The sequence below is a fragment of the Lissotriton vulgaris genome, chromosome 10 (genome assembly GCF_964263255.1).
Source record: "Lissotriton vulgaris chromosome 10, aLisVul1.2, whole genome shotgun sequence".
NCBI lineage: Eukaryota > Metazoa > Chordata > Amphibia > Caudata > Salamandridae > Lissotriton > Lissotriton vulgaris.
Genome location: NC_141698.1, coordinates 804,616,289 through 804,688,377, shown reverse-complemented (window position 1 = coordinate 804,688,377; position 72,089 = coordinate 804,616,289).

Here is a 72,089-nt window from a genome sequence, read left to right as displayed (position 1 = left end):
TGCGGATTCACCTACCTGACCTTTAATGAGGGGGAAACAGTACCAATAGCATACAAATCACACTTGTACACAAAAGCTGAAATGAAGTTCACTTCTACTGAGAAAATTCTGACAGCGGTTCAAACTGCAGTAGCAAAAGAGAGAGCTCTTGCACAGGGTAGACACATAATGATTGTTACACCTGTACCTGCCTTAGAGGTAGTGACAAAAGCAAGCCTCACAAACGCTAATGCTTTCCATCCGAGATGGGTACTATGGGTTAACTCTCTTGCTGCAACATACGTTGAATATGTTTTTGACCCCAGCTTGAAAACACAAGAATTTCTCCAATACGAACATGAATGTCCTCTGCCGACCAAAATTCTGCCTCTTGAACATTACGGATGTATATTATATACACACAGATCAGCACAACCCTCAATTGGAGGCAATCAAGCCTACAGTGCTCTGTGCGCGATTGTGAAAGGTCGCTGGGACAAAGGCAAATTCAGACCTATCGTCACTAAAACTCAATCACTCGGAGACTGTACAGCTCAGCGAGCTGAACTACAGGCTTTAAAGATGGCGCTTGTAAATACCGATCATGAATTCCCCACACTAATAGTGTGCGATTTGTATTTCTGCGTTGAATCTTACAACGAAAATTTACAGAACTGGATTAAAAACGGGTTCAAAAATTCAAAAGTTGCCACAATCAAGCATACAATGCTTTGGGAACAAGTAGTTCTTTGACAGAAAGAACTACAAAAGACTCACGTGATACATACACTGAGTAATCAGCGTGATGGTGTACACGTTGCAGGGAATTCATTGGCTGATGAAGCAGCGTAGGCAGCTGTGCAAACGCCTTCCGTAGCTGCAATCACTCGGTCAAAAACAAAAATAGACATCAAAATAATGCAAGCTGTCACTGCTTCAGTCAAAGACAGTGGTAAGACACTCCGGAAAGGCTTTCCAGGAAAGTACTTATATATAACTGATGCGAATAATGTTCCTTTTGCTCGAATCCCTGGAGTGGGGGATAGGGCAATCCCAAACATAGAACATAGGTTAGGACTAATTGTAGCAGAACATGAAGGGCTCGCATCGACACAAGCGGGAGTTTCGGCCACAGTATCATTATTAAAACAGAGATACTGGTGACCTTGCATGAGGAAACAAACTAGAAACTATGTTCAAGAATGTGAAATCTGCCAGAAAATAAAGGTTTCTACAGTGAAACGTCCTGCACAGACGTCCCTTCTGATTTCAGATAAACCACTAGCATGTGTTTACCTGGACCACTGTGGTCCCTGAACAAGGGATGGCAACTATAAGTATATTATGGTCGCAGTGGATTCCTGCACAAGATTTATTTGGTTATGGCCCCAGCGCTCGGCTGACGCCAGAACTGTTATAAAGAATTTGCGAGTCTTTATCGGCACATACGCAATCGGCACGCTACATTCTGACCAGGGTCCTGCGTTTAGCTCTCGCGCTTACAAGGAGGCAATGGTTAGCTTGGGCGTTGCATTGCAGTATTCTTGTCCCTTCCATCCTGAGGGTAATGGGGTAGTGGAAAGAAAAAAACGTGACATAAAGCAATCCATAACAGCTAAGGTATTAGGTTCGGGTGATGGGTGGGTCAAACATTTAATAAGTGTCCAACGTAGTCTTAACAATCTGCCAAGAAATTCTCAGGGGGGAAACACTCCTTATGAATTACTGTTTGGAACTAGAATGATAATCGAAGACCTCGATTGTCAAACTTCAGTGGTGAAACAAAAACCCTTTGATGTCAAAGATCGTTTGGCTGTTTTACAGGACTTAAATGAAACAAGAAGAAGTCTGAGTAACATAACACAAAAGCCAACAGCCACTGAAGAAAAACTACCTGTCCCAGCAAGACCTGTCTGGATTCCAAAGATTGGGGATCTAGTCAGGGAAAAGATAGCAGTGAAGAAGGAATTTGGGCCTTCTCACAGAAAAGCAGTACCTGTCTTAGGAATCCAAGGAACAAAATCAGTAGTACTACCGCCCCTTGCTGGTAAAACGGGGAAACCGAGTCGTGTCCATCGACCTGGTCAAACCACAACATGTGGCCAATAATAAGTAGTAGGCCCAGTGGACTCCCAAGATGTAGCAGAAGACCAAATCTTGCTACTATCCAAGAGGTTCAGACTCAAAGACTTATCACGTTTGATAAACCTGCAGTAAGAAAAGAAGGACTATGCAACAAAGCCATGGAACTTGTGCCTCTTGAGACCCAAATAACAGTTTGACAAGAAACACCTGTCTACAATGATGTAGCCTCTGACTATATCAATATGACAAAGGAAGAAGCAACTCCAAAGATTAATAACAATCCTGATGCAATTCCAACAATTGACAGAACTGCCTCCGGCTATTTCACCAACTTTGATACATTTTCTGAGGATCCCAGTGAACCAGAAGAAACGCCAGCAAATAAAACTCTCAAAGAAAAAACAACAGAACTCTTTCATCAACTTGAGAATAGATATCTGGTTTCACCCAGGATTGAATATTGGATTGGTTTAGGTGTATTTTTTCTCCTACTCTGGCTGATATTAGTTTTAAGTTTGGGACAAATGATAGATGGGAAATACAGTACAATGGACACAGCAAGTCAGAAAATCAACTTGGTCCTAAAACTTCACAAATCATCCCATCGTGAAAAGAGAGACCTGTCATCAGTAAACATCACAGCTGTTTCTATACCTGGTGGTATAGCATGAGATAGAACTGATTACAACATCCATGGCCCGGTGGAGCTGTTGAAGATTCCACACCAGTTCAAGGTTTCTCTAAGTGACTTTGTATCACCCAGCACATTTTCTTATGATTGGGACTTTGAGACTATTAATAATATGATGTCAGATTTAGAAATGTCTGCAATATTTACTGAACATGACTATTTATAAGGGTCATCAGATTATGAACAAATGTATTGTTTTAATCATTATGGTCACCAGTATTTGCACAAATCTGCAAGTTCTAGGAATGTTTTTACATATAATCAATGGGAGCATTGTCCAACGCCACCAAAAGGCAGCTCAAAAACATTTCATGAAAAGTTTTCGTACTTCTCAGGGTTTAATGTTACAAATCCAGAAGAGTTGTATTTAAAAAATGTAAATAAGACAGGAATGAAAACAATGTTGACCAACACTAAACAAATTTATTCTGCAAACTTTTATGCTCAGCTGTCAACATTAGGTTTCGACTTTTGGAAAGACAACATTAAGACAAAAACTGTCTGGGGCACGAAAAACTGGCAGGTACAAGGTTTAGAAGCCTTGTTCAGAGCCTGCATTATAAAAAACAAGTAATGTTTTTAAACAACACTGTTCAACAGACTTCTTGTCTTTGCCTGGTGTTGCAGAATGTCACTGCATTTTGATCGCAAGACTACCCCTAATCCGGAATTTTCACAAGGGCTGGGTCACAGGTTAATCATTCTTCGATCTATGTTAAATGCCAAGAGAGCAAAAATAATTTATGCTCTGTTGTCCTTGCATAAACTTAATTGATATCCTCTGGAGGCAATATCGCCTAATTACTTTAATTAGCGTACACCATGACAGTGTGAGTGAAAAGCAACATCAGCTCTCAAATGTTTATTTTATTCGGATTTCCAGCCCTACTCCAGTCAATTTGCCCAGGTCATTTCTACCACAGTGCACAATAATTAGGTGAGGAGCTTGGGAATCCACAATGGATTTAAGCAAGGCCAGCAACTGATGAAGCTTTAACCCTCTCTGGCTAAACCAAGTAATCTGCACATTTGGCAAACCCAAGACTCTATCAATACCTTTCTTTTTTGCAGCGTCTTTAGCCTAATAGAGGAAGTTGTGGCCAGCAATCCATTCTGTAAGCATTTTGAATTGAAGGAGTAATAGTAGTCAGGAGAATGCTGGAGCTGAAAGAGGTTGTTTTCCAAAGGAAAACCAGTTAAAAAGGAGTTGTTTTTTCTTTAGAAAAAATATATATACATATTTCATTGGATGCTGTCAGCATGAAAGTGAATAATGTTAGGTAGGGAAAAAGAAGTCTTAATATTGGCTATTGTTTAAAAAAGAAATGTATTACAGACATGGAAATACTTGAATTTGTGGAGTAAAGTACACCTGCTGTATCCTATTTGAAAGCAGAATGTTCTTTCTAGCATATACTATGAACTTTTGGCATATTGGTTCCACTGGGATTGTTTTTTGAACAGTTGAGAGTAATGATATAATGTAAGTAATGGCAAATTTTAATTTCCAACTCTGAACTATGTAACGAACTGTTGAGTAGTAATTAAATTTCAGAAAAATTATATCGCGCCGACAGGAACCTCGTTTTGAAAGAGAGGGAAAGGGTTAACTGATGCTAACCATTCACAAGTGGAGATGCAGTAGTCTAAAATGAAAGACATGATTTCATTTGCTGCCTTTCTCATGGTGATAGAGGAGAAAGTTGAAGAGGTTGCCATTTTAGGCTTGCTTTGGATGAGGGTTGTATATTATTCTTGTACTTAGTTTTTACAAATCTTAACAGTGTCCAAACTATACAGAAAGACCTAAAAGAACAATATATTCTATAAACTGAATTCAGTGGTATGTATATAACTTTGTAATTATTTTTTAAAAAGTGCATTAGAAATCAAGATGTATACAGGAGTTTGATTAAAAGGAGTATTACAGTGATGTGATAAACGATATCAATTGAACTTTATTTATTAGAGGGTGTGTGTTTAACCCCTTCACTGCTGGCCCGTTTCCGCCCCTGTGCTGTAAACAAATGAACAGGGTCGGGCCATGACGAACCCCAGCCGTCATCAGCAAACGAGCACCGTAGTGCATGACGGCTGGGGTTCGTCATCAGCATGCAAGGGGTTAAGAGGTTAGTGGTGAATGTTTTGGGAAATAAGAGAAAAATGAAATAATGAGTATAGTCTTGCGGAAATTTGTGATTAGGAACTAAGAATGTTTCAAATGTCTAAACATCATGTGCACAATACATACATCTGTCATTTGCATTCTGGGAGTTGTAGTACTTTTAGTAACATTATTAAACAGGAATAGCATAGTGAGAAAAAAACATGAGAACATTTTGTCTGTGTGTATATGAATTAGAAAGCAGTAATACCTGTTAGGGATATATTGAGAAGTGTTTGTCAATGTGGTTTATAACTTATATGACCACTTTGCATATGCTTAGATGGTGAGATATATATTTTTTGTGCTTGCACATAGCTATATATACGGTGGGAATTTTGAGTTTGCTTAAAGATGCAGAGAGGTATATATTTTGAGAAAGATGAAGGCTGATGAAGCTTTCCTGTATATGTTGACGGTTTTGTTTTTCTTTAAACATGCTTTGTTTAAAATTGAGAAGGATTACTAGTGCAGAATGCCTTGAGAGTTCTTGTGCTAGCTTCATTTTAAGTGTAACATTTGTTTGAGATATGCTGAATATATGTTTTAGAAGCAGAAGAAGTATTTGAGAAATGATCTAGGTATTCCATTCACAAAAGATTTTGTGTTTTGAAAAATTGTTGTTTTTTGTTTTAGAAACTTACTGATGCATGTGCACGCTGAGTAGCAAAGCAATGTATGTTTCTAGAGGGCCATGTATTCAATTACATATCAAGTTTGATACCCAGATATTACTCACACATAACTTAAAAGAAAAGCATGTTTACAGTAAAAGAGGTAGTTTGATACTGACAGAATGAGATAACCAATGATTCAGAGATACAGTGACAATTGCTATGTATCTAACAGGAATAAAGGAACTTTCTCAGTCACTCAGGCAGTATTAAGACACTTGTGTAATCACCCAGTCACCTCTCAGCCAGTCATCAAATCAGTGATTCACTATCCATGGAGTTGTTTAGTGATCCAGAAACTATACATGTACTCTTGCAATTAGGCAGTCAGAAATGATGTTGTTGTTGAAGTATGCAAGCACTACGTATGGATTCATCTAATCACATAGGTACTCTCTATTGACTTACGCAATTACCAAGGCTGTAACTATGCAATCATTATGACATTTGCGCAGAACCTATGCCGTCATCTAAGCACCCACTTACATTCCATGCAGTCATTGAAATACTGAGGCACATCCGTGCACTGATGAAAGACTCAGGGTTTACTCATGCACTTATGTACTTATGCAGCGACTACCATTGTAGTAAACCTATTGCCCATCCAGTACCCATGCAGTCATTTAATTACTGGGCCAATAGTCTTGCACAAATACAATCACCCCAGCAGTATACTTACTTTCATCCAATCTCTCAGGCTTTAACAATGGAAGTATGCAGTCACTTAGACATAAGGCATGCAATTATTCAATTCTCCAGGCACTACCAATGTAGTTATGTAAGCATCCAGGCACTATCTGTTCAATCAACCAAAAAGATATGGGCTGCATCCAGTTTCTGAAATACTGTTCATCCACTCATGCAATGAGCTAGGTGCCATGCATGGGCTTAAACAATCATGCATGCACTGTCCATGCACTGCATAAATCACCTATATACTATGTATGCAGTCTTGCAATCATCCAGGCACTAGAGATGCACTCATTTAATCATCCTACCAGTATCTATGCATGTATTGAATTATTAAAGCTTTTGTCATGCACTTGTCAAATCATTCAGGCTCTACTCATGCACTCATCTAAACACCCAGATACTAGTAGAATACGCATGCAAATACGCATGCAGTAGGTATGCAGCTAAGGTATGGCCCATGTAGTTATGACATAGCCAAGGAATCATGTCGGCACTATGTGTATCCTCAGGGAACAACCTAGGCACATGCACTCATTTAATCATCCAGGGAGTATTGATGTATTTAACCACAATCAATCAATCAATCACACCATTTGTATAGCGCGCAAACCCATGTATTTACAAGTTTTACTAAGGAATATGTAGTCTTTAGACAATATGGGTGATAGGTTTACTACAATGGTACTCTTTACATAATTACATGAGTGAATGAGTAGAGCCTACGTGTTTCATTTATGCATGCACCTCAGTATTTCAATGACTGCAAAGGTTGTAAGTAAATGTAAATGTAAATGTGTTTGTATTTATATAGCACACTTCTACCCTGAGGTCTCGTAGCGCTGTATTCATACCGCTGAAGAACCCTTCTTGGCTTTCCTGTGAAATGTCCACTCCTGGGCAACCCCAAGGTGAAGCCAGACATTCAAGCGCTGCTGGGGCTGTTGTGGAGATTAAGCAAGCTATTGCCCAGAGTCACAGAGTGGGACCCATGATTAGACTAGGCACCTAGGCGAGAATTATCAGGTCCGGGGAGTTGAGTCCAAGACCCACCGAGGCAGGGATTGAACCCTGGTCCCGGGCCAGACCTCTGCATCAGGATCTGCCGCTCTAACCATTGATGCAAAAACCACAGGTGATGGACAGAATGTAGAACAATGTCATACATTCACCCCAGTACAGAGATCTGGACCTAAATCCATCGTTTTTTTGCACTCCACACCACCGCAGTTCAGACATGGCCATATGCAAATCAGTCTGATCCTGTGCCTCATGGGAACAGTCCAGCCCGAACTGCCAAGCCATGCCTTCCCTGGACCGGAAACAAGCTTCCGAGGACTGGTTTATGGCATTCCAGGCGTCTTCAGCCCGGCTTGCTTGAATTAGGCATGGGCGGATTTTGTGGATTCGCAATCCGCGAATTTGCGGATTTGCGAATTTGCGGATTGCGAAAATCCGCAAAATCCTCGAATTTTTTTTTTTGTGTTCGCACGGGTTTCTGCAAGTTCGCAAGGGTTTTGTACAATTTCGCAAATTGCGAACTTACTTGTCGGGTCGCCAGTTTCGCAAACTTGTTGTTTCTACGTGCCCAGCCTGTTTGCAAGCCTTTCTTCATCACTGCCACCCTCTGTCACCACTGGCACTCTCTTTGTTCACCCATGCCACCCTCTGGCTCACCCATGTCACCCTCTGTGTCATCACAGCACCCTCTGGTTCACCAGTGTATATTATTGGGGGAAAGCAAAGCACTGCCATCCTCTGTCAGCACTGGCACTCTGGTTCACCCATGCCACCCTCTGACTGGCACACCAATGCCACCCTCGGTGTCATCACAGCACCCTCTGGTTGACCAGTGAGTGTACATTATTGTGGCAAAGCAAAGCACACCTGCTAAGTGCTTTAAGTTTTGCAAAATTAAATTACAACAACACCTGCCCTGCCCCAACTGACATTAATGAAGGCTGGCACCTGCTTGTCTGCTCCCTTTACTTTGTGCTGCAATGTAAATTTTTTTTAACAGGATCTTTGTTGGCAATGGCATACTTGTAACTATTCTGTGACTGTCAGAGCAGGGTCATACAATAGTTGCAAGTAGGCAACCGAATTCTGGAGGGCCCCCTCAGGAAGCACTACAGAGAATCGTTACAAATCATGAGGTTGACCTTTTGCACCTGCTCATTGCTTTTGCAAAAATCGTTTTTCGGTAATTTCGCGTTATTCGCGAGGCGCGGCGTCGTGCAAAACCTACTGCGGAAGCCGCCAATTCGTGCGAATGAGCTTTATATTTTTTTGCGGCATGTTATTTTGCGATGTTTTTTGCAGTATTCGCGAGCCGCTTGCAGCACAACACACGAATTTACCCCAAGGTCGAGTACGGGCGCGGCCATTTTGTTTGCGTGACGTATTTCCGTTTCCGCCCGCTATGTATAATCTCGTGAAGTAAGCGCATTGCGAGTACAAGTTCGCGCGAGATCGCGAGGAAAATCGCTTGCGAACTTACTTTCGCGCTCGTGAACGGGCGGCCATCGTGTTTTTCATTCATTTCTTGTGTCTGGGCATGGTGTTTATCCTCTTGCTATCTTTGCCATCCTTTGCTTGTTTTCAGTTTTTTTTCGAACGATTTTGCTTCTTATCTATCCCTCTCTTTTCCTAGCTGTATATTTTTGTCTTTTCTGCTATTTTTGTTTACTTTTAAACTACTTTTTTAAACTCTTTTCTTTTCTTCTTCCCTATCCTATTACTTTTTAATTTTCTACTTCCTACCTTACCAGCCCAGACCATGGTGAAGCCAGGCGCCGTGAAGCTGCCCAGGCACTTGAGGGCCGCAGCGGCAGCGGGGAGGAGGAGTCCTGGACCCCGTGCCAGGACAGCATGCGGGCGATTGAGGGGGGAGCAGGTGACGCGACCGGAGATCTTCAGCCCGGAGGAAGTGGGCGCGCTGGTCTTCTTCGTCCAGCGCCGCCAGCCCAGGACCATCGCGGGAGGCGGCAGGATCGCGGCAGGCTACAACATCCGGGAGCGCCGGAAGCGGTGGCAGAAGGTGTGCTGGGCCATGTTCCAACTCTCCGGGGTCCAGCGCACCTACAGCCAGCCACCCACCGCTGGACGGACCTCCTGGACCGGGAGCGCGACCTGCTGGACCAGCTCGGCTTGGAGATCCCCGGGCTTGGTGAGTAGTAGTAGCTATTTCATCACTCACTACTATGTTTTCTCCTGCTCTGTGTTGTTGTATTGCAAATATTTGTTTTTTACATGGAGCAAGCCAATAATGCTGCTGACGATTACATTGTAGTTAAATTATATTCCAAAATCTTCTGTGCATTTCAGGTGCACTGCTCTCCTTCTCAGTGGCGTTGCTACTATGCTTATTTGTTTTCTATTTTGTGGTCTCATTGGCCTGAGTAACTATTATGTATGAGTGTACTTTACAGAACTGCGTAATGCTAGACACTAGGGGCAGATCACATTTACAAGCCCCTTGCACCACGTTTACGTTGCCTTGCGTGACGCAACAGCGGCGTAAATGTGGAGAATCCCTGCGAGTCATTTACAGCGTGACGCATCTAGGGAGATGCGTCACGTTATAAAGCCATGGGCCTGCGCCACAATGGGTGCGTTCCTAGTACGCAGGATGGGCGGTCCGGCGGCTGTGCGCCTCGCAAAAGTGCCTGCGTGAAATCTACAAGATTTAACGCAGGCACTTCTGCGACGCTGCTACGTCAATTCAATTCCTTATGCCTGCTTGAAGCAGGCGTAAGGACTGACACAGCATGTTAAGTATTGGGTGGCCCTGAGCATTACTGGAGTTGTATTGCGTTGGCGGCGTGACTCCAGCGATGCGCCGCTCTTACGTGACGAGATGATCACACAAGTGCCTACCCTTGCGCCAGGGCGCGCCGCATTGTAAATGAGGCGCATCTGCCGTGTCGCAAGGGTAGTTTTGCGTGGCGCATTTGATCTGGCGCATCTCTGGAGATGCGCCAGAATGCGTAAGTAAGTATGCCCCTAAGGGGCAGAATTGCAATTACCGTCGCATCCCTGCAAAGTAGCAGGGATGCGCCAGTAACTGTGCGGCCCGCTACCACCACCAAACATGGTGTGCCGTATTTGCAATGCGGCGCACCATGGGCCGAAAACGTCACCGAAGCTTTACTGCTGGAGTTGCGTCGCAACGATGGCGCAGCTCCAGCAATGCTCTGGGGTACCCTATCTCCCCAATGCTGGGTCAAGCCGTACGTCTGCTTCAAGCAGGTGCAGGGTTTGTGTGACGCATTATTGTCCTAAAGGTGACTGATTGAAATTTTGTAGATTTCCCTCAGCCACTTTTATTTTATTATTATTTGGGTTTGGTAAAGCGCAACAGCTACCCCAGCAATGGGGCGTCCCAGCGCTGAGAGACAAACACACACCCTACCAGACGGGGGAGAGGGGGGGGATTAGAGAGATACTCTAGGGGCCAGGGAAAAGGAGGGTCTTGATTGCCTTACGGAAGACAGAGAGGCATTCTATGGAACGTATGTGGAGAGGAAGATCGTTCCATAGCTTGGGACCAAGAACCTTGAAGGAGCGGCCTCCAGTACGACAGAGCTTTATTCTGGGTACTTTCAGAAGAAGTTGGTTGGAGGAGCGTAGCTCACGACTAGGAACATAGGGGCAGGCCAGGTTTTGTAGCAGAGGGGGGTTTCCCTGTTTGACAATTTTAAAGATCGTAATGAGAGCTTTAAATTTAACTCTGTATTCCACGGGCAGCCAGTGGAGTTTGCGGATGGTGGCTCTGGCTGAGCATCTGCGGGGAAGACCGACCAGCGTTCTAGCCGCCACATTCTGGACTCGTTGGAACCTAGCAGTTTCTGCTTTGTTTGCGCCTAGGAGGAGGATGTTCGCATAGTCCAGGTGTGATAAGATGGTTGCCTGGACAATCAGCTGGCGAACCTTTGAGTCAAAAAAGCCGAGTATAGGCCTGAGATTTCTTAGAAGACCTATACAGGTGGCTGCCACCTTTTTGGTGTGTGTCTGGAAGCTGAGATTGGCATCCATCCAAACTCCCAGGTTTTTTACGCTGGTTTTAGGGAGTGGGGTGGTACCAAGGGATGACGGCCACCAGTGCTCGTTCCATTGGCTGGTGTTTCTGCCAAGGAGGAGCACCTCGGTTTTTCCGGCGTTCAGTTGGAGATAGTTGTCCGTCATCCATTGTGCCACTGCTGCCAGGCCCTCTCTGAACTTGGATGCCGCGCTGGAAGGGCTTTCAGTGAGGGTGACGACCAGCTGGGTGTCGTCGGCGTACGATACCAGCATGAGCCCCCACTCTTTGGCCACTTCCGCAAGAGGCTGGACATATAGGTTGAAGAGGGAGGGGCTCAGCGCTGAACCCTGGGGAACTCCCTGTGCTATCGGATGAGGTTTTGAGAGAAAAGGGGGGCTGATACCCTGAAGGATCTGTCCTTAAGAAAGGAGTGGAACCAGGTTAGAGCGAGGCCAGACACACCGGCCATCTCCAGACGTTTCAGAAGAATGTCATGTGATACCGTATCATAGGCTGCGCTGAGATCTAAAAGAATCAGCGCAGCACTTTGACCGGAGTCTAAAATCTTCCGGAGATATTCGGTGGTGGCCAATAGGGCAGATTCGGTGCTGTGGCCCGGTCTGAAGCCATTTTGGGATGGGTCCAGAATTCCATTTAGGTCCACATGTTTGGAGAGAATGCCGTTGACGTGAGCTTCTGCGATTTTAGATATCCAGGGGAGGAGGGATATTGGTCGGAAGTTTTCTGGCTTCGAAGGTTCCAGGGTGGGTTTTTTGATTATGGGTGATACCCAAGCTTGCTTCCAGGCTATGGGTACAGTAGCAGAAGTGAAAGAAAGATTGAGGATGTCGATCATGGGGGGTAGGAAGAAGTCAAGCGAATCCAGGAAGTGAGAAGGGCTCATAGGGTCCGCCGGGGAGCCAGATTTCACTTTCTTGCAGAGTTTAATCAGGTCAGTAGCCGTGATGACATGGATTTGGGTAAGAGGGGTGATGGTGGAGGTTGGGTTCTTGGGTTCCCCAGAGTGAGGAGAGTTCTGCGGAAAAGTTCTGTAGATGTTCTGGACTTTCTCTACAAAGTATACGGCCAGCTGCTCGCATTGTTCATTGGATGCAATTTTGGGAGAGGGTGATCTGGGATTTTGTAGTTCTTTGACAAGTTTGAAAATCATTTTAGATGGGTTCGGGTAGGAACTGATTTTGTCAGCATAGAAAGCTGTGTGGGCAGTGCTGATGGCTTTGTGATAAATTTTAAGCTTGGATAGGTAGTTAGCCTTATCCTGACCGTCAAAGTTTTTTCTCCATTGACGCTCGGCTCTTTTGCAGTCCTTGCGCATGGCTTTAAGATTGTCATCATACCAGGGATTAGAAGGTGTGGTTCGTCTTTTGGTTAGTTTGGCTGGAATGAGAGTATCAAGCCCACCTGTGATCCAGGTAGTGAAGGAGGTATAGGTCATATCTATATCCTGATTGGCTTCCCAATGGAATCCTCCTAGGGTTTCATGAAGAATAGGGGTGGAGAGTTTGTGCCATGGTCTTTTAAGGAGACGGTTGGATTCAGTTTTATACTGCCGTCCTGGAGCTGGGACAGTTAGCTTGATGAGGTAGTGGTCCGTCCATCCCATAGGGGTGGGGACTTCTGTGACTGCCTCTTGGATGTTGGTGAAAACCGGGTCTAGAGTATGGCCGGCTAAATGGGTGGGAGCGTGAATGAGAGAGTTAAGCTGCAAAGCCGAGAGATCGGTGAGGAGATTAGCAATAGTGTGATCCTTAGTTAGATCAAAATGCAGGTTGAGATCGCCCAGGATAGTGAAGTTGGCGGATTTGGTAATGAGCACAGTAGACGTCTCGAGGAGGGCGTCAATGAACCTGGAAGCAGGGCCAGGTGGGCGGTAGATATATAGACCTGACATTGTGAATTGAGGGCTAGTGCTAATTTTAAATTGGGCGCATTCACAGTCAGGGAGAGTTTCTTTAGTAAAAGACAGGTGATGTGCTTCTTATAAATTACAGCGATGCCACCGCCTCGAGTTTCGCGGTTTATGGTGGCCAGGTGATACTCATCTGGGAGCGTAAGGTTGGGGATGGTAGATGCGCCATCTCGTAACCATGTTTCGCAGAGGAAGAGGATGTATGGGTTTTCATCCAGTATGAGCGAGTTTACCTCTAGATGGTGTTTAAAGAGTGATCTGACATTGAGTTGAAGTATCGTCAGGGGCGGGGTGGTGGTTATGCCACGGTATCCCCGAACGCGGGTTGGATTGTCGGTAGAGAAATGGCAGAGGATGCAATGGAGTTGCGAGTGGCCAAGGACACCTGTAGCATCAGGACATCTTTGACTAAGATTCATGGCAAGGAGTTCCTCACGGTCGTACCGTATGAGCATGTGGGGCACGGTTGGACCAGGGGGACTGGCGACTGGCGATGTTGTGGCGATGACGGGCGCAGACGGGCTTGCCTTAGGCGTGCCTTCGGTGCTCAAACGGCGCTCCTGCTGCGCTTGTCCACTGCGCTTCCGGTGAGAGCACATGATGTAGGGGGTAGGGGGGCGTGGCCTTCAGGGGGCGTGGCCTCAGTCCTCGCTGAGATTGGCGTTTTTGTCAGAGATTAGTTCGACTACGAGTCAGCGCTAGTTCCGCTGCTCGCTGTGCTTTTGGTGACTTTTAGGATGTGTTCCAGCGCAGGAATGCCCTCCCTTGCGCCGGAACGCCCCCTGATGGCGCAGGGCTTTATAACGGGATGCATCTCCCAAATGCGTCACGTTGTTATAATATTATACGCCGCACCATGGCGCCTCTTTTGTTCAGCTGCTGCGTCACAAAAGTCACGCAAGAACGGAGCAAAGGAGCCGCAAGGGGCTTAAATCTGCCCCTTCCTTTGTACCCCTGACAATAAGAAAAATAGTGGCGGTGGATTGATAGTTTGACTATTTAAATGACTGGTTATGTAGCAGGCAACTGTTAGTGTTGTAACTGATCTGACTGAAATCACAATGGAGTTTGTCTGTCACTTTGCGTCTTGCCTGCGGACTGCTGCCTGCCAGTCCTAGGTGAACCTTTCAGTACTTTGTTTAGTGAGTTTTGTGACTTTCGAAGTCGCAGGTCCGCAAATCAATGAAAACTAACCCTAATCAATATAATTTCGCGGAAATATTTTGTTATTGTTGTTTTGAAATGTTTGATTTGGTTGACATTGACAAGCAACAATCATCCATGTTTTCTGTTCTTTCTTTCATGTTGTACGTCAGCTCCCCCCAGCGGCGAGGGGACACAGGAGCAGCAGGCGCGGGGGCGGATGCTGTTGAACAGGGCCAGGATCGGGCAGGCGAGGGCTCCTTTGCTGGCCCCAGTAAGTTTTCATTTTAGACTAGTACCTATTTTTCCTAGCGTTCCTCATTTGATTTTTTCAAAATCGTCTTTGATCTTCTTGTAGACTGTATCTAAATTCTTATCCTGCCTCTACTATGACTCCCTGTGGTATTACTAGATTATTCTTATTAGTCTGTCTGTGTAGCTAACTAAGATTGCACGGTTGGCGAAACTCCCATTCTAGTCAGCAATAGCTCTATCAACTTAGTGCAGTCCTCTGGGATTGTCCATAATGTCTTTTGAAGTGTTCTATCTGCTTTGAAAATTCCCAACTATAAAATGTGAATGACCACCAAGAAAGAATAAGATACTACCTTTTGGTTTGGATAGGAGGACAATCCATACCACTACTGTTGCGGGGACAATTCTCCTGCAGAAACAGAACTATGGACAATAAATAGTGCATTGCTTATCAATTATAATAGGCGCTGTTAGAGTTTCCACATACCTCTGTGATAACAGACTTTAAACCCCCAATGTCCTTATTGACTGACTACATAGTGTGGCACAGTCATTTACCTCCCGAATTCATCGATGATTGATCCCCAATGATGATTATCCACCGTAGCTCAAGAGTACGGAGTCAGAGTCAAGAAGTGTCAGAGGCACGGACTCATGCTTGCAAAAATTGCAAAACCTTTCGCTCAGTCACTCTAGTCTGGACCAAAAAACACAGAGTCTATTTAAGTTTAAAAGCTTTATTAAAAGTAAACACATTTATTAAAATGAAGTCATAATAAAACTAAATGTTTAACTGATAATGGAAAAGTGGTTAGTGCTGACGATTAATTGAAGACATTTCTTGTGGTCGAGCCGAGCTCTCACCTGGTTTCAACTTGATCTTGTTGTTAGAAGTCCATCTTCTGTCGGTGTGGAGAAAAATGGTGCGTGTTAAAAAGCTAGCTTTCATCAGTTGTGCCAAAAAGTGCAGCAAGACAACACCCTTCCCTGGAAAAAGGGACATTTTTTATTACTTTAGAGTAGACAGTCTCAAATTACATTGTTTTCACATGTCTTTATTCCTAGACCAAATACTAGTGAGTGGTTTATTCTAACATTCTTAAATGTACTTTGTAGGTGGAACATCTGGTGGCGGGGCCAGCGCGGAGGTGGTGGTGCTCGACACGGAGGCGGAGGGCAATTCTTCAGGGGAGGAGGCGGCGGCTGTAGTGCCGTCTGTGAGAGTTGAGACGGTGGTGGTGGCGGGCAGAGGTAAGCTCTTATATATTCCTTACTTATTGAGATTGAAGACGTGGCTGGGAGAGAAAGAATATGAGATGCATGGCTGGGTGAATGATGAAGCAATGATGGGTGGAAGGACAACAGCCTGGGTGGGTGACACAGAAACTGTATGTGTCCAAATACCTGGATCATGCTACTATCTGACTCTTAGATAGCATATGTGTATCTAGAGCAGGGGTACTCATAGTACCGCCCGCGGGCCGGTGGCGGCCCGGCAAGCCTTCCTTGGTGGTGCGCAGACCTTGCAGACAATCACTGCTCCCCCGGCCCCCACAGAGCAGAGGCTTTGTTGTATTTCACCTGTTAGCGCCCCTGCATCTCCACTCTGACAATCACTGCTCCCCCGGCACCCACAGAGAAGAGTGGAGATGCAGGGCCACAAAGAGGTGAAATACAACAAAGCCTCTGCTCTGTGGGGCCGGGCGAGCAGTGATTGTCAGAGTGGAGATGCAGGGGCGCTACAACAAACAAAGCCTCAATAATATGTTAATGGTCTTTTAAAGACCTGTTAAGTACTTTGGTGTGGCTGTCTGTGTGTGCGCGTTGAGGAAGTTGTCTCAGCCCGGGCTGAAGGCTGACACAGACAGACACACACACAGTGAGATGACAGAGGGGGAGGGAGAGGGAGGGCAGGAGGGAGAGAGAGATGGAGAGGGAGGGCAGGAGGGAGAGCAGGAGGGAGAGAGATGTATGTAAATGCTGGGCCTGGTGGCTCAGTGGATAAAGGATCTGCTGCAGGGACCTGTGTGCAACCTCATGGTCACAAGTTTTTGTTTTGCTTTAGCCCCACCCCCTCTGACTCCGCCCCCACCAGTGCAGCCCTCGGCCACAAACTACACTGTAAATTTAGCCCCCGAGAGAAAGTTTGTGAGTACCCATGATCTAGAGAGAGTAGACGGTCAGTGGATCAACTAAGTGTAACTTTGAAGAGCATGTAACACTGCACCCGCACGTCCGTTCCAGTGTAGGAAAGGCAAGGAAAAGAAGTTGTAATTTTGTCCAAATACTACCATCAATAGTAGCAGTAGTTTGTATTGCAAGCACAGCATAGATCCGGTTATTACGGTGGTCACTCCCTACCTCTCCTAATAAGTTTAGTAGTACTCAGTCATTCATGTGTGTATGTATCACTGGTCACTCAATAAAAATCAAAGCACCTAAAGTCATCCCATATGTAAGCAAAGACATCCCATGTGAAGTGATAGATAATCAGATTATTTATCTTCTTCATTTTCCATTTCTAGTACTCATTTGCACTGTAGGTTGAAAGTTAAATTAATTAAGCAGTAGCCCTTGTAACAGAGTATTCTCAGTGCCACCCGTAATAGAAAAGTAAGAGCTTCACCACCTGCATGTACTGGACCGGTACAGTAACGCAAGTCTAGGTCACTCATCATGGCGTGCGTCTCTTTTTCTCGGGTGCAAGTTCACTGCGCTGGCATTATGCCGGCTTGCAGAAGATAACGTACCAATTTTCCTAAACAAGAGACAAGAAGAAGAATAAGACTGGTGTACTTTCATAGTCGACTCCAATGGAAGTCCATAGTGCTCGTAGAATTTGTTCCTTAAACTCCCACTAATGTTAGAGCAAGGATGAAGAAGTGGGAGGTTAGATAGATACTGGCCTCAATAGTTATGTAATGCGCTTGCAAGTTGCTAGTTGTACTGTAACACAAATTTCTGCTGAATGATTGAGTTAATCTTAAAGAGCATTGGTTACAGACTATGTCTTTCTTTCTTCATATAGATACTCCTTCCAAACCAACAAGGAGGAAGGAGCTGGCTAGAGAGGCCCGGCAAAGGAGGATCAATGCCACTGTTGCTGTATATCGGCGGCTGGTGGCCCTGGAGGACGACGAAAGTGCGCAGTCGACCACGACAACAACGTCGGCTGCATCGGCCTCCGTGCCCCCACGGGCTGCCACCCAGCACAGTGCTCCAGCCAGACCGAGCCGGGCTGCCAAAGCCAAACGCCGACGCCGAGCAGCAAGGACAACAGCTGCCTCTCACAGCCATTGCAACTGCAAGGCACGCCTGCGCCGCAGTACCCTGAGGGTGTTCCGCCTTCAGCAGGAGCTCCACCACTTTACCAACGTGTTGGAGGGGCTCCGCTTAGAGCACGCCTTGCTCCGCGAGGAGTTTGATGCCCTGGCCCAAAAAGTCAACAGCATCCACCCATAGTGTCCCTTGCCCCTTTTTTAGAGACTTTTGGGGGGTGGGAATCGGGAGTTGGGTTTGGGACTTTTAAAGGACAACCGTTGGGGTTAGGGAGAGATTATTTTGTTAGGGATATAAATATACTTTTTCAAACTTTATCTGAGCATACCTGTTTTTTACTGCTTTTGAGTCTGGTGGGTGGGGGATTAACAGTAAGTTTGTTTTCCTGAATAGTCCTAGGACTTTACTAGTACCACTGTCACTCTCACGCCTCTCCTAATACTCCAATATACTACCTCCCATCCAAACGCTTATCTTACCTGTAATTTGTGTTTGAGGGCTGGCTCCACCTGGAATTCACAGTGTCCTAAAGCGTTCTGCAGCAGGGCCCCAACTGGAGTTTCCCGGCGTGGATTTTCTGCAAAACAAAAGCAATCAACATTAGAAATGTGGCAGCGGTGCTCACAGACCCCAAAACCCACACCCAAAAACCCAGAAGCCCCACAGACAGCAACCCTATGACAGGCAAGCGAGCCAAGACCCGTAAACCCAGGCGCAAACAAGTTTGACACCCCCAAACAGCCAAAAAGCAAATCCGGGAAAAAAGCCACACTTAGCAAAATGTATTTAAATGAGGACTCACTACTTCCAGTCCCTCTTTAGGTGACTCGTCAACGTAAGTTTCTTCATTGTGCGGAATCCAGGCATCATCAGCATTACAGGAAATGGATAGGGTGAGTCTGGAGGAGGAGGATAGATGACCAGGACTGAGTTCTTGTCAACTTGTGAACCTGAGGAATGCTGCGGCATCAAAATCAAGACAGTTCTGCTGATGGGCTTGTTGTTGTGATTGCGTGATTACAGTTTTGTTGTGAATGTGATCAAGGACTTGCTAAACAAAGAAAGACAGACACACATGAATAAAAGTGAATAAGGACGAAAAAGAAAGTTAGTGATTCATTGACTCATTTTCAGAACTCGCTGTCAGGGAAGCAGAACTCGTCCTCAAACTCTGCAAATTGAGTCGGTAGTACTTCTGGTAACTGAGGTAAACTTCCCTCAAGTAGGTTGGTGTCCTCTTCTTCCTGCGTGTATTCTCGTACTTTGTAATCTGGTGGTATGAAATGCTGGTTCATCTTTATCATGGTGAGCCGCTCCACATTTGCGGGCAAGAGGCGGGACCTTTTGGAAGTCACAATGCCACCAGCAGAACTAAAAACCCGTTCTGAAGACACGCTTTGCAAGTGGGCAAGACAAGTAATTGATAGCCAGGTTGGTGACCTCTCGCCATATGTTTCTTTTCCCATGCCAATACGCCAATGGGTCCTCAGTAATATTGACCGCTGTTGAGTCATCCAGATAGGCCTGCACCATTGAAACAATGTTCTCCCGGATTCCTGTACTTTGCACTTCTGTGTCCTTTCTGGGACAAGGAAACTCTAGCTGACTTAGCCAATCCTCTTCAGACATATCGCCTGGGCCTGGTGCAGATGATACGGTTGCTGGTGTGGTTAACGGCTCAGAGGAAAAGTCACTCACTTATGCCACAGGCACAGATGCAGAAGTGCTTTTTTGGGACGCCTGATGACCTGCTGATTCACTAGTAGTACTGTCTTCTCCTACAGTTTCCTTCCGCTCTCTTTCAAAACAAATGGCTGACTGAGCTAGCTAACCTTTGTACTCTGTAACATCAGATGTTTCAAAAGGAATTAATACTTTGCCAAACAATGGCTTTTTGTAACTTGGATCCAGAATAGTAGCACAAATGTAGTGTAGTTGTTTCTTGATATTTACAAGCCGTTCATTGCTAACTAGGCGTTGTAATAATCTCTGCGCCAACTCATATGCTTCATTCTTTCCAGCATTCTTTAATTTTGAAGACACCGCCTTGACTTGGTGCTCGAGCTTCAGCAACAATGGGATAGCTTTTCCCAAATTACAGTCCTCCCTGCTGACTTCATGCGTGAAGACCTCAAAAGGACGAAGCATGTCTGTCAGGCTTTTAACTAGCTGCCATTGCTCCACCGCTAGCATCATTTCTGTCGTAGCACCACCCAGGTTGTAGATATACTCATTGACTACTGGAAACAGCTCATGCAGACGCTCAAGCATGTAGAAGGTTGAGTTCCAACGTGTTGCCACCTCCTGGATAAGTGCTTTCACTGGCATTCTACGTTCATTTTGCTTGCGCCTCAGCTCCTTCCGGGCCTTAAAAGAATGGTTGAAATGTGTGCATATTCTTCTGCAGATGGTCAGTATTTGGTCGACTGCAAGTTCTTTTTTCAAGAACTTTTGCACGACCAGGTTTATACAGTGCGCCAAAAACGCCACTCTGAAATAGTCACCGTCCTCCATGGCCTTAACTACATTGCTGCCATTATCAGTGGCAACATAACCAACCTTGCATTTTCTTGGGGGCAGCCATTGCGAGACCTTTTTGTTAAAGTCATCCAAAATGTTGTCTGCAGTATGACTTTTCTCCAAGCCAAACATGGCTAATGTTGCATGTTTACAAGCACCCTTAAAAATCTCGACCAAGTCGCCACCTGCATTTATCTGTTTTGCAACCCCTGAAAAAGAGACCCAGTGTGCAGTGATGCACATGTAATCAAGGGCTTGGCAACTAGTCCACATGTCTGTTGTCAGGTGTATAGTGTGAACAGCACTCTTCTGCAAAGCTTCCCCAATCAACTCAAGCACCTCTTTATGTAGTGCTGGAACAGCAACCCTGGCAAAATAGAACCGGCTAGGAACCTTCCATTTAGGGGCCAGTGTTGCCACGAGTTCAAGAAAACCCACACCTTTGACAAACGAAAAAGGGAGAAGGTCCACCGCTAGCATTTTAGCCAGCTTAGTGTTATACAGGCGCACAATTGGGTGGTTGCGTTGAAATGGCGCATCTGAGGAGAACATGGCTGTAATGGTGCGCTGGACAAATTTACTGGATGATGCTGATGACTTCTTCGACCCACTTGTGCTCAGTGTTGACATTTTCCGCATTGGTGTGTCTCCCAGACTCTCAGAGTGCCTCCTTTGTGTTGCGGAGGGTGTGGTGCTGCCAGGGGTACTGGGTGCAACCGGACAAATGTCTGACACTTCTTCTACCTCCCCGTCATCTTCAGATGAAACACCTAGTACGGGTATATTTTTGCCACTTGCCCTTTGGGATTGCTTTCCCTTGATGTTTGCTAGGTGCGCAAACCATTCGACAGCGTGCCTTCTTTTAAGATGACCTATCTGGCCTCCAGTACCATAGTTGGTACCAGTCGTACCACGGCTAACTCTAGTCTTACAAATGGAACAAATGGCTATGTAATCATGCTTTGCATGGACACTAAAAAAGTTCCAAACTGGGGACTGGAAACTTCTGGTTTTGCCGCACGAGGTGATACTGCCAAAGCCAGATGAAGCAGTGGTGGATGAGCCTTGCAGACATCTACTGGGTTGTGCAATTATTGCAGCAACCCTACTCGAGGGAGTAGAGCTGGATGGAGGTCCCCTCTGGGGAGAAAATATGGGAGCTGTAGGTTTTGTTGAACTTGTTGTACTACTTGACTGCGTTGGTGGTGCTACCAGTGCCACGTCGCCAGGGTCACGCTCAGCATGACGTCGGGATAGGGTATAAATGTCTGTCTGCTGCATGGCCGGTGTGGCTGGAATGACGTGTGTGATGACTAGGTCATTGCTGTCATCCTGTTCATCAACATCAGAATGCACCACTTCATCAAGTCCGACGTTCAGATCCATAAGTATGAGCTTTCCGGGGCCCTTCCTTTTAACATTTGATACCTTTCTCAGCTCATGGTGTGCCTCCCTCTCAGACGTCGGAGATGGTTGCCAATCTTGATCCAGATCATCTGATGGAGCGGGGCTTGAAGAGTAACTTCTACACACCCTCCTTGATCTTTTCCTTGCTGGGGAGCTGGGAGAAAATGAATCATCAGGAGGAGTGGCTTCGTCTTCCTGACATGATACCCCGGCTCCAAAGTCAATTTCCTCCTGTGCCCCTACTTCTGGAAGAATAACCATTGTGGGCACTTGCACCACTCCATGCGCCGCTACATGGGCCTCTTCACTGACCTCTACTTGCAACTCTCCATGGACCTCTCCTTCTCGGCCCTCTCCTTCTCGGCCTTCTCCTTCTCGGCCTTCTCCTTCTCGGCCTTCTCCTTCTCGGACTTCTCCTTCTCGGCCTTCTCCTTCTCGGCCTTCTCCTTCTCGGCCAGCTCCTTCTCGGCCAGCTCCTTCTCGGACAGCTCCTTTTCGGACAGCTCCTTGGACAGCTCCTTGCGCATGTACTTGTGCTTGTACTAGTAGCCCATGCTGTTGTTGTTGCGGCTTTGGTTGTTGAATAGTACTTGTGAGATGAGTTACAACCTGTGTTGATTTTGTGCTGCTACTTTCTTGCGATGAGCCAACAACACTGGTCATTGGTGATTGAACCACTAAACAGGCTACCTGTGCAGCACTCATGGTGGACTTTTGTTTTTTCAACAAAAATTTAGTGGTCGAGGCACCAGTCTCCTTGGTAAGTGGTGCCACTTGCTTCTTCTTCTCCTTAGTAGAGACATCTTTCTTGCAAGAGGAGCTACGGGCACCTCTTTTTGGAGCCATCTTCTTCAGATGTCGGAACAGCATGCGCAGCAGGACTTCTTCCTGGCACTGATGCTCAACGATAATGCGGAGTTCTTGACTTTGTGCACCTAAAAGCAAACGAAGACAGAGGAACATCAGTTAAATATATGTTGCATATGTAGCGCTTCAATTAATAGTTTGCAAGTAGGCATTTATGAATACACAAACGTGCACACCACAATATGGAAATATCAAAAATAAGAATTGCTAAATTTTTGGGAAACAGGAATTTAACATTGATCCAAGAGAGCCCACAGAGAGGGTTGTAGTTTCATGTACCACTGACTCCCCCTGGGCACAATGGGTGAAAGCAAGGCAAAATGGGTGCAGGCCAATGGCACAAAGCTCACTGCCTGCCTTCAAAATGGCCGCTTGACCCCCATCCACATGGCCAGGACCATGCCTCAAAATGGCCCCCACCAACATAGCCAGCCCCCAACCCCTACTCCAAAAAGTCAAAAAACACAACACAAATCACCACAATCCAATGCCATCCATCAAGTTTCAAAAGGTTTATGCTGCCTGCTGGTGGTTTTCTGGTGCAGAATTGCAATTTTTGCAATTTCGCGAGTGCGAGATTGTTGCTTCACGACGTGAACGTGGCGAAAAACCAGCAAAATCCGCGAACAGACAGATTCTGGGCCCCCTGGGCATAATGAATGAAATCAGAGCACACTGGTTGCAGGCCTAGGGCACAAGGCACACAACCTGGCTTCAAAATGGCCCCTAGACCCCCACCCACACGGGACCAGGCAATAAAATGCCCCCCACCCACATAGCAAGCCCCCAACACCACCCGAAAAAGTCGTAAAACACACAAAACTCACCACAATCCAAAGCCATCCATGCCCTGGGCAGAATCATGTTAAAATTCAACAAAACAGTTGTATCATGCACCCATAACTAAGCCTGGTCCAACTGGATACTGTGGCTAGCCAGTAGCCACTATATAATATTTTACTTAATGTTTTGAAAAAAGTTCCAAAATTGTAGCTAATGCCCCAAACAAACATCAACTTATCAACTTACTTTTAAAATCAAATTTCTAATCCAAAAGTAATCCAAAGAAAGTCAAAAAGGCCTCAAATCCAAATATCTAGCAGCATCCACAATAAGTAATCCTTCCCAGTCAAGATCAAATTCAAAATGGACAAAGCAATGGGAGGAGCTTGCTGGACAGGAACAGGAAGAACTTGGTGACTGGGGCACTTCCTTCACCCCCCCACCCCCCACCCCCCCTACAAAATGGACTCCTTGCAATTAATTATGGTGCCTGCTGGTGGTTTTCAATTCATGTGCAGAATTGTAATTTTTGCAATTTCGCGAGTGCGAGATTGTTGCTGCGCTGGATGCGAGCAGTGCGAACACAAGCAAAAAAATCTGCAGCTCGCGAACTTGCAGATTTTCGGTAAATCCGCGGGAGTTCTAGGCCCCCTGGGCATAATGAATGAAATCAGAGCAGACTGGGTGGGCCTATGGCACAAAGCACACTGCCTGACTTCAAAATGGCCACTTGACCCCATCCACATGGCCAGGACCTGCAGGACCATGCCTCAAAATGGCCCCCCACCAACATAGCCAGCCCCCAACACCACCCCAAAAAGTCGAAAAACACACACAAAAATCACCACAAACAAACAACATCAACTTATCAACTTACTTGTGAAATCAAATTTCGAATCCAAAAGTAATCCAAAAGGCCTCAAATCCAAATATCCAGCAGCATCCACAAAAAGTAATCCTTCCCAGTCAAGATCGAATTCAAAGTGGCCAGGAAATGGACTAAGCAATGGGAGGAGCTTGCTGGACAGGAACAGGAAGTTGGAGACTGGGGCACTTCCTTCACCCCACCCCAATGGGAGGAGCTTGCTGGACAGGAACAGGAAGATGGAGACTGGGCCACTTCCTTCACCCCTCCCCTATTGTAATTTTTGTAATTTTGCGAGTGCGAGATTGTTGCTGCCCGCGCCGCGGGCCGCGAGCAGTGCGAACACAAGCAAAAAATCGGCAGCGCGCGGATTACCGGATTTTCGGTAAATCCGCGAGAATTCGCGGATGGCGAATTTACCAAAAATCCGCAAAATCCGCGAGCGTAACGGATTTTCCGCCCATGCCTAGCTTGAATCCAGTGGTGTGAAGTGCATGGGACTCACGTCTGAGCATACCCATCCCACTCGGGGTGACAAATGCAAAAACCACAGGTGATGGACAGAATGCAGAACAATGTCATACATTCACACCAGTACAGAGATCTGTGCCTAAATCCATCGTTTTTTTGCACTCCACACCACCCCAGTTCAGACATGGCCATATGCAAATCAGTCTGACCCTGTGCCTCATGGGAACAGTCCAGCCCGAACTGCCAAGCCATGCCATCCCTGGGCCGGAAACAAGCTTCCGAGGACTGGTTTCTGGCATTCCAGCCGTCTTCAGCCCGGCTTGCTTGAATCCAGTGGTGTGGAGTGCATGGGACTCACGTCTGAGCATACTCATCCCACTCGGGGTGACAAATGCAAAAACCTCGGGTGATGGACAGAATGCAGAACAATGTCATACATTCACCCCAGTACAGAGATCTGGGACTAAGTCCACGAAGCGAGCGTAGTGTTTCCTACTATGCCTACCTTGCAAAATGCAAAGTAGGCAACACTACGTACACTCCGTGGGCGGAGCGTAGTCTTGCGCCCAGGATTACTTTGGAATGCACTCTCTGCTTTGGTGTTGTTGTGCTGCTATTGAAGTTGAGGATCCTTTAGATTTCCATTGCCTTGTTGCTGCTCGCTATGAACTTCTCTTATGAAATGTGCAAAAAATTCAAAAGGGGGAAAAAATACAATGTATGATCTTTGGCAGCATTGTGAATAGCTGTAACACACTGGTCACCAGCTGCTTTAACAACACTGTAGTCCATGCAATATGCAGCCATTATTGAAAACTGTGGAGCCATATCTGTTGTAGTAGTCTGTATCTCTAAAGGGACTTTCCTGCCAGGTATTGTTGCTGCTGCCACTGATGTAGATGGTTCTTCAGCTTCCCTCTTGTAGATCACCATTTGGAGACATCTTTGATGTTAGGTTTTAAGATAATAAGAGATGGGCGTCGTGTCACATGTATAATGAAAATGTGTTCATCCCTCTTCCTAGGGTCCTGTCACACATTGTGGATTGCACCAGTTTTGCAGCAGTTTTTGATTCCCCATAAGTTTGGGTAACAATAGATAGTCTGATGGTTGTTTGAAATTTGTGTTGTGTTCATGAGTTCAGATGTTAGAAGTTATTTTTTGAAATTGTTTTATTTTTTAACAAATGTGTTGTAAAAATAAAGATAAACCAATATGTAACTAAACAGCTGGACTGAAACTTTGTTAAAAATACGTCTATATATCTGTTTTACACTTTTTCACTTGTATTCTTGACTACGGATGTCATTGCGACCTTCGGTGTTGCTGTGAAGAAGGAAAATGCATTTTTGATGTAGTTATTTCGACAAACGAACACAAAGGGGAAAGTTAAATTAGAATGTTACTAAATAGCTACACTGAAACCTTATGTAAAATATGTATCTTATGTTACATGGGTATTTGTATAGCGCACGTACACCAACAGGTTTCTTGGCGCTGTGGAAGTGATAGATAAATGCAGCTTTAAGCCAGAGATAGCTAATTGTAGGCCAAGGTGAAAAGCCAGGTCTTTAGCTGTTTTCTGAACTGCAGACAGTCTCCCTCAAGCCTGAGGGAAGCAGGGAAAGCATTCCAGATCATGGGACCCAAGAAAGAAAACCTAGTCCCGCCGACGCGTTTGCGATGGATTCTGGGCACCGGCAAAAGGTTCTGGTGCGCGGATCTCAAAGTCCGCTTGGGAAGGTGTTTATTGAGCAGAGAGACAATGAATCTTGGGCTGATGTTTTAGATAGCTTTAAAGAGTGTACAGGCAGCTTTGAACAAGGCTAATTGCTCCAAAGGGAGCCAGTGTAGGTCTCTAAGCAGGGGGGTGATATGGCATTGCCTTTCCTTAAGATAGATGATCCTTGCTGCTTAATTTTGAATCATCTGCAAGTGATGTCTCTGGAATTGTGGGAGTCCAATGCAGAGGACATTCCCATAATCGATTTTGGAAAGGATTAGGGCTATAGCAATTTGGGTGATGGCCTCCTTACTAAAAAAACGTCTGATCTTGTGCAGTTTGTGCAATTGGACAAGGCATGCCGATGTCACCGATCAATGTGGGTGATCATGGAGAGGTCAGCATCAATATGAAGACCAAGACTTTTTATAGCAGATTTAGGGGTGGGTGCCACACCTAGATCAGGGGGCCAGTCGGAGAGAGTCCAGTAGTCAGGTTTACTGTGGGAAACAATGATCTTGTTTTTTTTTTATTCAACTTTGGTTGAATTTTATTCATCTACGTTTTGACATACAGCATAGACCTCATGACGAAGTCCTTAGAATCTATAGAGTTGTCAAGGGTGAAAATAAGCGGCATGTCGTTCTGCGTAGTTGACGATTATTACACCCTACTTACGTAGACCTGAGATCAGGGGGTGTATATAGATATTAAACAGAATTGCTGAAAGGGAGGAGCCCTGAGGAACGCCACAGTTCAGGTCTACCATTCTAGATTTGAAGGGTGATAGCCACACTGACTGTTTACGGGCCTTGAAAACTGAGCCAAACCAGACTAGTGCAGAGCCCCCGAGACCCGCTGCGGCAATGCGCTCCAACGGAATTTTGTGGTTCACGGTGTCAAATGCCACAGACAGGTCATGGAGGAGCAGGGCCGGAGTGTGATCCATGTCAGCCTGTCCCTTGAGGTCGTCCAGTACTAATAGAATCACTGCTTCGGTGGAATGTGCAGGACGAAAACCTGCCTGATGGTTGTCCAGGAATTTAGTTTCCAGAAAAGAGCTAAGGGAAGTGGTCACACGGATCTCTAATACTTTCGCCGGGAATGGGAGACGAGAAATGGGTCTGTAGTTATCCAATTTATTGGGATCTTTCCTTGCTTTTTTTGAAGTGGAACGGCCACTGCTTCTTTAAAAGCAAGTGGTACAATGCCAAGGGACAGAGAGTGGTTCAGAAATTTGAGAAATATATCAGGGAAGGACGGATAGATTGCTTTTGAGACATAAATGGGACAGTCCTCCTCCTTAGGTGAGCATGATTTGATCTTAACTACGAGGTCCAAGAAACATTTCATATCCCTCAAGGGGAGGGAGTTGAGAACGCAAGGATTGGGAATATCCCTTTTTTTTGGGAGCCAAGGTTGGTGGGGGCAATGGAATTTTGAATTTTCTTTATTTTATCTAAAAAAAAAGGAATTCAGGTCATTGCAAAGTACCTGGTTAGGCACAAAGGATGGGGTCACACGGCTTGGGTTAGAGACATATTTTACTATCTTAAAAATTTCTTTCGAACCATTATCGAATCGAGTACCCTGTTCATAAAGAAGGCTCTCTTAGCCTCCACTATAGCGGCCTTATACTGATGAAGATTGGTGGTATAATCAAGTTTATTTTGAGCTTTGTAGGTTTTCCTCCACTTCCGCTCAGCTTGGCATACTTGGAGTTTAATGGTTTTAAGATCTTTGTTAAACCATTTGGCGGCTTCATGCTGCCTGGAGCGGTAGATTTTGGTCTGTAAAGGAGCATGGAGGTTAAAGGCCTTCCTTTGCCAGTAGGCAATCTCGCTCTCCCAGTTAACTGGATTACCTTCCGATACCGGCTGCTCCCTAGACAGAGTTTCTACTAGTTTACCCAGCTCATCCCGATTCTAGTTTCTAAGAGTGCTTTTTGAGTGAGAGGGGTTAGAACTCAGGGGGGGAGAAAAGAGATTAAAACTGATGATATAGTGGTCAGACCAAGCGAAGGGTTGTACTGCCAGGTGAGTCAGGTTGACATTAATTGACCACACTTGATCGAGGGTATGGTCCTTAATTTGCGCGGGGGTGTCAATGTGTTGAGTGATGTTTAGACAAGCAAGGGACTCAGAAAGCTCCCTGGAAGATTTTCCCTCATCAGTCTCATTGGTTCAATAGATTAAGTCACCTATATTCATTACTTTGTCATAGTCAGTGGTCAAAGACGCAATGTAGTTAGCAAAGGTTTTGGGAAAGTCAGGCATTGTGGCGGGGGGTCTGTATAATATCACATAGATCAGCGTGCTACTATGTAGATTGAGTCTGATTACAATAGAGTCTACTGCTGGAATTTCCAGGTGAGGCAGGGCAGAGGCAGAAAGTTATTGCAGCCACTCCTCCCCCTCTCTTGTCTAACGGCCTGTCTGTATGTAGGATAAAATAGTTATCAGGGAAGTCTGCCAGGATGTCAGGGGATGACTACTCTAGGAGCCAGGTCTCAGTAAGTAGCAGGCAATCCGGTGCATCCGTATCTAAGATATTAACAATTTCTAACTGGTGTTAAGCCATGGAGTGAGTATTAAGGTATATGATATCAAGGTCTTTGACCAGAGCTCTGTCTGTGCCTGATGAGGGTGACACCGGTCGACTCCTAGAACGTACGCCCGGGGGTTTGATATCAACAGCGGTCGGGGGCTTGGAGTTTAAAAGCCCTAAGGACTGCAGTTTTTGTGATAATTGACCTTCAATCGGATATAGTTTCTTAGGGACCATATGTAGGAGAATAACTGTAGAGTAGGTGCATTTTGGGCAGGGTGACATGCCCTGTGCCCCGTACTGGCGCAGATGGGTGCAAATGCGCTTGCCTTTGGCGCAATGCCGGCACGCCGGCTGCACGCGTCCACCCCAGCATTGACTAAAGTGGAAGAATCACCAAGCCCCGCCCACCAGGCCGGAAGTGAGAGCCAGCAGGGAGGTGTGTCCGCCTCTCTCCGAACAAACGGCCAACCCGCGTCAGACCGGGGAGGTGGAGACAGGTGAGATCAAGGAAGTGCGGCCAATATGCAAAGTGCAAAATAGCGGCAAGAAAAATAAAAAGGTTCTTAAGCAGCAACTGAGGGATAAACTACAACAGGCTGCAGGAACAATGCCGGTTCAATGCACAGATAAAAAGAATAAAAGCTGTCGTCTAGCGCAGCAGCAGCATTCGGTACTCACATTCCTCTGCGCATCCGCCCCTGCATTGACTAAAAGGCTGGCCGGCGCGGGAAGAATCACCGAGCACCACCCACCAGGCCCGAAGTGAGAGCCAGCAGGGAGGTGTGTTTGCCTCCCTCTGTACAAACGGACAAGCCGCGTCAGACCAAGGAGGTGGAGACAGGTGAGATTAAGCAAGTGCGGCTAACAAGTAGTTTGCAATGTGCAAAGTGCAAAATAGCAGCGAGAAAAGTAAAAAGGTTAATAAGCAGCAACTGAGAGATAAACTAAAACAGGCGGCAGGAACAATGCGGGCTCAATGCGCAGTTAATAAGAATAAAAGCTGTCGTCTAGCGCAGCAGCACTTGGTACTCACATTCTTCTGCACATCCGTCCCAGCATTGACTAAAAATGCTGGCCGGCGAAGGAAGAATCACTGAGCTCCACCCACCAGGCTAGAAGTGAGAGCCAGCAGGGAGGTGTATCCGCCTCCCTCTGAACAAATGGCCAAGCCGCGTCAGATCGGGGAGGTGGAGATAGGTGAGATCAAGGAAGTGTGTCCAACAACTAATTTACAATGTGCAAAGTGCAAAAAAGCAGCGAGAAAAATAAAAAGGTTATTAAGCAGCAAATGGGGGATAAACTAGAACAGGCGACAGGAACAATGCGGGTTCAATGCACAGTTAATAAGATTAAAACTGTTGTCTAGTGCAGCAGCACTCTGTACTCACACTCACACTTTGTTAAAAACACTTGGTATTCGCAGTCTGTCCTTTGCAATGGCAGTCATAGAATCATACAGGCACTACCTGTGCAATCATCAAGGACGTCCTTTCTCCATCACTCTGTAATCGTGTCTCCTAGCATAGTACTAGTTGGGGGATGAAGTCTCCTTGGCTAGTGAGGGTATTTGAGGGTCAAGTATCCTTCTTGTTACCTCCAGCATGTCCCACACAGTCAGTTTGCTAAGAGGTCCTCGGAGGCAACACGCCCTTTCTGCACCACTCTGCAAACACTTCTCCTGGCAAACTACTGGTTGTGGAATAAAGTTGTCTTGGATGCTAACGGACCTTGGGGACCACAAAGCCCTCTTGGTACTTTCTATAAGGTGGTCAGCTGACAGCTGGTCAGAGGCCTTGCCCCTTTACAACACCATTCCGCAATGACCATTGCTACATTAAAAAAACAGTAACCTTGGAAATTCACAGAAAAAAACAAATGTTACGGGGCTGTTATAGTTAGGAAATAGGATTAAAAAAAACCTTAGATATTCACAGACAACCCCAAAGATTACAGGGATGTTATAGTTAGGCTGATATTTTACTCGCACAAAACCAGAGAAATTCAGCAGTTATAGTTGGCTGAACTAACTATAACTTCCGTGCCCGCAATGCACTGCTTAGGACATCACTCATGACATGGTCAGTGACCTCACTGATGATATTTCTGATTACATCTCAAATTACATCATTGATTACATCACTGATGATATCATCCATAGAATCTGTAATGCAGCCACTCACATCCCCATATAACCTTTCATACACCCACTCCAACTTTCACACTACCATTCTCAAAACCATTGAAAAACCCATACTAGTACTTACATACCCACTCACTGATTCATAGGTCTACACACACACCCACTCAGTCACCCATGCAGCCACCTCTATACCCACTCACTCACTAATACAGCCACAACGCTTACTCAACAAAATGCACGAATACGCAGTGGAAAACAATCTAGGAGTGAACATCAACAAATCATAAACTGTGACAATAGACGGCAAACGACGGACCCACACTTGGTACTTGGGAAAAACCCACAATTGGGAACAGCCGTGTATACAAATACTTAGCCGTAGCCATTGATAAGGGTGGTCAATTCGCCAACCACCTTGAGGCTTTCAGGAGGAAGGGGACGGCAATAGCAACAACACCAAGGCAGTTAAAAACAAAGCTCGCAGGGCCTATCCTTCCACTTCTCCTCCGGGTAACTCAAGCCAAAATCCTACCCTCCATCACCTATGGCAGTAAGGCACTGAGGGGTAGGGCCGCACAAATGCTGGGCACCACCATGGCCAGGGCCTTTAGAGTTATGGTTAACCTTCCAACCTACGCCTCACCCGCACAGATTCGATTGGAGTTCGGCCTAATCAACCAACTCTTGGCAAGGCAAGGTTCCTACATAATGTGCTAGCACAAAATTGAGAACTCTCCCCGGAAGACAGTGAACCATCAGCTCTGGGAAGAATTTTGTAACATATCTAACTTGCCGGCCAGAAAGTACTTGGAGGACTCACTTGCTACTACCGGGCTAGTAGATCTATGGGAAACTCAAAATACCCATTAGCTCTTTAAGCAAGTAGTAAAAAAGTAATCAAAAAAATCTCCCTTGTCGAAGACAAAGCAGCTTTTGCCTACAGGAGTCACCCCTGGATGACTCTGAGCGCCAACAAATTACCTGGCATACTTCAACATGGGGTACCACAGGAAGACCAAAGAGCAATTCTTAAAATACAGGCTAGGAATCCTGCCAGCCATCCAGCACCTTCCACCCTGGCAGAGGGGAAAATGTGGAAACACATGCAGACTTTGTGGGAATGGCACAGGAGATATGGAACACCTAATCTGCTCCTGTATCAAACTAAAGGAGGAAAGGGTAGGATTACTTAAAACGCACTTCAACTAACGAGGGATTTGAACCCGGAGACAGGACCTGCAGCTAAATGGGAAGCTAGTGAAATTTCTGTCACTAGTAGAATCCAAGAAAGGAGAAGATGCCCCCCGTGTAAATGCAAAACCCAAATAATCATGTTTTAACCTACACAACTGAAAAATTTGAGCACAGACCTTTTGAACCTCTTCAGAAGAAGGCAAACAAAGGTGCTTTACATTGGAGACATTTAAGTTATTAGAATTGCATTTCTCTTATCTTAATGTGTACAAAATCTTCTTTAACCTGTATTTTTGTAATAGTTTTAATTAACCAAAAACAATCAATTTTTTACTACTAATGGATTAAGCTCTGGCTAATGGATTAAGCTCTGGCTAAATCCGAACCTTAGCCTTAATCATAAGATCATAAAAGATTGTCTTAAACTAGATCACATGAGGGATATTCAGTGGTTGTCCTATGTAGAGTCCTTGGCTGTGAAGCTAGGACGCCCTGAGATTATTGCTAGACCATATTCCCTGTGTAAAGCAGATCTAGTGTGGGTGAAGACTAACTTCACTAGGCTCTGTGTTGCCGAGCGTGAAGCGGATGAGCTAGGTAAACCCTCTGTGAGGGCATATGTAATGGTAACCACATCCCTTGAGTTGGCTCCTTATTTGTCAGTGGTGACAAATTCTTTCCACAAATGGTTACTGACAAAATTCCGTTTCAATCAAATCCATATGGTTCTTTGGGATGAGAAAGGTTGGTGTAGGCTTGAGGATTCGACTCCATGTAAATGTGATGACCCGTCCACCCAGGACACTGCGCACTTTTTGTTTTTTTGCCCCTTGTATTCTGAACCCCGGAATTGATTTGTAAAACCAATACTGAAAGAGATGAGATTTACGCAGTATAAGCCCGCATTGCTATTTCTGCAAATGATGGAAGCCCCCGTAATTATGTACTGTATCACCAGTTTTCTGGCTGCATCTGTAAGAATTAGGAGATCAAGATTGGACTATTAATGCTGAAAGCTGACTACTTTTGTAATCATGTATTTAAATAATGGATTGTGGGGCTCGAATGGAAATGAAATTGTATAATTATCTTTTTATAACGGGTTTTAATTGTCATTATGACTGAAAATATATTAATTGTCTTTTAAACATGTTTTAAATAGTTTTACAAATGTCTAGTATACTTTTATGATATTAATTAATTGAATAAAGTGGTTTTGACTTGACTTGACTACTACTAATACAGCCACTGATATATCCCCTCATACAGCCATACAGCCACTCACATACAGTTAGTCACTCATAGAGCTACTCACACACATACTTACTCACCAATAGAGTCAATCATACTGCCACTTACTCACCTAAACAGTTATACTCACACCAACTCACTTATTCATACAGCTACTAACACACACTTACTCACCTATACAGTGACTGACACAAGCACATCCTCACCCATACAACCATTCTCACAATCACACATACAGTCACTAATACACTCCAACACTTACATGCTGCCTTTCACATATGCCTTTACTCACCCATATACCAATAAGACATCCATTCACTCACCGACACAGCCATATGAAATGAAATAAAATGAAATGAAAATAATTTTTGTAAAGCGCAAAATAGCTGCCCGGAGGCGTCTCAGCGCTGATAGCTAACAAGTGTTGCCCGTGGGGCTGGATACAGGAGGACAAACTATTTGTTGAACAGGAAGGTTTTTAGATTTTTCCTAAAAGAGGTAAGGTCCAAGTTGGACCTGAGATGAAAGGGTAGACTGTTCCACAATTTTGCCACGTTCAAAGAAAAGGAGCGACCTCCTGATCTAGACCTTTTAACCTTTGGCACAACAGCCAATAAGGCGTTGGTAGACCGAAGCTGTCTGCTGGGAAGATAGGGAGCGATTAAAGGGCGACTGATCAGTGGCCCAGTTTCCCAAAAGGATTCATGAGCAACAAAAAGGGATTTGAAGCTGATCCTGTCTTTCACCGGAAGCCAATGTAATCTTGTCAGTCCGGCCTTCACAGAGGTCCTGCGAGGAAGCTGGAGCAGGGTTCGAGCCGCACAGTTCTGAATTACCTGCAACTTTCTTAGTGTGGAGTCAGGGGCCCCAAGGTAAAGCGCATTTCCAAAGTCCAGCCTCGCAAGTATCAGTCCCTGGACCACAGTTTGTCTAGCCTCAAACGGTAGTAATGGAAGGATCTTCTTCAATACTCTAATAAGGCCGAAACAGGTGGCAGATAGTACAGCGGCCTGATGGTTAAACGTCAGGGACTTGTCCAACCAGACTCCCAGGCTCTTGATGGCATCCCTGGGGACTGGGGGAGTACCCAAACATGCTGGCCAGATCTGATTGATCGTAGATGGTGCTAGATGTCCCAGCAACATAACCTCTGTCTTGTCCCCATTAAGTTTGAGACACACTTGCACACTTGCTCACCCATACAGCCCCTCTCAGATGCACTCATGAACCTATACAGGCAGTGATTCACCCACTCAATCATCCATGCAGGGAGTCACACACACCCTCACCCACCCACACAGACACTCATGCACCCATACAGGTACTCAAAAAACCAATCAATAACCCACATATGCATTCATGTACCTACTCACCAACTGATGCAGCCACTTACACACCAATTGACAGACTGATACAGACATTCCCACAAATTAGTCACTCACCCATACACGTATAATCATTCAATATATATATAAAAGGAAAACAAGGCCAAGAAATCCCCAGCACTGCCACGTTATTTCATGCTGGAAAAGACGAAGAGAGGAACCCGTAGTTGGTGCCAAACAAAGTGCGTTTATTTTAGCTCAGTTTTGCTCAGCATGCCCGCCATTACGCGTTTCGACAGTGTCCACTGTCTTGATCACATGATGTGATCGCAAAGCCAAAAGGGAAATATATACAGTTGACACAAAAGGTGGTCTAATCGTAACCACCTACATATGTAAACAAGTTTCAAAAATAAGGAAACAAACAGGGGACTATAAAAGTAATTTACAGCCTTCCTGGTCACAAGTACAACCCACAGTGGGTGTGTATAAAGTCATGTAATGTTATATATGTACACATGTGCAACATTGAGCAAATAAATAAATACATATATAAATAAGTTAATAAATATATAAATATATAAAATATCCTAACACAATGTTGATGTCATTACATCAAGGACCAAGTTTCCTGATTAAAAAAACTGTATATATATATATATATATTCATTGAAAAAACCATTGGTTATAGACCATATATAGTTAGGAATTAGCATTTTCAAAACCTTAATTTACTCGCACAAAACCATAGAAATTCGAATATATGGTTAGTTGCAATAACTATATATCGTGCACCCGCAATCCACTGCTGATGATGTCACATATTACATCATTCATGACATGGTCAGTGACATCACTGATGACATCACTGATGACATCATCCAGTGACTGTATGTTTCTGTAAAGTTAAAATATGTCTTACATATTGAAGAATGACTGGATGTATAAGTGTTTGGATGAAGGATTTAGTAGGTGCATGACTGACTGTATGAGAGAATGATTTAATGTGTCTCACTGAGTGCATGGGTTAGTGACTAAACTGTCTTAATTTGTGCATCATTATTTCTGTAGTTCTGTAAACTGCTGCATGTGTTGATCAGTAGCTATATGAGTAACTATATGGGTTATTGATTGGTTGCCCAAATATTTGTATGGGAGAGTGAGTGTGTGTGTGGGGGTGGCTGGGAGGTATGTGACTCTGTGCATAGATGTGTGAGCAGTTGATTTAGTAGATGTATGGGTTCAAAAGTGCATGTATAAATAGCTGTATGGGCGGATGACTGTCTGCATGAGTGTATTGGTGAGTGATTGGATTTCTCAGTGCTACATGTCAATGTAAGTACATATGTAAAACACAGTACATGTAAGAGTTGACATATATAAATAACTGTGCATAAGAGCCAGTGAATGTATGAGTGGCTGTATGGATCATTGTGAACTTGTATCAGTGATTGTATAAGAGAGTAAATATGGGTTAGTATATGTTTAAGTAAGGTGTGTATAACTGTATAGTTGAGGAAATGGAGGTGTGATTGATTCTTTGCATGACTGACTAGGTGTGTGAGTAACTCCATGGATTAGGGACAGTCTGTGAGTGTCTGTTTACACTGATTGTATCTAAGGTTATATTAGAGTCTGAAGAGGTTCATCGTATTATCACATGAATGATATCATCAGTGATGTGATCAGTAATGTCAAATGAGATGTTATCAGTGATGTCATCAGTGATGTCATTTGAGATGTCATCAGTGATGTCATTTGAGATGTCATCAGTGATGTCATCAGTGATGTCACTGACCATGTCATGAATGATGTAATATGTGACATCATCAGCAGTGGATTGCGGGTGCGCGATATATAGTTATTGCAATTAACTATATATTCGAATTTCTATGGTTTTGTGCGAGTAAATTAAGGTTTTGAAAATGCTAATTCCTAACTATATATGGTCTATAACCAATGGTTTTTTCAATGAATTTTCTTGGTTTTGTAAATGCTAATCCCTAATTATATATGGTCTATAACCTATGGTTTTTTCAGTGAATTTCATTGGTTTTTTAAAAGCTAATATCTATAGCTGTAACATATATTTTTATTCTAATTCACAAATATATTTTATATATATTTGTATTATATTTGTTTAATTCAATTTATATTATAGTTTAAATTATTTTTTCTTGTTTCGTTGCCGGTCCGCGAACCGGTAAACGTTCCGTTAGTGCAAATACCGCGTTAGAAAGGCACATCGTGACGCGTCCCGTAAACGCAACATATCGCGTTACTACGTAATGCCCCTTATGATGTGCTGCGTTAGCGCACCCGGAAGCGTTCTGGAACGCGAACAAAGGCGCGAAACGTAAAGCCCCGGAATCGATCCGAGGCGCGGTGCGGAGCGCGGAACATAAGCATAACAGGTCATGTGGCTAGTTAATAAAACTTTTCATTGGTTGATTTTACTTTTAGTTTCCTAATGATGGAACGCTTGATCATATGACGTAAAACAAACACTTTTCATTGGTTTAGAACATTTTCTTTTCTCAAATGATGAAAGTCCCACCTTTTTTCCTCACTCCGACTTTCATTTTTATGAGAGAAAGACCTGTTTTTGTTTGCTAAGACATGGCATTTCCATTAGCTGCAGCTGGTGGATCTCCACCACCTCCACCACCACCAAAGAAGAGAGGACGACTAGCCAGGTCATCTTCGACCAGGAAGAAGAAGAAGAAGAAGACGAGGAACAGGAGCAAGGGACAAGTGGCTTTCTGAAAGAAATGCCAAGAATGTCCCATGTGAAAGTGAATTTTATCTGGCAATTTTTTTCTTTTCCTTCTCATGAAAAGAAAGTAATGCCAGGTACGTTACCTGCCTCATCTGCAAAAAAACACTCTCGAGAGGGACCGAAAAAAAATATAGCTTTGGTAATCATACCATGCATCGGCACATGGAGACTTGGCACCCTCTTAATTATTCCAAAGCGCAATTTCGAGATTTGGTGGATAACCCCCGACCGGCAAAAACATCCATCAATGACTTAGCAATAAGTGAGTCAGAGGCAAGGGAAACGGTTCCAAATCTGCAAAAGAACTTTGGGCAGATGAGATTGACTTGTGTAGAGTGTGGAAAATTAATTTCATGCAGAGAAATTAGTATTACTTTAATAAATAGATCATTTGAAAATCATCAATGTCCAAAACGTCCTAGAAAGTAATTTTTTTGTTTTTGTTGCTCCTGTTGAGCCCTTTGAAGTAAATCATTTTTGTTTCTCCTTCCTCAAAAAAAATATAAAACATCAAAAATAATAAAAAAAAGTTCTTTTCAGAACTACCTTCCCTTTTTAAAAAAATTGCTAGAATGTTTAGCACTCTAGCATCCTCTATTTCTATTGATACGCTTCCCGGTTAGCGTTCGGGTACGCAAACCGGGAGCGAAGTAAAAAAAATATTTTTTTAAAAAAGACGAATTAATAAACAGAGAGTAATGTGAAAAGAAAGAAAAATAGAGGGAGTAACACACAGTTACTGTTGAAAGAGGGACTGATAAAAGAAGTGAAAAGAGTAGTATAAATAAGTAATAGAAAAAGAAATGAAGGAAGTAGCAAAGACAGGAAACTAAGGGTTAAAAAAAAGAAGCAGAGGAACTAATAAAAGTTAAATCTGATAGACATGTAACGTAAAAAGTACTAAACGCTTACCTTATAATTGTCATTACCGTAGTGTATTATCATTTTCATACTTTTAATCTGTGTAAGAAAGAACAAAAAAATTTAAATTAATACAAGATGGTAAAAAAAGAGTGAGCATAAGACAAAATGAATGTTAAATGTTAAATGTGGTATACTAGTAAAGCGTACAGCTGACCCAGCAAAGAGGCGTCCCGGCGCTGTATACCGCTGGGGAACCCATCCTGGCTTTCCCTGTGAGATGGTCCCTCCTGAGCATCCCCAAGGTGATGCCAGGCATCCCTGGCGCTGATGGGGCTGTTAGTTGAGATTAAGCAAGCTATTACCCAAAGTTGCTGAGTGGGACCTATGGTTGGAGTAGGCACCGAAGCGAGAATTATCGAGTCCGCTGACCAAGGCCCAAGATCCTGCCACGTCAGGAATTGAACCCTGGTCCCAGGCCGACCTCTGCTTCTGGGTCTGCCGCCTCTAATCAGTGAGCCACACCAATCCATATACATATTAGAAATCACAATTCAAAGTAGAAAATTAATTAAACATATTTAATGGTTTATTTTTGCTGTTATCAGAAAAAATCTAATTTCACTGAAAACAGTGAGTTGAAGGTATTCATCATATAACAGCGGGGAAAAAAACACAATCAAAATGATTGTGTTTAAAAAACCCAAATAATATAAATAAGCAGAAATAGGAACTTCTCCAAAGTAACTTACTTTCTATGACGTCAAAGGATATCCTATGAACAGCTTATACTCAGTTGTGCTGTTACTATTTTCTGCCCGCCACTTTCTGAAAGATTATCTCAATTGTTTTAAGAAAACTGAGACATACAAAGCAATTTGAAACAGCACACTAAGTTACAGCAACACCTAGAATCATTGTAGTCCAATTACCTACCCTAAATTCTGACTTCAAAAATCAAGTTAAAAGGCAACATTGCTTCATATACTCAATTAGTAATGTTTGCTGAAAGAATAGCCATTTTTTAAATTTTAAATAAGCTGTGTAATATCCAGATGTTGTCAAAGAACCAGCATATTATGTAATAACTGCAGTTGCAAATGTTCTTCCTGAAATCGATGACTGTGTAGCAAAAACATTTTTAATTAGACTGGACAACTTATTTTCTTCCAGTTTATGTAGTTGAAATTGTAAAATGACATTTCATCCATAAGTTTTCAAAAATAATGTGGACAGCATTGCAGACTTACATTTCCTCTACTCCTTATTTTGATCTGCTGCTTGACTTTGCTTATAAAAACAAACAGTTTTCGCTCTGTACTACAATTATCCACAAGGCCATATATAGTAGGAGCCATTAGAACCTCCGTAAATTCCTCTAAACAAATCCCAAGCTTCCTTTCCTAAAATTTTGGTTGTAAGAACACCAGGTAAGAATTTTGAAGGTGGAAAGGCAATCTTTTTTTAAAAGTTAAAACAGAATCATTGCAGAATGACCAACCGTTTCCAGATTTCAAATAAGCTGTGTAATGTCCTGAATTAGTTGAAGGACCGTTATGATATATAATTGCAGTAGTTTTAAAAGTCCTTCCTGATATTGACAACTGTGAAGCCACAAAATTATTAATTAAAGTTGTCAATTTAGTTCCATCAGGCCTACATCGTTGGAACATTAAAATGACATACTGGCCATAACTTCGTAAAATTAACGTGGACAGCATTTCAGACTTACATTGGCTGCACTTCATATTTTGATCAGCTGCCTTTACTAGCTTATTGAAGGATACTGATTTACTGTCAGGCAAAGTTAAATATATAAATCTTTCTGAGTCTACACTATTAGTACTTGATAGCCTACAGTTCTCGCAGTCATGCTGCCATTGATAAGAAAGACCAAATAGATAATCTACATCTACACCCTCATCTTGCAATACATCAAGAAATATACATTAAAAACTCCTGACAATCCTGCTGAATATTTTCAGAGAATTCTGTTTGACCTGAACATTCGTCTAACAGAAAACGAATTTCAGACACACTTTCTACTCTCGTTTTATCAGCACTACATTTCTCTAACACAGAATTCAACAAACAGCATAAACTTTGTTCCGAATTGATCACAATCTGTTCTTTGAAAGTCTATAGTGAAAAGAGAACATTAACAACTACATTAGCATAGCAGTTTACACCAGAACTATTTTCAAATTTAAAACCAACAACATTTTCAACAGAATTCATTTTATTCCGGCTTCCACTTTTGGGTTCATCGACTTTTGGTCTTTTTGCTACAACCTCCCTACTATTACTGATATTTCTTCGTTTCCGGCCTACCACACGTTTCTCAATCAAAGGATATTGAGGCAAATGTGGCGCGTACTCTCTTCTTAACCTATTGTATTCCTTAACACAATCTAAATCTGCACAAATGTTTGTGACATCACAGTCAATCAAGTACAAACCCAATAAAGTTTTGACTCGTGACAATGCTACATAAGCCATACCCTCTTTGAATACAGAACTGCCAATATTCACTAAAGCAGTGTCTACACTTAAACCTTGCGATTTATGAATTGTCATCGCATATGCCAAGCAAACAGGAAACTGCTTACGGCGAACATATAAGTCTTTAACAAGCAAAAACCTAGCAGAGCAACGACCAATTAGCTGTACTTCCTCAATGCCATCAAATTTAATTTTTAAAAATTCAATTCCATCTCTATTTCTGTATTTCTCAAAATCAACAACATTACCCATTGATCCATTTACCAGACCTCTTTCAACATGTAAATTCCTTCTCAAAATGATTCGGCAATTTAAGCACACATTCAAAGTCTTTTCAAAACCCGCAGTTTTAGATATGGTCTTCTCTAATGAATCCAATTTAGATTTCAAATTCTCTGACAAAATAATTGTTGCTCCCATATGCTCTATTTTGTCAATAGCTTCAAGTTTTACAATCTCTTGTTTTTCTAAATTCAACATTTTGTTGTTGAAGATGGAACATTCTGCAAGAGTTGGCATCAAACATATTCCAGATTTCTTCACAGTAATTTTCTGAAAAATATCCTCTGGCAAAACATCTTCTTCTGGATATAAATTTGACAGTAAGCGTGCATGTAAAGCTTCTTTACCACGCTCAGTCACTCTCCCGATTCTAATATCTTGTAGAATATTCTTGTAATCTTCGTCCTTCGCCTAACGCATATTTTCACGCAGCTTAGCATAACTGAAGTTTAACCATATGTTAACGTTGCCAATGCTCCCTAGGCACTTCTTGGTATCTTCATGTGTAAGCAGTTTAAACACTGGTTCTCCTTTCACTGGTGTCAGCTGCAGAAGATCACCAAAAACAATGATGTGTTTGCCACCGAATAACACATCATACTCTGTTTTAAGAACTTCCTGCATTCTTAAATGCACAAAAGCAAGCATGAGATTGGAAACCATGCTTACTTCGTCAATGATAAGAAGTTTCATCTTTTTCAAAACTCGAGATACTTCACAACAAGCATCTCCAGATAACTTGTGGTATTGTAATTTGTTATCATGCTCCACTGGCAGCATCAGTAACCGATGCAAAGTAATCCCTTTAATGTTATGAGCTGCCAGTCCAGTTGGAGCGGTCACAACACAAGACAGCGATGAATCAGTCCTTTTCTGCATATAACATGAAATTGCTTTAATAAAGAAACTTTTTCCAGTTCCTGCTTCTCCACTCACGTACAGTCGGACAGGCTTCAACGACGTACATGAGCACTCTTCCTTCTCATGACTTAATCCATGCTCAATTTGGTTGGTAACTTCGACATATATTTTCCTCTGCTCAACGTTAAGTTGTCTTTCCAATTCTTCTAAGTTAACCGCATCCTTCTGAGCATGTGCCATGGCTCTTTCCACTTCAATCATGGCAGTGGCAGCTTCATTTTTAATAACTGGTTCTCCTAGTGGATCCTGACTCAATGAAACAGAACTCTGACTGTCCTGAGAACTGTCTCTAGCAATCTCGGCTGCAATTGTTGCTTCCTGCTCAATTTCTGCATTCAACATTTGTAGATATTTTGGAAAAACAGGACATTCTATGGACTCCTTGGCTGCATTGAAAGAGTCTTCGTAACAGAGGAAATCCCCAAGCAGTTCCTCTTCTGCACGCCAAGGCTTGAAAAGTTGCAAAAGAGCTAAATAGAAAAACTCTTTTCTTTCGGGAGATTCGCAATCCAATTTTCGATGATTTATCAATTGACATTTTTTTTTGCTTGACCAGACATCCCTCACTTCCAATTACAGCATACACTCCTTTATCAATATCTTTTTTGATGTTCCTCTTGAAAACGTAATTTTGAAGAACTTCATACAGACAAGCATTCTCCAGGTGACTGCTTCTATTTGGATAATATGTATCCAACATGTTGCTCTTCAAAATATCTGTACTGTTTGGCTCCTTCTCCGCCAAATACTCAATTTCCCGTACAGGTTTCAGAACTCGATAACGCGTTGCAGCAAGGCCAAGACTCGCCCAAATGATACTCCTAGATTTGGCATAGAGACTTGCTGAAGATAACCGGTCAGAACATTCGTAAGCTCCAATTTCTCCATGCGACAACATCTTCAGACTGAAACTGTACAACTTCTTACTGAGGCTCTTTTCATTGGAAATATCCTCCCACATATCCTTCAGTTCTGTCTTTTCTTTTTTAGTGATGTAAGACGTCACATACCGAGCCACAGCCATACAGTTGTCAGCCACAAACTGTATATCCATGTTAGCATTCCACATGGACAAAATCACTGGGTTGTAGTCGTTGATGTACTTGGACTCTTCGTTTCTTTTCAAATTGTATGTGTTTTTGGGTGATTTCCTCGTCACATTATGTCGCAGCGATGACATCAAATTGTTAACTCTTCCTGTTGATAACACCGACCGTGGAAATGCAAAACGACATTTGGTGTAGTATTTGTCCTTGTTTCTGAATTTACGACGACAGTACTTTCCACAACGATGGCTTTGAAACCGTAAAACTTGTTCTCTTAGACTTTTGTCTTCATTTGTCTTTGGAACAGCACATGTAGCATACTGTTCTCTGAAACTCATCACTAAGTCATCCGGATCTGTTCCAAATTTGGGTGCATCTTTGATCCATAGTAGCATATGTATATGAGGAGCACCTCTTGCTTGATACTCCTTTCTCCAGAAGAAATCCAACACCTCTCCAAGAGGTGGATTTTTCTTGTTCGTGATGAAAGACATCATAGCTTCAAATCTATGATTGAAGTACCTGCAAACATTCACAGGATCCAAAGAGCACAGTTCTCCGGGTGTCTTAAATTCAATATTTTCAATGTTTCCATTTACCTCTCGTAGAAATTCAAGTAAGTCTTCCCAGCCATACTCAGCACAGCTGAGAGTGAGGAACCATGTGGGAGTTCCTAAGTTCCTCAGCATACATTTTAAGTCAACATGACGGCGGTACCAATACTCATTAGTACCACGCTGACAAGCCATGAGATTAATCAGGTGAGAATCTAAAATACTGTCTTGCACATTGACTTTATCCATAAAGTCCCTTGCCGAGATATTTCGCAGTTGTATACCACTTTTCAAGATGTGGTTCACTGCATAAGACAATCCAGAGAGATCACTTTCAAACAATAGATGAAATAAATAGGGAATGCATTGTCGAAACCTAGGATCTTCTGTATACAATCGTAAAGTCCGGTATTCTGAAGCAGGAATTTGAACAGGTCGCTCATCATAACGTCCTCCTCGACCTGTGGGAAATAACTGTGGGAAACACCGAGCTTCTAAACTTTCCTCCCAAACACTAATAGGACTCCCTTTGGCTTGTTTCATTTGAAACAACTCAATAGCATTCCCCATGACTTCCTTGGAATGCAAAGGATGAACACTATAATGTTCATATATTTCTTCCTTTTTAGAGGCTTCTACTTTCTCAATTTGACCAGGACACAAATCGCTGTCCTCTTCTTCACTTACTTTCTCTTCTGCAACACATACATTCTTGTAGTACTTATTATTTTTTATCAAATATAATGTTGCCTTTTTAACTTTCCTAACATCCACTAAATCTTGCCAGATTTTCTTACTCTTTGTCGGAACACCATTAACTATGATAACCAGAGGTTCCTCTTCCACTTTCTCTACTCCAATTGTATTTATGTTTTTCTTCAAATCCAAAGGCAAATAAACAACCCTTCCCTTTAATCCTCTCTGTAAATCTGATGGAGGCAACTTCCCTGTCTTTGGCTCCATTCGTACAATAGCCTGGAAGGGATGGACACTTTGAATCAAAATAGATTCATACGTATTTAAATCCTTCAATTCATAAGGAATGTCATCTAATTCCAGATTATTATAAACCGCTCTAGCAGGCATCTGGTTTTGCTTTAATTTGTTATAGCAATAAGTACACATACGTTGGTCTGCTCCCAAATCAAAACAATTTTCTACCATCAAGTATGTGGCAAAATCCTTCCATTCACTATTGTTTTCCACATCGCTCTTTGCATATATATCCACTAACTTAGTCTGATTCTTATAATAAGTCCGTCGACAACACACACAAGTGAAATTAGGCCTCTCACTTGATTTCACCATAAACGTGGAAATTTCCTTGTGAAACTTATCTGTACTGAAAATCTGTTCCACATTACCATCTTCTAGTGGTTCAATATCAACATTGTTCTCTTTACCAGCAAAATAACAGAACTCAATTTCTTGACAAATATTCTTCACATCTACTTCAGAACCATGCAAAAGAGCTTTGCTTAATTTTTTAAGCATAATTGCTGGACTCTTAGCATAATACAACATTCTAACTAATTTCCTCACTTTATTATGATGCACTGCTAGCAACCTGAAATGATGAAATACACTCTGGCATACTCTCCTAGAAAGACAAGCCAGTGAATGACCACGCAAACCTGTCACTTGTCTCACTCTGCAAGGATCTAATTCTTGCAACAACTTTATTTTTTGCTTTACACTTTTCTTATGAAGTGTCCGTATAAAATCACAAAGCAAATTGATGGAATCCTGTCGCACACTGCAAATAGAACTACACTTCCAGGTGTACACTGGTCCCTTAGGACGTCTCCCTAAAACCTCATCACTTAGCGCCTCTTCTGCATCTGCAGACACAAGTATTTCTTTTTCAACCGGATGACCATCTTTTACCTCATATGCTCGACCACTGCTGTCAACTGCATGCACCAAAACATTGTCCTGAAAATAACTCTCCTCATTAAAAAATGCCTCACTATTTGAACTATGCATCCATTCTCCTAAGAAAACTTCACAAAAATTACTCAGATTAACGTCTCTCTTCCATCTACTATTAGATTTGAAAACATAGATTACCTTGTTTAGTTTCCTAATTCTATTAATTACCAAAATAAATAACTTTCGCTTGATTTCGAAAGCCTGATCAATAATTTTCTCTACATTTTTCTTTTTCTTATAAAATGACACTTTCTGTTGACCTTTTTTAAATTGTTTTACCAAATTGACAATTACCCTGTTGCGGAACATTCGCTTACGAATGTCCCTGAAAATATTTGCCCTTCTACTGCCATGCGCAGAGTTATCTCCTGCTCTAGCACAAACTTTTTTCACGGGCCTTTCCTTTCCATTTAAATTGGCTCTCTTTTTCTGGACTAAAACTTGTTCTGTAGTTATACTTTTCTTTCTACAAATGTTTTTAAGGAATGATTTCGTTCTCTTACCCGGTGTTCTCTTCGTCCGTTGAGGTAATATTAATGTAGAGGACTGCTGCAAAATATTAGGTAACTGCTGTCTTTGACGTTTCGTAGCCTTTCGAATTCTATCCTTAGATGGCATTGTCTAATTCCCAAATAATCTGCAGTTGAATCTGTGGTGAAATATAATAAAAAATGTTATTAACCACTATTACCAAACAGTAAATCAATAACAGTAAGAACTAGATTCAACAATGCTATAAAAAAAAAGTATTCACAAGGGTGCAGGGGGTATCACTTTGACACCCTCTGGCACCCTCAAAACAGGCACAGGTGCCATGTGGCAAGCAAACCAGCCCTAAGGGCAGGTCTGCCTTTCACATAACATAGATGTGCGAGCACACATGTGCATGCACAGCTGAATCGGTATTTTACCATGAAGTTTGATTTCATGCTAAAATACCGATTCGTTAAGGCCTTTGGGACTCAGAAGACTCCCCCCCTCATAGCAAATTTACAGAATCGGTAAAATTACAGATTCGGTATTTTACCGAACAAATAATTTTTCCGATTCTGTAAATGTAGATTTACCTACATGTGGCCTTGGATTTAAGCCCCTACATACCGATTTGCCATTTAACGGTCGGAAACGGCCAAAATCGGCCGTAACCGGTCGGTAAATGGCCTGAAACGACCACCTACATCTGACCCTAAGTGTGCATGCATTTGATTTCAAACAAAGTTTTAAAACATTTTATGTAAAACAATAATACACCTACATTCAAGGGGAACAGACTTAAAATGCCTTAATACACATGAAAACTTTTTTTAAGGAACTTGCACCTTTTTTTCAATAACTTTTAACATGGCTATGTAACTCAAACAATCAAAATAAAAATTTGCCAAGCACACATGTGGGCGTATTTACAAGTGCCTTGCACTACGAGGAAAGTGACTTCAAATGACCAGACACACATGGGGACGTATTTACAAGGCCCTTGAACCCGGGGGAAGTGACTTGAAATTGCTAAGCACACATAGGAGGATATTTACAATGCCCGTGCAACACTTATGCATCATTTTTTACATATACACTGTAACATTAACAACACAATTGCATCATATATCTGTTCCGCAAAAGCGACGCATTGCAAGAGTCACATCATTTTACCATCAAAAACAATGTTACCGATTCTGTAAATGTAGATTTACCTACATGTGACCCTGGATTTAGGCCACCAACATTCCGATTGGCCATATACCGGTCGGAAACGGCCGAAATCGGCTGTAACCGGTCGGTAAATGACATGGAACGACCACCTACATCGGGCCCTAAGTGTGCATGCATTTAATTTAAAAAAAGTTTTAAAACCTTTTATGTAAATTAATAATACACCTAGGGCCAGATGTAGGTAAATCACATTTACCGATTTTGAAATACCGAATATTACCGAATTTTACCGATTCGGTATTTCAAAATCGGTAAATGGGATGTAGGTACCAACATCTGATTTATTACCGATTCCTTAAAAATTCGGTATTTACCGATTCGGTAAATACCAAATCGGTATTTGCTATTGAATCCTATGGGCCTTGAAGCCCATAGGATTCAATTCAAATACCGATTCGGTATTTACCGAATCGGTAAATACCGAATTTGTCAAGGATGCAGGGGGTATCACTTTGACACCCTCTAGCACCCCCAAAACGGGCATGTGTGCAATGTGGCACACAGACATGCCCTAAGGGCACGTCTGTCTGTCACATGGCACATGTGTACATGCACAGATGTGCATGTACACAGGAATCGGTATTTTACCATGGATTTGTATTCCATGGTAAAATACCGATTCTGAAAGCCATGTGCCAATGGAAAATTGGCTACCCACATTTCAATCTTGCATTTTCGGTAAAATTACCGAATCTGTAAAATTACCGAATCGGTAAAATTACCGAATCGGTAAAATTACCGAAAATGCAACATTTAAGGGCCCCTACATGTCAATGGCCATTTACCGGCATGTAACGGCCGAATTCGGCCGTTACCGATCGGTAAATGGCTATTTTCGGCCACCTACATCTGGCCCCTACATTCATGGGGAACAGACTTAAAATGCCCTAATACACATGAAAACATTTTTTTAAGGAACTTGCACCTTTTTTTTAATAACTTTTAACATGGCTATGTAACTCAAACAATCAAAATGAAAATGTGCCAGGCACACATGGGGGCGTATTTACAAGGGCCTTACACTACGAGGAAAGTGACTTCAAATGACCAGACACACATGGGGACGTATTTACAAGGCCCTTGAACCCGGGGGAAGTGATTTGAAATTGCTAAGCACACATAGGAGAGTATCTACAATGCCCGTGCAACACTTATGCATCATTTTTTACATGTACACCGTAACATTAACAACACAATTACATCATATATCTGTTCCGCAAAAGCGACGCATTGCAGGAGTCACACCATTTTACCATCAAAAACAATTTCACCGATTCTGTAAATGTAGATTTACCTACATGTGGCCCTTAATTTAGGCGCCTACATACCTTTTCGCCATTTACAGGTCGGAAACGACCTAAATCGGCCGTAACCGGTCGGTAAATAGCCTAAACGACCACCTACATCGGGCCCTAAGTGTGCATGCATTTGATTTCAAACAAAGTTTTAAAACCTTTTATGTAAAACAATAATACACCTACATTCATGTAAGGGCAGGTCTGCCTTTCACATGACATACGTGTGCATGCACAAATGTGCATGCACACCGGAATCGGTATTTTACCATGACGTTTGATTTCATGTTAAAATACCGATTCGTTAAGTCATTTGAGACTCAGAAGACTCCCCCCTACATAGCAAATTTACAGAATCGGTAAAATTACCGATTCCGTATTTTACCGAACCAATAATTTTTCCGATTCTGTAAATGAAGAATGCAAAATCGCCTTTGAAAGCAGACTGCAAACACTTGACGCAAAACATCATTTTAAATACCCAGCTGACTTTCTTATTTACGCAAAAAAGCATACTACTCTTTAACTAAAATATATAAACCATAACTCACCTTTACAAATTCTTTTTGAAATTGAAAACAGTCTCAGAAACACACCAATTATTCTGTACCAGAATTAAAGGTATGCACTCCAGAGGCTGGAACCAACAAAGGCACCGAAACGCTGATATTCAACACACATATCTCTCATGTCAGCCAATAAAAACTCTTCCCTCACTTTTTTCAAATCAACACCCTTCCCCCCTCTGCCCTTTCTACCTCTTTTCCATAGCAACTACCGCCTGCCTGACCTGTCATGGTCACAAGTTCACACAACAATGTTTCAAATGAACTCTGAACTCTCAGTACACCTGCTAATCCACTGCAATCTTTCATAAAAACATTTTTAAATAACCATTCAAAATACATCTTTCAAAGAACACATCCATGCACCCTAACTTTCTGTTTTCAGCAATGGAAATACACCAATCACTGCTAATGAATCATTTGCACTTAAACTCCACAGTTTTTTTACATTACAAACATCACTATTTCAACTGCCATTTCATTCCCACACTTCATCTGACTGCAGCAAAAACTCCTCTAGCTATGTTTTCAGTCTGGATTCTTGGATATAGCTACATCCACTGGGCTCACAGGTATGCTGATAACAGAAATTTACACAACCTCGATTTACAAAATGTGGAAATCAAATGGATTGGTCGAAGAGGATTGAAATGTCACCAATTGATACCATTGGTGAAAACCTTTTTACATTTGCCAACCCCTGACCTCATAATAGTGCACTGTGGAGGAAACGATTTGGGCACTTTGACTGGGGTAGGTCTGGAAATGCTTTTAAAGGACACCTTGGAGCAATTGATGACACTTTTTCCTCAAACTGCCTTGGTATATTCTAATATATGCCAAAGACAAAAATGGAGGTGGTCCAATCAATTTTGTCCACAAATTGAGAAATCGAGGAAGCATGTAAATAAGTCTGTTTCAGCTTACATGAGGGACCATGGAATGGGCTGCATCTACAACAATAACTTGCGTTACTACATGCAAGATATCTACAGAGGAGATGGCGTGCATTTCTCAGATGAGGGAAACAGAGTTTTCATACTAAATTTAAGAATGTGTATTGGTTCCTACTTATAAGTTTCTAGAACATACACAGAACCCAAAAGCTCTTTTCAGAGCTACCTTAACTTAGTGTACTCTTTTGAAATTTCAAATGTACCTTTTTTTCACTTATTTTCACCTATATTCGCTTCCCGGCACGCTACCCAGTTTGCGTACCTGCAGCTAACAACGCGAAAAAAAACAATTTTTTTTTATCGACATATATGAGCCTCCTCAGCCACCCTCAGAAAACTCAGGGAAACAGCATACGTCTAAAGTACCCCAATCTACCCATTCTGAACATTATTTACCCTCCATCTCATATCTCAATTCTACCGAAACACAAAATGGAGGACTCCCGTAACACTGCAAGATTGCGTACCGGGAAACGCACTGACAAGCACTCGTTTAAAAAAGGTGGGAAAGTAATTTACAGAAAAACCACTGGAGACACTTTCACCAATTAAACAGTAGCTCATACTACATACCAATCCCTACCATTTTCACAAATTTAGTTGGAATACCATTTAGCCATTTAGCATGTAGAACTCTCTAAAATCCCTGAGGTAAAATACTTCATAAAACATATCGGAAGTGTTGGAAATGACAGCCAATTAAAATATTACTTTCAATTTCTACTATTAGATCATGACATTTGATTGGTTATGTACCTGAATATATATAAACAAAGAGAGAGAAACACAGCCATTTTGACTACTACTTCGTGAAGTGCAGAACAATAAAAAATCAACTGATAACTTCAAGTTATATTTAAAAGGTAAGATATAATTTTTAAAACTGAAGTATGTTCTGTACTGAAAACAAATTAGAAAAACATTTTCAGACAGTTTTATTCTTTCACTGTGTAATACTTATAGAATAAAATAGACTTCTCTGTTTTAGTTATGGCAGGGCCAGTCCAAGGATTTGCGAGGCCCTGGGCTAAAAGGGAACGTGCACAAGGCCTCCTCCAAATTACATAACTGGCCACTTACAAGGAGAACATGCACAGACACTGTGGGGCCCCATTGTCCAGCATTTTGACGCCCCCACAGTTTTAACTTTTAATCCACACGCATTTCTCACACCTTCATAGGTGTGAGAATTGATTGTGGTCTAAAAATTAAAACTGAGGGTGCGCCAAAATGCTGGACAATGGGCCCCCCACAGTGTCTGTGAATGGTCTCCTTGCAATTGAAAGAGCATCTCCTTCTTCCTCCCCTATACCTCCTGACACCATCCATGAGAGGCCCAAGGATGGGGCCCCCGCCAATGGACCTTAATTGCAGGCGACACCTTTCTTTGTGATAGATCTCCAGGAAAAGAAAAGGACACATCACCAGGTCGTGGCCCCATGCTGATGGGCTGAGTGCGAGGCCCTGAGCGGCAGCCCACGCTCCCCATGCCTAGCGCCGGCCCTGAGATAAGGATAGAGTTAGACTTCTCTAGTATAATTCAAAATTGACTAAGAGTTTATTTGATAATTTTCTTCATATTTCTACTTTCAATTTGATACCATACACTGCCCAAAGAAAAAAACACTGTTTAAATTACCAAACTGCCTATCTGTACTGAAACCCAACAGTGCCCTATCTGTACTGATATATTTATTTTTTATGCAATTTACAGCAAGAAAATGGAAGGACAACAAAATGAAATTAATATTTCATTTGAAATTAATATGGAAAACAATCCTAAGGAAGACAAAGAGGAAATAGACTTTATGGATCACTCTCTGGACCAAGACTTAATTAATTGTGTAGAAGAAATTGAAGCATGGAATGAAAAGGAGGACATACCTGATGAATTAATGTTGGAAATTCTTTTAGATTTTGAAAAATCACAGCAATAAATTTTTATTTAAAAATTAAAAATAGTTTGAGACATTGTTCTTTTTTATATGTAAATTATGAAATAGTAACAAAATAGATATAATATAAAGTGAGACTTAAAATATACTGTGCAACTTTTTTGTGTTACATACTAACTTTGTTCATAGTTACTTCCTTTCTCCCACTATATAATCCCCAATGTGTATTTAACATGTCTTTATCATCTCCTGCCACCATGTTGTTTCGGCTTTCCAGACAGACTATGGTATGAATTCCATATACCACAATAACTTCTTTAACAACAAGCAAGATATCTACAAAGGAGACGGCGTTTATTAAATTATAGACTCTACATTGATTCCTACATGTAGCTCCGTAAATAAAAATAAACAAAAAAAAAACAAAACGAACAATCAATAAACATACAATAAGTTAAAAGTCAATCATTCTTGTTTCCTTATAGTACGCTCCCCAGACCGCTTTCTGGTACGCGACCCGGGCGCACCCCACGAAAAAAACAATTTTTTTTTGTTTTTGGCCCCGCTGGGCACTTTAATATCCCCCTCATCAATCCTAGGGGGTCAGAAGGGGTCTACCTTGCCCCCTTTCCTTCATTTCCCCCTTCGTTTTGGCCTCCTCTTGTCTCTCGATCCTACCGAGAGACAAGATGGCGGCCGCTACGGACTGTTTAGAATGTTGACAGACACCGGAGAGCCAATCAGCTTCGCTTCGCAAAGCTCCGTTACGCGAAAAGTGCGCGAACTAGAGCGCGATCCAGGACGCTGTCACAGATATATCTGTTTTTTAAAACGTTAATTTCTCAAAATCCACTGGAGTACATATATTGAGACCCAGCAAAGGCACATCGGGCTAACAGTCCCTACAATTTTGCCAAGTTTCGTGCAAATCCATTCAGCCGTTCGAGCTAAAAGTGAGGCCAAACGCCCTATGGAAAAATGAATGGGAAAAATGCGTTTTGGGACCCCCCTTTTTTCTCGGCCCCCCCTTGACGAAACCCTCCCAAATTTTCAGGGGCTGATCAGAAACAAAATGTGCCATTTTCCTGAGAATTTCAGCCGATTACGTCCACAAACGCCAAAGTTATTAGACATTGAATTTTCAAAAGTTCCATAGAGAAAATATCCTAACTATATATACCTACTGGCGACCGCCAGTAGGTAATATATATATATATATATATATATATATATATATATATATATATATATATATATATATATATATATATATATATATATATATATATATATATATATATATATATATATATATATATACAGTCAGTCACCCACTAAATCATCTATACAGGCACTCATACACTCACTTATTCATCAATACACCTTTGTGTATATACATATAAATTTAACACTCAAACATTTTAGAAACACTCACAGTCACCGGAAGATATCATCAGTGATGTCATCAGTGGTCATATGATATGTCATCAATGATGTCATCAGTAATGTCACTGACCGTGTCATGATTGATGTAATATTTGACATCATAAGCAGTGCATTGCGGGAGTGCACGCTATAGTTAGCTCAGCTAACTATAAATGCAGATTTTCTCTGATTTTGTAGGAGTTAGATGAAATATCAGCCAAACAATAACATGCCTGCACCTTTTGTTTTTTCTGTGAACAAATACAAAATATATATATATATATATATATATATATATATATATATATATATATATATATATATATATATATATATATATATATATATATATATATATATATATATATATATGCCAGTTCACATCCTTCGAGAAACCGGGACCCTCGGACTGCGGTGCAAACCAGGGTCAAAGGCACCCTGTTCGTATTCACTTTCACCACACGCCAACCAGCGTGTAAATGCACTCGATCTCCAAACAGTATTCACCAATGAATCAAGCCATCCAGCAAAAGTCGTTAGTATATCTTTTATTCCAGCATGGAACACAGTTCATAGAACTAAACCCCCAACGCGTTTCAGCGACTACTCGCCTTGGTCACGGGGGTGACCAAGGCGAGTAAAGAAGCAAAGAAGTTCAGTTACAAACATTACTTACAAAATTTGAGAGACTTAACAAAAAAGAACTCGGCAAGTGGTGGGAGGCAGAATCTCTGGGCCGGTACATCGATGCGGGAAGAGTACCAAGAGGTCTGAGAATTTTCACAGTCCCTACCTTCGAGGACCCGGACCCGGACATGCTAGATGAATGGTCAAACAACTCAGCGGCATGTTCAACAACAATGAAGCGCATTTTTATCAAATACGCGCTAAAGGACCGTAAGAAACTACTGGAGCAAATTGAGGCATTAATTGCGGAAATCATCCCTATAATGGGCAAAGAGGCGTTTGATGTATATGCAAAAACCTTAGAAGCCAAAATGGAAAAATTGGAGGAGGAAATAACAGCAAAGAAGCAACGCAAGTTCCTAAGGGACTTTAAAGATTATCAGGCAGGACGCACTTTGACCTTCCACCGGAGGTATGATCACCTATATGACAAAACTAAAATGGCTAAAAACGCTTCCCCTGCAGTGCAAACTGAACCGGTAGAGAGTGACGTCTCAGATGGGAGTATGACGGATCTCACTGCGGCAGGTCTCAACCAGAATATGGTGGATGATCAAGATGAAATAAGAAAGCGTTTTTTATTACAGTTCCAAGTAATAAATCAGGGACGGACAGACCAACAACAAGATCAAGGAAACCAAAAAGGACGAGGGAAAGGAATTCGAGGAAGACCGAAAGGAACAAAAAAGCAAAAATCAGGCAACAACGCCGCAAAGCAGCCCATGGGAGTGGAAACAAGGGGCAGCAAGACTCAGCAATGACGGTAATAAATTTAACTAACAGACCATTAACTGTGTATGAACATGAGGTCCTTTCTTTAGGACTATCATTTTGCCCCAGTAACAACTTAAACTATGTACAAACTAGAATTGATCTGTTTTATTTCGCAAGGAAACTCAAACTAAAGAAATGGTTTGAAACACACCCCCCTAACCCCCCACCAATTGCTGAGATGCGCTCTGAGAATAATTTGAATGTGAATGATATTGAACTTTTGGAGATTATTTCTTCTGGCACTGTAGACAAAAGTGATTTTCTGTATGATGATGATATTAGCACTTGTGAAAATCCGGGGAGTAACTTTAAAGCAAAATCTAGGTTTGTTCCCCAGATTACATGTGAAGCAGTGGAAGTGTTTGAAAAGGGAGTCCTACAAGATCTGAAAAAACTTAGACAGGATCGTTTACCAAATAGAAAGAAAAATCTGTCCTCTGAACAATATGATGCAATCGCCAGCCTCAAATTAGATGAGAACATAGTTATCCGCTATGCGGATAAAGGGAGCAATGTGGTTGTTCTGGATAAAAAGAACTATCTGGCAGAGGGGCATAGACAGTTGGGAGACGTAAACTGCTATGAAAAGAGTTCTTTTGCAGATTTTAGAGAAACCAAGGTCCTATTTGAAAATATGTTGTATGATTTCAAAGAGAAAGGTTTGTTGACTTGGGACGAATATGTGTTCCTCAAATGTGACCATCCTAGGATCCCCATCCTATACCTTCTCCCCAAAGTGCACAAAAATGCCACTAATCCACCAGGGAGACCAATTGTATCGTCGGTAGGTTCACTGCTAGAAAAAACATCTCAATACATTGATCACTTTTTAAGACCCTTCGTGGTAGCTCTACCCACTTACCTCAAGGACACAACACACTTCTTGAAAAGCATTGAGGGCATCATTTGGGAGCCAACTTACATCTTAGTCACCTTAGATGTTAACAGTCTCTACACTTGTATTAAACACAGCATAGGAATACAAGCTGTAGAACACTTCCTAAAAATGAGATCTGTTGCCTATTTTGAACATTCTAAAATGCTGGTTAAACTCATTGAATTCTGTCTCTATCACAACTTCTTCATTTTCGACGAGCTGATGTACCGACAGTCACAGGGCACGGCGATGGGCACCTGCTTCGCCCCCAGTTATGCCAACCTGTTCATGGGTTGGTGGGAGGAGCAGGTGTCCAGTGAGATCGCCAATTTTAACACCAATGTTGTCCTGTGGCTGAGGTACATCGACGACATTTTCGTGATCTGGGATGGCACAGTAGAATCAGTGAAGACATTTGTGAGTGAGTTGAATAACAACACTATCAACCTCAGATTCACAGAACACATCCATGAATCAAGGATAGAATTCCTAGATATCAATGTAGAGATTCAGGGGACTGCGATAATGACCAGCCTACACAGAAAAACAACAGCAGGTAACAGTCTCCTGAACGCAAAGTGTGCGCATCCCAGAAACCTCATAGACAGTATACCCTATGGGGAATTGCTACGTGCAAAGCGTAACTGCAGCACGCAGGAAGCATTTGTAAAGGAAATGGAGGTCATGACCAAGCGCTTCCAAGATCGTGGGTACAGCCAAAAAACAATAGAAGGAGCATTAAAAAGGGTGAATACTAAGGAGAGAAAAGACCTATTAAACACTAATAAATCTAAGGATTCAGAGTCTAGCATTAGATTCATCACCACTTTTTCAGGCCAGGCTAGAGATGTAAAACAGATTCTCATGAAGCATTGGCATGTGCTTCTCACAGATCAACACCTTAAACCGCACCTTAATTCCAATCCACAGGTGACATACAGAAAGAGCAAGTCCTTACAGGATGAACTGAGTCCCAATTCAGTAACCAGCACGAAGAAATTGAAGGATCCACCAGGGTTCAAATGCTGTAACTCATGCAAAGCCTGTCGCAACAGTTTTAATTGTAAAGAGGTGATGGTTCCAAGCACAGGCAGGGTGTTCACAATACAAAAAAATGTAAATTGCAACACAATGTACTGCATATACCTACTTGTCTGTCCATGTGACAAGTGGTATATAGGGAGCACCACACTTAAGGCAAAAGACAGAGTGCTGCAGCATTTAAGGGCCATCAAAAACCATAACACACAATATCCGGTAGCAAGGCACTTTTTCGAACACCATTTTCAAAACGAAAAATTGCTACGGATGGTAGTGCTGGATAAAATCGATCTAGGGATTCGGGGTGGAAATAGGACTTTGAGTCTTAGAAAGTTAGAATCAAGGTATATTATCGACTTCGAGACCACCTATCCCCAAGGTCTGAATAACCATGAGGAGCTTTCTGTACACCTTGAAGATTGAACATAATTGATCATTTGAATGTGTAAAGAACAGGAAATGATTAATGTATATCAAGCTGCTGACTGTAAGTCGTTTCTTTTAAAATAATCTTTTCATGATGTAAATTTCTGATGTTTTAATTCACAGATTTTGTTAATAGGATGTTGGATTTTGGAAGTCTAAGAAAAAGAGGTGTCAGGAAACAACCAGTGAAAGAACACTTTTCCCCTTTGTTGAACCACAATATTGATCTACTTTGGAGACGGATAGGATTGAAACCCTTTGCCTCTAGACGATAAAAAGCACAAAATCTGAAAAGTTTGGACTCAACCCACCAGGGTAGGATTTAATTTGGTTTTTCAACTTGGATTTAACCTTGGTTGCTCAATGAAGGAGGACTCTAATAATTTTTAAGTTAGCCCACTGGGGCTTGACTCATTCATCCTTTTCGGTGATATTGCCCACCCTGAGCCAGAAAGATCTAGGGCATGGGCTTATGGAATAAAACGCCTACCTTAAACGAGGATCTACAAAATTGTGATAATGAAAAAATTGTCAGCAATTAAGGAACATTAGCCCACTGGGGCAAGACCGTAGCGTTTTTGCAATTAGCCCACTGGGGCGTGATTTCCTGTCTCTTCTTTGCCAATGTGGTGCTTAGACGAACGGTCAAGGGGCAAGGAATTGTGACTTCACAAACAAATTCCTAGACTTTAATAATTTTGGTATAAATGTTATATTGAAACAACGGTCATTAATTATGTTTACGTGCATAATACCTGGTTTTGTCTAAATATTATTTTGTTTGGCTAATAAGACACCGTTCTAATGAAATGTAACTAACATTTTTCCATTTCCAACATGTCTCTTGCACTTTGCACTTTTGGGTGTTGATATAATAGTCCTACTTCTATGATTATTGTAAAAACAATGTAAAAGGACTATGTCTTAGAATCCACAGCAAACGTGAACAAGCCGTGAGGTGAAACGCGTTGTTTGTTTTTGCTGCTAATAAATTTCCACAGCACAGCAGACTCTTGGAGTGTCGTCTACGTTCTTTCTGGAGGGAAAACGTTTGAGTACAAGATATTGGGCTTCCGGGGCCCCAAGGACGACCCACTCGCGAGCGGGTACTAGCTTGTACCGGGACTCTGGACTTGCATATATATATATATATATATATATATATATATATATATATATATATATATATATATATATATATATCATCAAGGCTCCAATAGGTACTCGCAAAACATTTATTTATGCAAACAGCCTTTCTCTAAGCTTAAAATGTATGTCTTGAGTGCATGACATTGGCGTTCTTTAATAGTACAAGCACCTTTCTCATTGGTGAGTTTCTGATATTTGAAAGCAAGAAAGGGATGCAGATACATTATATCGACTCCGGCTGCCATATTGTCAGGGCAATTTCTCCATGAATAATAATGAATTGTCGACATAGATGTCCCAAAATATTTTTCTACCACAATTGGTGAATGTAGAGTCATTGTCCTCATTGCCACAGTTAACTGTACTCTACATTTCAATCTCTTACTGCTTCATGCCCTGTGTGGCTGTGTGTCATGCGCTGTTCTCCCCTTGCCATGCCGCTGATTGGTGAATCAAGTTGGAAGCACTGGTGGCGGTCTGATTACCGCTCAACCAAGGTTTTGGATAACCCACATCAGTTGGCGCAACATCCTTCAGCGACGGTTCTGGCAGTGAATTACAATACACCTTTAATACCTACCTACAACTGTCAAACTCTTTACGTGGGTGCCTACAAACATGATGGTAGGTATCAAAGTAAACATCAATGCTCCAATAGGCACTCGCGGGGAGATAACAATACATTTATTTATGCAAACGCATTTTGACAAACAGCCTTTCTTAATGCTTAAAATGTATGTCTTGAGCCTATGGCATTAGCATTCTTTAAATAATACAAGCACCTTCCTCATTGGTGAGTTTCTGATAGTTGAAAACAGGAAAAGGATGCAGATATGTTGTATCGACTCCGGCTGCCGTATTGGCAGGGCAATGTCTCCATGATTATTAATGAATTGTCAACATAGATGTTCTAAAATAACTTTTACCATAATACCTACCATCACCTTTGGAGGCACCCACCTAAAGAATTCGGCAGTTGTAGGTGGCGACTGGAGCTGTATATATATATATATATCAAATTAAAATAACTCAACAGTAAAAAATGCAATTATTATAATAGCCTCATTTTTTGCAGTATCAGTAAAGTATTCAAAGTATTGAAAGTAACATGTTAAATACAATTTCATTTTTTTAGTGTACAGTAAATTATACATTCATAATATTGTAATAATTTCACATTTTTCATAAATAATATAAATTAAATCCATTAAAGCAATAAAAGTTAAATATACATGAAATAAATATAGTAAAATCTGTCTCTACAAATAACAAATAATAAAAATAATTATAATGATAACTGTAAAAAACACTACAATAAAGATTTTAAAAAATCATTTTTAATCAATAGTGGAGAAACCATTGGACTTCAGATGGGTTATATTTTCTATTTCCTTTCCAGTCTAAGCAAGAGTAGGGAAGGCATTAGACTTTCCTATGATTTAGATTTACTATTCTCACTCCCGTCTAAGCAACAGTAGGGAATGTATTGGATTTCACAAGCGTTAGATTTATTAGTCCCACTCCCATCTAAGCAACAGTAGAGGAGGTGTTGGAGTTCGAATGGGTTTAAATGTACTACTTCCACACCTGTCTCAGAAACAGTAACAGTAGAGAAGGTTTTGGACTTTGGAAGGTGTTCATCTTTGGAGGGGTTATACTTACTATTCACACTCCAGTATAATCAACAGTAGGGAAAGCATTGAATATAGTATGGGTTAGATTTACTATTTCCACTCCAGCCTAAGCAACAGTATGGAAAGCATAGGACTTTGGAGGGGTTTGATTTCTTATTCTCACTCATGTCTAAGCAACAGTAGGGAAAGCAATGGACTTCGGTGTGGTTAGATTTATAATTCCTACTCCAGTGTCAGCAACAACAGAGAACATGTAGGTCTTTGAACAACTTACATATAATAATAAAAGTTCAAATTATGTACTAAAACTATTTTAGTACATAATACAACATATTATACTACATTGAAAACGTTGACACTAAATTAAAAAATACAAATCTAAAAAACAATTAAATATAAATAAAATTTACCAAACATTAATTACATTGAAACCTAAAATATATATCTAAATTAACTAATGTAATGAAAAAGGTTAAATGTAACAATTAAACAATTAACATAACTTATTTAATCAATGAAATAATTATTTTACAATAAAATTATACTCACCGTTATTGTTAAATGAATTTTAATTTAAATATCTTCCAACCCTGTTCCCCTACAAACCTAACAACTTTCTACCAAATTATGACATACTATTTTTATTAAAATAAAATACATTACGATTTTTTAAAATAAAATTGTAAACTAACAAATAAAAAAATTAACATCATTAATGACCAATTAAATAATGAATTTCAAATTAAATTCTCATTAAATTTAAATGAATTGTCACTTAATGAACCCACCACCCAATTTCCCTACAAACCAAACAACTCACTACTAAACACAAAATTACTAATAAATTACTAGAACACTGCAAGTTGCAAACTATGGGGCCGATTAGGATGGTGGCGGATCGCCACCGCCATGCAGGCGGTGGCGATCCGTCCGCCCGATGTGCTTGTCCCCAACCTATTTCCTCCCGATATTACAATGGCGGGGGGGACCGCGGGGGACGGGAAGACCGTCCGCCAATTTTCCGCCGCAGTCACCTTGCGACTGCGGTGGAAAAGGTCTAATATGGTGGCGGTGTCTACTAGAAACCGCCAGCCATATTATGATGTGCTGTGGGCAATGCCGCCACCAAAAGGCATACAGTCTTTGCTTTGGGGGCCCGTTGCAGGCCCCCCGGGTGAATGGGGGGTGGGGGTGTACATGTGGGGTACCTATGGTACCCCCCTGCATTTCAAAATACACATGGCAGGCACCGCGAGATGCCTGTCATGTTGTGCTTTGAAACGCACAACATGCATTTTTAGCATTGCGGCGGGCGGTGCTTTCAGCGCCGCCCGCCGCAATGTTAAAAATGCTGGATGCACCCGCCACTGTGGCGGGGTGCATCCTAATTCGAGGCACGGGACCTCCGCCCCTGTGGCGGACGGTCCCGTCCCCCGACAGGATGGCGGATGGACTTTGTCCGTCCGCTATCCTAATTGACCCCATAATTTTCAAAACTAAATGACAATTATTCTAACAATTATTAAGCCAAATATGATATTGGTCCTGGTCTCTCCAGGAACTCACCTATGTTCCCCCGAGGGGAAAGGAGATGGGAATGGAAACAGCATTCTTCTTAAGGGATACCCCTTCCACTCTCTAATGGTCTTTACACTCAGTATAGAGAGATTGGAGGATTCCCAACAAGAGAGTTGGCAAAATGAGGACATTCAAAAAAGGAAAAACAAATATTCTAACAATATACTCGCCTAAGACTTATATATTGACTAGAACACGTTGAATTAACCATATTAATGAAAATCATGTTAAAAACAACAATATAATTGAAAACTATATTTCTTACCCAAAAAATCATTATTCTTGACAACGGAATTCTGTGTCACCATATTTCCGTAGCAACAATTTTTTGGGGGTGGTATTTCTACATCATGAGAGTTTGAACTTGATATTTTTCCAAATACCAAACAGGAGTGTCTTCTTTCCTGTACTCCTTCATGTGCCTTTTCTGAAGTTCTAGTCAACTGTTTCTATGGATTTCAATTATCTGTGTTTAAGGTTGATCCCTCCAGCCCAGCATTATATTTCTGACATACCCCACCGCAGGAGCCCTTTGCTGAAAGGCGTTGGTCTGTTTCTGAGCTCTAGTCCATGAAGTGAAGTGAAACTTGACTCCAATGGCCCCAGCAGCAACCGCTCCATTAGAGCGGAGGAGAGCCGCTTGCTACAAACAGCAACTAAAACGATAACGATTTACTTCCCTAGCCACAGGACTCCAAAGAGTCCTGGGGGTGGGTCCAGGGGAAGATTAACTGCTGGTGGGGGAGTGGTGGGCCTCCCTTCACTGCACATGAGGTGTTTAGTCGGCTGTCTCAGGTGGCCAAATGCTCATTAGCAGTGACGCTCTCTCCAGCCCCAGATGCATTGCTGGAGTGGAGAGTGCAGGCACAGGCTTCCAGTCTGCCTGGGAGCCCAAGTTGCCAGTGTTCAGGACAATCCAGTTGCTAGGTTCATGCAGAGTCAGGATTGGCTGCCGTGCATTCTGGGTCCTATGCCCACAAAACCGTAGAGCGTTAAGGTAAGATTTAAAATTGTATTATTATTTTTTTGTACCCCACCTCAATTAAAAACATATATAAGAGCACAGTCCCTGAATAAGGATTCTATCGTGAAAGTGTAAATTGTTTATTTACTTTTATTTATTTGACCTTCATCCAGACTGTCTTGTGAATATATTTATATTTTAAAATAATAATACAGTGCTGTGTATTTTACTTAACAACTCACAACTTTGACTGCACATCACATCCTTAATGCAGCTTGTATATTTGTGTTGTACTGCACCTAGACTAATCTCGATACCACTTCCTTTGCGGTAGGCTTTGCCTACTTGTCTACTCTACCCAGAGATCAGAATGAAGAAAACCCAATTCGCATTCGCAGACCAAGAACTGTTCTGTCTGTTAGTGAGAGATGTCCGTACTCTCACATTGTTGGTCAGGGATTCTCGTGCTCCAGTTAACCGACAAAGCAACTGAAGAAATATGCCTTTCTGATTTACTCCTCGGCAGACATTCACAGTGGCAGCAAACACTGCTGTTGCATTGCAGTGTGCGCAGGAAGATGTATACTTATGATAACCAAGTAAGTTACATTATGACTCAGTGAAGTGTTTAATCATAAAGCAAAAATATTCCCATTGGTATGCTTGAATTCTAAACAATGCAGAAGTCAAATTGCTATAGGTTATCTGGCTATTACTATGCACACTGGCTCAATGCCACATATTTTATGTCAAATTCAATCTTCCAGGGAAATTAAAGTCCGGATGCAAATCTCAGTTTCCATGGTACTGGCCAGCAACAACATCTACTGCGATCAAGATTGTAAATGACCTGAGTTTTGGCAGTAAAGCCGTAGTATAGCAAAATAATATAAACATGCAGCATAATGCTGTGTCAGAGGTCATGTTTGGTGTCCTTCAAGCTCACCTGCGCAGGTATGAATTGTGTGGCATTGAATACCACGCTTCACTTTGCGGATGTATCCTGTAACATAAATATATGATAAAGTGCCGTATTTCAAAAATCTGTCAACTTCAGGTCCTCAAAGACATCATGTTTGGTTCTGCCCAGGTCTGAGGCTCCAGGTCTGGAGCTTCCTGGGCAGTGGCGTAGCAAGGGGGGAGGGCGAGGGGGGGTCGGTCCGCCCAGGGCGGCACGAGTTTTGGGTGCGGCGAACTGTGATCGACTGCTAGCTACCCTGTGCATCTGAGTCAAGGTCAATGCCCTGGACTGATTGATTGATACGCAATCCCTACACCATCCAGCAATGTGCATATTAACGCACGAGAAACAGAGATAACATAATTCATACACTTGTGTCAAGCTGCACACAATTAGGGATTCCTGTTAGCGGGTGACGGTTTAGGGCAGCCACAAGGTCTAGATTGAAGCAGCAATCAAATATTTGATGTTTGCGCTAACGTTAACAGTTTAATTGCTAAGTATGCCTTCCTCGCAGAGCACCTATTGGGGCAGTTTGCCCTTAATCCTTCACAACTTTTTCTACAAATTATTTAGTCCAAATGTGTGTCTTGTGGGAGACTACATGCAACCTTTGCGAATCACTTTCGAGCAGCCTAAGAAAATATCACGTAAATGCAGTCTTTTGATGGCTGAAAATAAACGTATTCTACATTAATATCTCAATGCATCAACCATTGTTTTGCCTCAAGCCACATGAGACTATCACAATTAAACAGTGGATCACAATGATTGCCATTATGCAGCAACCATGAATCATTTTATATTCAAAATAACATGAAATTAAATTGACTGTCAAGCAACCTATGCACCTTTAATTGGCGCACACGATTCACCATTCAGGGAGAGGTGTTATTAGTACATTTGCTACATTTGTGGTAAATTAGTAGTTATGAAATATCATGACATTATTGTGATAGTAAATGGCTTCCCATGGGTGCAGTTCCCTTGACTAAAACTACCTTACGTTTGCGTGTAGGTATTTTGAATAGGAAATTGTACGAAAAAATCACTGTGTGAATGTATAATTTTGGAAGGAGCCTTTTCAGAGAACTTTGCTGCAGTATTTGTTCCAGGAAACCTTCAACCTCAAGCATTTTTGAAAGCTAGATTCCCAAACAAATTCAGGGAGGTGTTATTTGGATGGATTTTTTAAGGGATGGATCATCTAAACATTACATACAAAAAACTCTATCATTGTGGGAGAGTGGGGGGGGGCACCTGCAGCTGAGCTGAAATGGCGTTTGAATGATCAGCTCTCAGACAAGGCCTCCTTTTCCGGGCCCCCCACCAGGTCTAAAGACTACAGAGGCACCTAATGCCGAAATTGGGGACGATTGGACCACTCCTGGCAAATAATGTGGAGAATAGGAGGAGAAGGCCGTTTCCTTAAGCCCGAGAGGCGAAGGAGGTGCCCCGAAGGGTGGAGTGAGTGATGACGGCCATCTTGGGGCTACACCAGCTCCAACCACACTATAAGAAGGTCCAACGGAAAAAGTGGTTGATGTGACATTGTTTTTTTCAATGCAGGGTAATTAGAGTTTGAAGGTAACAGCAGTACTGAAGTCATGCAAAGAGCTGGGGACATTACAGTCTCTCTCAGCGGGGTAAGAGGCACTCAAACCCTGAGTGTGCATGAGTCTGGAGGCATGAGTGGGAGCAGTGAAGTAAGTACACATACACCCCTGGGGCAGAGGGAGGCATAGACTGTGTTCCACTGGGGGAAGTATAACCGGTCATGGGAACCCGTAAAATCACAGCCGTATTCACCGTCCTCGGTTAGATTCAAGGTGGACACTCTACTGAAGTCCTGACTACACATGAGCCTGGCAGTTCATGGAAGGTGCTCCCCCGAATTGGAGCATGAATAGCGGACAACAGAGGGAAGGACTGAGCTTGTCAGTTTCCCATTGATGTACATGGGGGATTACATGATTTGGCAGAGAGCTTAGCACCAATAGAGCTCGAAACCGGGCCTATGAATAGGTGACCATGGCACCAAACGAAAATCTTTGATTGCTGGGACCCTCACTTAATCAAGAGAGTCTAGGACACTATGGCAGCAAACAAGGGTGAGGGAGAGCCCCACCTAAGGCAAGAGGATCTGCAATCCCATCTCAAACCCTACACAATCAACTTGTCAACATGATAACGACTCAAATGTATGGACTAAAGTCTAATCTGGCATCTGGGTTGGCTGATGTCTCAAAGGAAATCCAGGCATTGGGAGAGAGAGTCGGCACAAATGAAGAGGGTATCATAACCATGAGCCAACAACAAGTACAATTTCCCAATATATAATTTTTAAAGGTGCTGTTCGGACAGCCCTATCCATCGCCAGTAGTCGTTGTTCAGAAGAAGGAGGAGTTGAGTAATTCAAACTCCCATCGTATGTTCATCAACCCCTCATCCCAGGCTGCATCTGTTGCCTGATGGTGCCATTGGCATTCCGCCTCCCCTTGTAGCTGCACTGTGCTATTCGAATGTTCGCTATTGAGGCTTTTTTATATTGGTATCTCGGACCCCCCTCCATTTTTCTGCTCACCGATCACAAGGCAGATCAGCTAACCCTAGCATCTCATCAAGGGGAAGAGAAACGCCACAGACATTGACCGGTTACAGCTATAATACTCTCTGTCACCAGATGACACCTTCTTTATCTAACCTATTTAATATGTATATCTATTGTGCCCCGTTTACTGTACATTGAGAAACATTAATTATATCCTGGATGGCTGCTGGCCACTACCCTACATATGTTCACAGCGCCCTGATGAAGGAATTACCATAATATTTCTCATCTCCGAAACATGCATCAGTGCATTTCTTGTGCTCTTTGTGAATATTTGAATTGTATATTATTGTGTATGATATCACTGTCCCTTGTTTTGAGATTTTTTTGTATGTACCTGATTTATTATATATTTGTGATCTGTTTTGAAGTTTGTAATTATTAAGGGTGGGCGTAAAATCCGTTTCGCGGGCGAATTTGCGGATTTTCCGCGATTTCGCGATCCGCAAATCTCGCGAAATCGCGGTAAAATCCGCGAATTAGCGGGGACGAATTTTCAGCCAAGCAAGGGTTACAGCAGCAGGTGCAAAAGTTGAACCTAATTTCTTTGTAACCTTTTACAAAAGGGTTACAAACAAATTATCTTCAACTTGGACACCTGCTGCTAATTGCTTCCTGGTGCCTCGTTGCCTACTTGCAACTATTCTCTGACCCTGCTCTGACCCTTGAAGCAGGGTCAGAGAATAGTTACAAGTAGGCAACGAGGCACCTGTCCAAGGAATTAAACCTCATCAGGAAGCACTTACAGATATAAAAAACAGGAAGAAGGGAGAGGATGGCAAATACACCCACTTTGAGTTGTCAGGGGGGGTTAAACTAAAAGAGACCTTTACAGCACAATTTTCATATGCATTTTGCTAAAAATAAAAAGCTGTATGTTCTGTAGGGGCAACTCAGGAATCTGGCCCTTCAGAGATCCGGCCTCTCTTTCTTTCTCTTGTTCTCTCTCTCCCTCTCTCTTTCCCTCTCTTTCTATCTATCTATCTATCTATCTCTCTCTCCCTCTCCCATAAACGACTGCATGGGTAACTTCGCTATGCAAGCGGCTCGCGAAGACGCAAAAAGCCCCGTGAACACGCAAAAAACCCCGCGAACATGCAGAAAACCCTGCGAACACGCAAAAAAACAAAAATCCGCAAATTCGCACAAATTCGCGAATTTTGCGGATTGCAAATTCGCAAATCCGCAAATTCGCGGATCGCGAATTCGCAAAATTCGCCCATGCTTAGTAATTATATACTAGTTATTGGTCTAGATTATGTGATAATGGGGCTCTATAAATATTGATGTTCATGTGTATGACCTTTAAGATAATTTCAGCTTCTTATGTGTATTTATATTTATGTCATATATTATATCAGAAAATTGAATGAACTTTATTTTTTAGATAATAAAATTGGTCTTTGGGAAATATAATTTTGTGGATGTACTGCCATTTGAAAATTATATATAGGGAAATTGTACTTGTTGTTGGCTACTGTATTCCCCTCTTCTCCCTATTTATCTGACTCAGGGGCCCTTTTCTGTTATTTTACGATATTATAACCATGAGCCAGGTCATCTAAAAGCTACAAGATTCTGAGGTGAAATGGAAATTGCGCACCTGTTGGAGAAATGTACCGATCTGAAAGACAGATCATTACGAGATAACAAGTTTGAGGAGGGAGAAGATATTATACAGTTCGGCACTGAACTATTTCAAGCAATCTCAAAGGACAACCAAGAGAAGAACATACCCACATCAGGGCACAGAGAGTTACAGTGTATTTGTAAGATGACCTCATCGGAGAACCAGATGGGGTGGTAAAGCTTATTCTAATCTGGCTCCCAAGTGGTGGAATGCCCTCCCCCTGGAACTAAGGTCCCTTCCTACTCTTCAGCTTTTTAGGAATGCTCTGAAAACCTATCTCTTTGTGCGGACATACCTATAGTTGTGCCCTGCCCTTTTTTGATCTGTTTTGGTAGGCGCCTTGACACCTTCGGGTTTTAGTAGCGCAATACAAATTGCTTTCATTCATATGTAAATTAACGTGTCCTGTTGGGTTAATGTGATGACGAAGGGACCCACATTCACTAACGAAGGCCTCAGTGTATATGATTTTTATAATCAAAGTACCAGAGTAAGGAATGAAAGGGGCTTGGGGGGTGTTCCAAGGGTAGAAGAGGCCACAGTGCAACTGATCATCCGATGGGGGACTCTCTGGTTCTTCTTCGCATCACACCTCGAAAACGTTTGGAGGACAAATATAGAGGTGGAAGTGGGGTAGGGAAGGGAGGGCTTACTCTGTTCTGTAAATCTATAGAGTTGTTGACACCCACACATAGCATACACCCCAATAGCTACCTCACAGACCAACTCCACACCCACCAGCTCCTTGATCTGACTCAGTCCAGATTCAGGCTCAAACACATTACACAAAACAGCACTCATTGCCACCACAGACAACATCTGCATGATCTGTGACAGAAGCGACATGGCAGCTCACATTGTCCTGAACCTCTTTGCAGCATTTGAGAAGCTCTCACATGTCATCCTCTTCAGGCCCCTGCACGAGATTGGTATCCAAGGACCGGATGTCCACTGGATCTCCTCCTTCTTAACAGATGGAACACAGTATATCAGCCTGGCATCTTATTCCTCGGAGCCCGCAAACTAATCTGCGAAGTGCCTCAAGGCTTATCGGTCGTCCCCACACTTTTCAATTAATTCAAGATCTCTCTGGCCAATGTCATCAACATCCTCTTCTGCACAGATGATCTGCAACTTTTTGTCTCCTGCTCAGAAGAAGTTTACTGCCTGCATGATCTAAGTTGCTAACTTGATGAAAGCCAACTGTCTCAGGATGTACTCCGACAAGATAAAAGTGGTGATCTTCATCAAGAACACCTCATTATGGGACTCCAATTGGTGGACAGAACCCATGGCAGGAACCTTGGAATAATCATTGAGACCAAATTGGACATGACTGCACAAATCAACGCTGTCACTGCTTCCTGCTTCCAGACCCTGAAGATGCTGAGGAAGATGATTATATGGCTTCCAAACAAGCTAGAAAGGCTATCACTCATGTCCTAGTCTCCTGCAAGTTGGACTATGGGAACATTCCCTACCACAGGATCACAAAGCAACTTAATAGAAGACTACAAACAAACCATCCAGAACTTGGCAGCCAGACTCATCCTCAACCTCCCTTAAGAATTCACATCATACCACACCTCAGGGATCCACACTGGCTCTGGATACACAGATGTGCTCAATTCAAACTCCTCACACACACATTCAAGATACTACAAAACTCAGGCCCCACCTACCTGAATAGTTGCATCTTCTCCCACAACCTCCCAGACACCTACAGTTCACAGGACTGCTTCTAACACACTTCCCTCGCATACACAGAACCAGATCAGGAGGACTGTCATTCTATTACATAGCTCCCAAAGTGTGGAATGACTTTCCACTACATATCAAAGCCTCCTCATCTCTTCTTAATTTCCAGCAAGAAGCTGAAGACCTGGAATTTCAATTAAGCAACTTACCCTAGGCAAAGCTAGGCACACACACACTTGATCAGTCCCAGGATTCCCTAATGGATAATAGTGCTCTTCACAAATAACATAACCTATAGTCCAGCAAGGTAAAAGGGCAAAACAAGCAACTACCATGTTATGTCCAACTGAAAAGGAGTTATTTCACAGATATTTGGCACTTTAGATGGCTGCAATTTTTAAATACTGCAGATGACCAGAATCTAGAGAAATCTAGAAACTATAAACATTTTTCAAAATTAGACAGCCAGTAAAATTCAGGTTTGTGGAGCACACCATCTTTTTACCGAGGGCCATACATGTGTACATTTGATTTGCATTGACTGGACAATAGTTTCTTCAGTGCTGTTGTTGCGTACCAGAGAGCTAGAGTTACTAGCCAACAGCCCTTCCCTTCAGTAGGCCTTCATAGGCCTTTTACTGCTGTGCTTCACTACCCTACCAATAAAAAGACAACTACAGACTTATTGATTGTGAAAGATTTACATCTTTCGCAACTACTAACCCAACCTCTTACACTAGATGTTTAAAATGTCTGTTTTTGACCTGGAGAGGGCGTCTGTATAATAAACATACACTTAAAATATGTGCTGGCCTATGCTTTGTTTGTCAATGCACTGGATTAATTCCAGTAATTATTTGCAATCATACTGATTCACAGTCCTGGCCTGTAAACTGAAATTTACTCCAGTGGCAGCCTGTCCCCTGCCAAAGTACTGGGGACAGACCGAGGAGGCAGGACTGAGGTGGGGTACAAAAAAATAATAATACAATTTTAAATCTTACCTTAACACTCTATGTTTTTGTGGGCATAGGACCCAGAATGCACGGCAGCCAATCCTGACTCTGCATGAACCTAGCATCGGGATTGTCCTGAACACTGGCAACTTGGGCTCCCAGGCAGACTGGAAGCCTGTGCCTGCACTCTCCACTCCAGCAATACATCTAGGGCTGGAGAGAGCGTCACTGCTAATGAGCATTTGGCCACCTGAGACAGCCGACTAAACACCTCATGTGCAGTGAAGGGAGGCCCACCACTCCCCCACCAGCAGTTCATCTTCCCCCGGACCCACCCCCAGGACTCTTTGGAGTCCTGTGGCTAGGGAATTAAATTGTTATCATTTTAGTTGCTGTTGGTAGCAAGCGGCTCTCCTCCGCTCTAATGGAGCGGTTGCTGCTGGGGCCATTGGAGTCAAGTTTCACTTCACTTCATGGACTAGAGCTCAGAAACAGACCAACGCCTTTCAGCAAAGGGCTCCTGTGGTGGGGTATGTCAGAAATATAATGCTGGGCTGGAGGGATCAACCTTAAACACAGATAATTGAAATCCATAGAAACAGTTGATTAGAACTTCAGAAAAGGCACATGAAGGAGTACAGGAAAGAAGACACTCCTGTTTGGTATTTGGAAAAATATCAAGTTCAAACTCTCATGATGTAGAAATACCACCCCAAAAAAATTGTTGCTACGGAAATATGGTGACACAAAATTCCGTTGTCAAGAATAATGATTTTTTGGGTAAGAAATATAGTTTTCAATTATATTGTTGTTTTTGTCACATGACCAAGGCGAGTGTTTCGCCGAAACGCGCTGGGGGTTTTGCTCCATTGCCCGTTTTTCACGTGCTGCAATGAAGGAATAAAACTTTCAGTGGACTGTGCATTGGTGATTAGTGTGATCTTTATACTTTCAGAGAAGAGTGCATCGGCGCAGTTCAGGCTGCGCGTTATGAAACTGAATAGAGTAACAGGGTTACCTCTGCCCCTGTGATGCACCGCTGTTTCGGTGTCCCGGCGGTATTGGTGGAGGTCGTGAACATTGGATATATATATATATACATATATATATATATATATATATATATATATATATATATATATATATATATATATATATTCAATGAAAAAACCATAGGTTATAGGCCATATATAGTTAGGAATTAGCATTTACAAAACCTTATTTTACTCGCATAAAACCATTGAAATTCCATATATAGTTAGCTAACTATAAGCGCTAACTATATATCGCGCACCCGCAATCCACTGCTGATGATGTCACATATTACATCATTCATGACATGGTCAGTGACATCACTGATGACATCACTGATG